The sequence below is a fragment of the Silene latifolia genome, chromosome 1 (genome assembly GCF_048544455.1).
Source record: "Silene latifolia isolate original U9 population chromosome 1, ASM4854445v1, whole genome shotgun sequence".
NCBI lineage: Eukaryota > Viridiplantae > Streptophyta > Magnoliopsida > Caryophyllales > Caryophyllaceae > Silene > Silene latifolia.
In genome coordinates, this window is record NC_133526.1 from 9,753,204 (window position 1) to 9,812,445 (window position 59,242).

At 37.5% G+C, this 59,242-nt stretch overlaps 7 protein-coding genes across 7 annotated transcripts; all 7 read left to right on the plus strand.

Moving 5' to 3' along the window:
* The first annotated feature begins 5,446 nt into the window (after window positions 1-5,446).
* LOC141649443 (pathogenesis-related protein STH-2-like) lies at window positions 5,447-6,190 on the plus strand. The gene has a single exon (XM_074458149.1). The coding sequence runs from the start codon at window positions 5,520-5,522 to the stop codon at window positions 6,003-6,005; it is 486 nt and encodes a 161-aa protein (XP_074314250.1). The 5' UTR covers window positions 5,447-5,519; the 3' UTR covers window positions 6,006-6,190.
* A 6,269-nt stretch (window positions 6,191-12,459) lies between these two features.
* Window positions 12,460-14,295, plus strand: LOC141634757 (uncharacterized). Its single transcript, XM_074446685.1, has 3 exons — window positions 12,460-13,309; window positions 13,384-14,063; window positions 14,287-14,295. The coding sequence occupies exons 1-3, from the start codon at window positions 12,460-12,462 to the stop codon at window positions 14,293-14,295; spliced, it is 1,539 nt and encodes a 512-aa protein (XP_074302786.1).
* Window positions 14,296-24,339: 10,044 nt separating this feature from the next.
* On the plus strand, window positions 24,340-24,756 carry LOC141634916 (putative mitochondrial protein AtMg00310). The gene has a single exon (XM_074446691.1). It carries the CDS (start codon window positions 24,340-24,342, stop codon window positions 24,754-24,756), a length of 417 nt encoding a protein of 138 aa, XP_074302792.1.
* A 5,782-nt stretch (window positions 24,757-30,538) lies between these two features.
* On the plus strand, window positions 30,539-31,287 carry LOC141649499 (pathogenesis-related protein STH-2-like). The gene has a single exon (XM_074458206.1). The coding sequence runs from the start codon at window positions 30,600-30,602 to the stop codon at window positions 31,083-31,085; it is 486 nt and encodes a 161-aa protein (XP_074314307.1). The 5' UTR covers window positions 30,539-30,599; the 3' UTR covers window positions 31,086-31,287.
* Window positions 31,288-33,571: 2,284 nt separating this feature from the next.
* On the plus strand, window positions 33,572-34,102 carry LOC141635226 (putative invertase inhibitor). Its single transcript, XM_074446701.1, has one exon. It carries the CDS (start codon window positions 33,572-33,574, stop codon window positions 34,100-34,102), a length of 531 nt encoding a protein of 176 aa, XP_074302802.1.
* An 8,857-nt stretch (window positions 34,103-42,959) lies between these two features.
* LOC141649555 (pathogenesis-related protein STH-2-like) lies at window positions 42,960-43,827 on the plus strand. Its single transcript, XM_074458259.1, has 2 exons — window positions 42,960-43,216; window positions 43,334-43,827. The coding sequence occupies exons 1-2, from the start codon at window positions 43,027-43,029 to the stop codon at window positions 43,627-43,629; spliced, it is 486 nt and encodes a 161-aa protein (XP_074314360.1). The 5' UTR covers window positions 42,960-43,026; the 3' UTR covers window positions 43,630-43,827.
* A 5,138-nt stretch (window positions 43,828-48,965) lies between these two features.
* LOC141649613 (pathogenesis-related protein STH-2-like) lies at window positions 48,966-49,780 on the plus strand. The gene has a single exon (XM_074458313.1). It carries the CDS (start codon window positions 49,057-49,059, stop codon window positions 49,540-49,542), a length of 486 nt encoding a protein of 161 aa, XP_074314414.1. The 5' UTR covers window positions 48,966-49,056; the 3' UTR covers window positions 49,543-49,780.
* The last annotated feature ends 9,462 nt before the right edge of the window (window positions 49,781-59,242 follow it).

Below are 59,242 nucleotides of genomic sequence, written 5' to 3' on the forward strand. Positions count from 1 at the left end.
CCTGTTGCTTATGTAAAAACTTTCCCAGGCCCGCCTCATGGTATCCAAGTTAAAAGAGATAAATTGAACAAGTATGGCCGTCCCCTATTGGGATGCACTATTAAACCTAAAACTATGGTTGAGCAATTTATGAATGTCTTCGCGGTGGACTTGATTTTACCAAAGATGATGAAAACGTGAACTCCCAACCATTTATGCATTGGAGAGACCGCTTCTTATTTTGTGCCGAAACAATTTATAAAGCACAGGCTGAAACAAGTGAAATCAAAGGTCATTACTTGAATGCCACTGCGGGTACATGTGAAGAAATGATCAAAAGGGATGTAGTTGCCAGAGAATTGGGAGTTCCTATCGTAATGCATGACTACTTAATAGGTGGATTCACTGCAAATACTAGCTTGGCCCATTATCGCCGAGATAATGGTCTACTTCTTCACATCCACCGTGCAATGCACGCCGTTATTGATAGACAGAAAAATCATGGTATGCACTTCCGTGTACTAGCTAAAGCGTTACGTCTGTCTGGTGGAGATCATATTCATGCCGGTACCGTAGTAGATAAGCTTGAAGGGGAAAGAGAAATCACCTTAGGCTTTGTGGATTTACTACGTGATGATTTTACTGAAACAGTCAGAAGTCGCGATATTTATTTCACTCAATCGTGGGTTTCTACACCAGGTGTTAGGCCCGTTGCTTCGGGAGGTATTCACGTTTGGCATATGCCCGCTCTAACCGAAATCTTTGGAGATAATTCCGTGCTACAGTATGGTGGAGGAACCCTAGGACACCCTTGGGGTAATGCGCCAGGTGCTGTAGCGAATTGAGTAGCCCTGGAAGCATGTGTACAAGCTCGTAACGAAGGACGTGATCTTGCTCGCAAGGGTAATACTATTATTCTCGAGGCTTGCAAATGGAGTCCTGAGCTAGCTGCTGCTTGTGAAGTATGGGAGGAAATTAAATTTGAATTCCAAGCAATGGATATAATCTAAACTAAGTAATCATTGTCCGTCTCCTTAATTTGTATTTGTGTTTTCACATCGAGAATTCTTTCACTACTACAGATACAGGCTATAACAACGGTCAAAAACCGTTGTTATATAAAAAAGCGGACGTTGTTAAAGCGTCCGTTGTAGAAGGTTTTAACAACGGTTGGTTTACTTAAGGAAACCGTTGTTAAAACTATTAACCACGGTTTTATGTATAAAAACCCGTTGTGGAAAGTGTGACACAATTTTGGGGGGAAAGTTGTAACAACGGGTTTTAATATACAAAACCGTTGTTATAACTAAAGACAACGGGTTGTTATAAAATAACCGTTGTTGTTTGTTCTTAAAAAATAAAAAAAAAATTAAATTAAATATTACTAGATGCATGCATAATTACGGCCTGATAGAATTCCGATGCATGCATTATTACTGACATCACTGTACATATGAACGGATAATATGGAATGAGAAGGGTTAGTAATAGGATTTGAAGCAGCATTATTGAGAGATATGATGATGATTATGGCACAACTTCCTAACATATATATTAATTAAAAAGCAATTAACTCAACCCACACATTGCTTAGTATAAATACATTGCATATCTCAACTAACATTTCCATTATCTCATATATTCATCTCCAAACTCTATCTGTTAAAACAAACTCTACTTAATCTTTCAAATCAAACTCAAAAAACTCTAACAAAATGAATGATTTCATCCTAAAGACTCTTACCATGATCGAGAACAACAACAACTTCATCCGCCTGGTTCCTCCATATTGAGGAAAGTTTCGGGAGCTACCTTGCGGAAGCTCGATCCGCACCGAAGCACGCCAAAGAAGATGGCTTGACGGAGCGGCGATTGCGGCTATATGACGATATAGCAATCTGGCCGAACTAACCTCCAAATAGCCAAGGAGGAGAGGATGGATACGATAGAGCACAATAAGATCCTCCATGAAAATATAAGAATTGCATTTTTACATATGTAAATTTTTTTTTTAATTTATGTATTTATAAATATATATATTATATTAATTATGTTTATCTTACTTCTTCATCTTGCTTCTTCATTGTTTTAGTAACTAATTATGCGAACAATACTTAAACAAATAACATAATGGTCGATAAAAACACATATATGCAAAAGAAATAAATAGAAAAAGAAAATAATGACGATGAAACTAACAGTGATGGCGAGATTTACCTGATAAATACAGAACGTAATAGACGATGAAATCACAGTGACGGCGAGAAGATAAAGCGACGATGAGAAAGAGAGAAATAGAGAAAGAGAGAAAGAGAGAAAGAGAGTGTGTATGTGTTTTGTGTTTGTTTGTCTGTTTGTGTTTGTGTTTGTGTATTAAGGGTTGTGTTTTGTGGGTCACGAAGAGACTTACCTTTGTGTGGTTTATAGTATGGAAGGTATTGACAACGGTTATTAAACAACAACCGTTGTGAAATATGTTTTAACAACGGTTGTAAAAAACACCCGTTGTCAAATATGTTTTAACAACGGGTTTCAAAAGTAACCGTTGTGATTACTTTTCACTAACTTTGCGCCAATTTTGCGCCAAATTATTAACAACGGTTCCGCATGTGTGACCCGTTGTTAAAAATAATAACAACGGTTTTTATAACCATACCCGTTGTAATTGATTTTAGTAAAATTCGCGCCATACATTCTACAACGTCTATTGTGATTTTCGTGAATAATCGTTGTTAAAGGGGCGTTGTAGTTGCCTAAATTTGTAGTAGTGTTTGCAGACAAAGAGATGCCAAATGGGCTTCTTACTACCCAAAAGTCTACTCCTACATCTATATATAAATGTTGGTTTATCAAGAATACGCAAAAAAAAGCACTTTGAATTGTTGATTAATCGCCAGAGATGGCTTAGAACCAATAGTTCATTATCAAATGGATCTTCCATTCTAATACTCTATCCGAGAGTTATCAGTATTCATCAACTATAAGCAGTAGATTCTACATATCAGGTGCAACCACTCTCTACTAACCAGCTAAGTTTTTTCAAGAGACTGTAATAGAGAAAGATTTTATCAAGATAGAATCTAATGGTAATAGAGTCTCTTGAGCCACACATGATTGGATCTAAACTAAATCTTCCTAAGACTAATCAATGATGACTAGGGATGACAATGGGTCGGGTTGGATCGGGTTTTGCAAGATCCAAACCCGATCCACTTACTTATTGGATCACAGATCCATATCCATACCTGATCCATATCCAAAATTTTAAAATTCATACCCAATCTATTATACTTTTTTCAAACCCATACCCGCTCCAAATCCATACCCGATCCACTACATAATCCAAAACCCAATACGAAACTTGATTTGACTACATAAAAATTTAATCTTATATGAGAAAATTTAAATTTCAAGGTTAATAAAACCTAAATTTTCAATAATATCCACTTGGATCGAGTTCGGGTATGAATGGATCGGGTTTGGATTTGGTTCGGGTTTTCCAATAGTGGATATAGATATGGGTTTTTAAATAGTGGATCGGGAATGAGTTTTTAAAGAGTGGGTTTTGATCGAATTTTTTCCTTCGGTTCGATTCGGGTTCGGTTCGATTTGAATGGACATATTTTTAAAAGAAACCCACGAATTTCCATGAGAATATTTTTATAGAATGGACATATTTTTAAAAGAAGGGGTAACATGAGAAATCTTACAAAATTAAAGGATACCATGAGAATATTTCGTTTTTTTTGGTACAATTATAGAAAAAATTGTGAAAATAAAAATAAAAGTACTGGTAAGACGGCTTTGTTTTGGCCAAGCACGACGGCCTCATTTTGCCGTCTCTATAAAAATGGGTGAATTGGAAAATTCTTGATTTGGAAAAATGAGAGATGTTTGGATAAATCATTCTCTTTTTTCCCATGAATTTCCAACTCCTGCATAATAGAGGAGTTCAATTACCAAGCCCTCTAGTCAATTGGAAACTCATGGATGTCAACCAAATGAATTTTGAGCAATTCACATCAATTCAAGTGTTTTGTAAAATTATGAAAGATTAATTTTTGTATGGCAACCAAACGAGTCCTAAGTAAAATAAAGGCATAATATAGCAATTCTGTTTTAAAATTTTGTATAATATTTCTTCCGGCTTGATGTTTGTACTCCTCACATATATTAGAGAACAAAGCGTCTTGCTTGTGACGGGTTAATCCCGTCACAAGCTGAAGACCTCTCACAAAAAGGGTGAGGGGACAAGGTGAGACACTCCTCATGTGCTTCCTCACTCACCTCTTATGGGTATTTTATGAGAGGAAATGATATCCGTCACAAACTTTTGACGGATATCGCCGTCTTCAATGAGATTTTGTGATTAGAGAAACAGGAAGAAAAATAAAAGTAAGAATCAAATTGTCAGTCCATTCATGTCAACCATATCCTAGGACTATAAACCGTTTAATTTAGCAAAGATATTGAAAATGATATATAGAGACTTTGACCTTCTAGAGATCGATGTCTTCATTAGTTCTTATTCAGCAAGCCAGCAAGGGTTGCTCATGCTGAATAGCTGATGGAAAGAAAAATCTTCAAATTAATAATCTAAAATTTCGAAACCAAAGACCGTTCCTTCATTGTTAGTACACACCGTCATGGACTGATTAATCATCAAATAAAAGCAATTAATTTTTTTGTGGTCATTTTTATTTTAAAAAACTAGTTTTGTATTGAAGTTTCATGTCGACGATCACACATTCCCTACAATTCAATCATTTTAATACAATTTAAACAGTAAGGAGTATGTTATTCCTCTGTAATAATCAATAATTTACATTTATTTTATTTTACTTTAAAAAAATAAAGTAAATGTAAACGATTAACGAAGAGAAGGATGAGGTGAACCACCACCGCATCAAACCCGTTTGGTTAAGATATATTTATAAGTAAGATGATATTTTGTGATATTAAGATCAGTAGGTCTCACGAGTGGCCATTTTCCACGAATTTAGTGAGAGACATAATAGGGAAAAAAGAAATTCAATGGATCTCTCACTCCATCATGTGAGAGGTCTCTCAATAACGTTATTGATAGACCGTTTCTCTAGATTTTTTGTATATTTTATGATAAAATATCTCATATTTAAGAAAGTAATATTCGTCATAAAATTAAAAACGGTCAAACAATAATTTGATGTAAAATATATGAATTCCACCGAGATAAATAGATACGAGCTTTTGTTATTCTCCAGACAATTAACTTTTGTCTCACATAAATTATTTAAACGTTTTAAATTTAAGACAGAAATATTCGTCTTAACTAAAAATTTGTGATTACTTAAGATAGCCCCTCTTCATATGCGTTTTTCAAAGTAATTCAATATTAAGAAGTCCACAATATTTGACGTGATGGTAATTTACTACTTGGAATTGCACTATAAATATGAGACGAAATAGCAAACAATTGTATCAACCTCCTTCATTTCACTACCAATCCTAACTTCAAACATCTTATATTTCTCCATTTAGGCTCTTCACAAAAATCGATAATGGGAGTTTCAACACACACAATGGTCGACTGCACTAGCCCTGTGGCTGCGGCTAGGTTGTTTAATGCTTTCTGCATTGATAACCATAATTTCATGCCAAAAGCGTTACCCAATTTTGTGAAAAGTGTAGACGTTGTTCATGGTGAACCTGGCACGGTTGGGTCTGTCAGACAACTCAACTTCCCTGAAGGGAAGCCCTTCAAATACGCGAAAAATAGAGTGGATGAAATTGATGCAGGCAAGTTCTACTGCAAGTACACCACCATTGAAGGTGATGTCCTTCGTGAAAACATAGAATATGTAGTTCACGAGACAACCTTCGAGCCATCAGGGAACGGAACTCACTACACGATGGTGACAAACTACCACACAAAGGGAGATTTTGTGGTAACTGATGACCACGTCGCAGCTGGAAAACAGAATATCAAGAAGATGTTCGACACTGCTTCCGAATACCTCGCCGCCAATCCTCAGCTATATGCTTGAATTTTGGATTGGTGTGTGATTAATCAAGGAGAATATGGTTTTTATTGAGTTTTATGCGAGTGTTTTGTTGCTTTTGTAACCCAAAATATTGGGCTCTCTTTATATGGTGTTTTGTTACTTATATGTTTGAAATTTGAATTGGTGTGTGATTCATCAAGGATATGATATGGTGGCTTTAGAGAATAAGATTTGCACTGCGTTTTATGCGTGTGTTTTCTTGCTTTTGTAACCAATTTTTTTTTTTTTTTTTTTTTTAACGAAAGAACCCGCAGCCATTACCTTTGTTACGTACTGGTTAAATCCAAAATATTGGGTTTTATGGTGTTTTGTTTCATTTTCAATTTTTGTTCACTTGAGAATAAAATGTTTCATTATAATAAATGACTATTTGTGATCTTTGCTTTACTTTTACCGATTGTGTACGTGAAAATGTAGTACATTACTTTCAGGTGTCACAAATTCTCAATTGTGGCGGACATTTTTTTGTCACAAGCACGTGATCTCTTATAAGCTATAAGTGAGAGAGCAAATGGAAAAGATGTTGTGAGAGGTCACAAGCATTGCAGTAACAATGTAAAAGGAAAAGAGAGAACCGATTCGTAGTGACGTGGTATGAGAGCCACTGCCTTGAAAACTATATTTCCGGTACGACCATGGTGGCGATCATCAATTGACCGGTAGTTCCCCTAGGATTTACACTACTGCACTCAGGCACGCCCACTCGAGACTGAGAGTATTGGAACGACATAATTTTCTTTACCCAGAAATGTTATAGAAGAGAAGAGAGGAAAAGAGAATTGTGTTGTGTGTTTCTGGAGTGAAGACGCAGGTCGTATTTATAGGAGAATTGAGTAGGTGAGGAGCCAAAAAACGATTCCGCATTTACAGCAGTTAAACGCAATTAAGGAGGCATTAACACAAAAGGTTGTCTCGTGAATCCCAAATCCCAAATATGTAGTTCACGAGACATCTTATAACTCCTTATAATTCATTTAGTCTAATTTCAATAACTCTCATTTATCATTAGCACTAGGAGGGTTTATTGAGATCAATTATAACCGAGAACTCAAGAGATATATTAATAAAAGTCATATAATTCAAGATTATAAATAAGACCACAAAAAGGCGGCGCGACTTCCATTCATCTATAATTTTTTATGGGTGGTGCTCATTCATGTACGGGTTTTACTCTTTTATGGACGTAAATGACTATAATACCCCTTTTATTTTTAATGATTTCATTTTTTACCCTTTTTTTAGTCTCTCTCTTCTTCCCTATTCTCACTCTAACTACCACCATCTAACCACCACCCGTCAGCCACCATCCACCACCCTCACCGCCACCTCTCTTGCGCCACCGGTCGGTCTTAACAACCTCCTCAGACCGGCACAGATCCACCTTCTAACAATGATCTTAATGCGGTATATTTCTCGTCAGAAAACATGGTGTGATGGTGTTCAACGATGGCCTTAATCTGACGATGACGACCTCCTCAATCTCCTATGATGTTTCAAGCATAAAACAATTGCACGGTCCTCCATGTTCTGACAATTGAGCAACATATGGTGTAGTGCGTGGTGTCCCCACCAAATTATTAGGCAACAGCAAAACAAACTACATCCGAAGGCCGAAGAATAAAACTGCAGTGCTCGGAGTAAATCTTACAATTACAAACCCTAATTTAATTAGTATAAATCTATTTCATAATTTGATACTCCGTATAACACAATTAATAAAATTAAGAGTTAGAATTATTACTTGATCGATACGAGAATTAGCATTCATAATTGTGAAATTTGACGGATTCGATAATTTTGTAGATTTGATTAACCTTGTGAGTGAGAGAATTAAAGAGACTTGAAGAGAATTAGACTAAGGGCATAATATGGAAAAGTAATGAAAAAAAGTATATGAATAAGTAAAACTCGTACATGAATAAGCAACTACGTTTTTTATTTGCATACTTTTGTTTAGTCTTTTACTCTCTATTAAATTTGATTCTAATTTACTTTTGTTTATTTTTTGAGTGGACTTACCAAGGATCTAAACGTGAAATGTCGAGTATAAACAATTAATATTTCATTCTTTCTACTTTTACTTCACATATACACGCATTATTTTTGTTTCCCTTAAGTAAGTTTGATTTAGTGGTTACAATCCTCGAATATTAAAATGGAATACTCACTTACGGGTTGTCATTAAGACAAATCAAACCATAATATAGATTCAAGGGTTTTGGTGTCATTCCTCATTACATAGTTTTGACTAATATCACAAAATTTCAAAATACCCTAACTATAATATACTCCCTCCGTCCTGGTCAATTGCCGTTCTTTGGTTTTGACACAAAGATCAAGGAAAGAGGAAGTCACCAATTACTAAATGACAAGTGGAACAAATTGAGTGTGAATGATCAAATTACACATCAAGTTCATTCTTAAAATAGAAAGGACAACAATTGACTAAGACACCCCAACATGGAAAAGGACAACAAATGAACGAGACAGATGGAGTATCTCCAAGTCTAAAAAAAAGTACAGAAAAAAGCCTGAAAACATTTTCACGAACAATACAACGAAAACGAAACAACAAAAAAAGTCAAACCCGTGATTTTCACGGGTCATAAAACTAGTTTTATCTTCAAAAGATATTACTCCCTCCCATCCAAACCAAAGGTTACATTTGACTTTATTACGCATGCCGAGGTACGTTTTGCAACGTGAATATCTTTAGTTATACATTATTAAAAATTATAAAAACTTGATATTCTTATAGAATTCATGATGATGAATCAAACAAGATCTCGCATGACTATGTTTTCTCTTATACATTACTAATAATACCAAAGATTATCTACAATCATGAATAGTGCCAAAAAGTCAAATGTAACCTTTGGTTTGGATGGGAGGGAGTATAAATTAATATTGTCAATGACTTTCTTAAAAGAGTCGTCTAAATTATTTAAAAGCATTTGATTTAGCGGAATTAAAATGTTATTATCGTATCACAAATTCTCAATGAAGACGGGTACTATCCGTCACAAGCTAAAGACGGATAGTGCCCCTCTCACAATATCACTGGTTTTAGGTCCATTTGGTTCCAAGACCGGACCAGACCAAATATTTCTGGTTCGGTCTTGTCCAAGACCGAAAGTTTTAGGTCTGGTGTTCGGTCCTAAATTTTCATTTTCACTCTTTGATCCGATCCGGTTTGGTCCGGTCTCAAACCAACAATGCTCAGCTTTAATTGTGAATAGACGGAAAAAGAAATAGGGAGTGTTATTCAGAATAGGAGGGAGTATGAGATAAAATATATTGACGTGGGATCTTGTTTGATTCGTTTTAAGTAGTGCAATTAAAATATGAAATTTGTAGAATTTTTACTAATTTGTAAAAAAAAAAGATATGAACATCCAAAATATGCACTTACAAACGTATAAAAGGCAGATGTGAGTATTGGATTTGAATGGAGGGAGTATTATTTAGTTTGGCTCTGTGTTATTGGGGTAATATTTTGCTAAAAATAGTCTTATAAAACAATTTGTTTTTTCGGAAATTTTTCATGATACCCCTTAATTTTGTCAGATTTTCCATGGTACCCCTGTTTTTAGAAATTTGCCTATTCTACCCTTGAGGTTCCAGTTTTGTGCCCGTGGTACCCCTAATGTAACAGCTGTTAGATGGATGTTAAGTTTTGATGATGTGGTAATAAATTACTAATTAAAAATATGAAATAAAAATGGAAAGCAGGGGTACCATGAAAAATCTGTCAAAATTAAGGGGTACCATGGAAATTTCTGTAATTTTTAATTACTAATTTATTGTCACGTCGTCAAAATTTAACGTCTATTGAACAACTGCTATATTAGGGGCGCCATGGACAAAAAATGGAACCTCAAGGGTTGAATAGGCAGATTCTTAAAAGAAGGAGTACTCTGAGAAATCTGATAAAATTAAAGGGTACCATGGGAAATTTCCGTTGTTTTTTTTGTACGATTATAGAACAATTTGTGAAAATGAAAATAAAAGTCCTTGTACAACGGCTTTGTTTTGGCCAAGCACGGCGGCCTCATTTTGTTGCCCCTATAAAAACGGGTGAATTGGAAATCCCATAATTTGGAAAAATGAGAGATATTTGGTTACCCAATTTTCTTTTTTTTTTCCCCATGAATTTCCAACTCCTCTATAATTGAGGAGTTTAATTACCTAGTATAACCCCTCAAGTTAATTGGAAACTCATGTATCAATCCAACTCACGGATGTCAACCAAACGAGTTTTGGGCAATTCACATAAATTGATCAATTCATGTATTTTGTAAAATCATGAAAAAATAATTTTTGTATGACAACCAAACGAGGCGGCCTAAGTAAAATAGAGGCATAACTTAGCAATTCCATTTTAATATTTTGTATAGTACTAGTATAGCAACCCGTGCTACAACACTCTAATTTTATAAAGGTTAATTTTAGAGATTTAGTGTATTAATATAATTTTAATAAATTGAATATGAATTTAATTTAATGTAAATGTGCTTTTATATATAAAACGTAACCATAAGAAATATTCCATATATGGGGGTATAGTGATTGATAGCAATATTATTATTAATTGTGTAGAATATTGTAGTAGAAATATTCCATATATTGGTCGACTAAAATATTTTAACTACAATTGAAAAACGAGTATCTAAAAAAGAGTTGGTCTTAAGAAATAATGTGCTCCTAGGGTTTCCTGTGGAGAGTTCATCTGAGTTGTGTTTGTTCTTCCTTTTCGATCTAGGTTCCGTCCTGTGTCTCTGACATTGGGCTGTACTTTCCTTTTTGTTTTTTGTTTACTTTTCGCTAGGGTTTCGTTAAAGTTTCTTTGTTTACCTCTGTGCGAGTTATGGACGAACGCTCGTGCCAAAGGGATGACAAGCAGATTATGAGTGGAGGGGTAGATGATGGGGGGAGGAGTTTATATGGGATGTCGGAGATGATGAAGGTGAGAAGCAGAGTTCGGATCTTATGCTCGTTGGGAAATTATGGACTATGAAGGCTATCAATGTGAAGGCCGCGATCTATACGATGGTAAAGTTGTGGAATCCGAAGGGTACAATAATCGGTAATGTTCTAAACCCTAAAGATAAAATTTTTGCGTTCCGTTTTTCCATTGCTAAAGATAAGAGTAGGGTTTTAGAGGGACAACCATGGCATTTTGATAAACATATATGGTGCCTTAATGAACCGTGTGATATGGGGAAGATTTATGAAACGCCTTTGTTTCGCGTTCCGATGTGGGTACGTGTGTATGACTTACCTATTAGGGGCAGGTCGAATGAAGGAAATCTTCGTTTTCTGGGGTCGCAGATTGGGGCTTTCGTAAGCATGGATAAGTTACCAAATCCGGAGGTGGAGAGAGCTGTGAGGATTAGGGTGCTCTTGGATGCTAGAAAACCACTGAAGGAGGATGTTACGGTCAAGTTGCCAAATGGAGAATCAACTAAATTTGCGGTCAAGTATGAAAGGTTACCCAATTTCTGTTATGGATGCGGTTTGTTCGGGCATGGGGAAAAGGAATGCGATGAAGGGCCATACGAAGAGGGGGAATTGAAGTTTGGGGAATGGCTGCGAGCTTCACCATGGAAGGTTACCAAGACTTCCATGGTTGAACCTAAGCCGAAGGTAGCGAGATCACTAGATAGGAGGTTTGAGGACGAAGAGAGGAGGGAGAAGGAGGATATTGAGAAAATGATTGAGAAGCTAACACTAATAGCAGTCTCACATAAGCATAAAATTCAGAAACCTGAAGATGTCGTGGAAAAAGAGACTCGGGTGGTAGGAACTGAGGAGGTAGAGGATAGGAGCAGGGAAACCCGAAGTGTTGCTGAAGTTATTATGACTGATGGGGGCACTTTGGATAGGTATGAGGGGGGCAGAAGATGACTGATACGGGATGGAGGATTGGGGACACGAGTATGGGAGAAAAAGTGGGTCATGGAGTGCAGCAAGGGAGTGTTAGCTCGTGGAGGCGTCTGGCAAGGGCGGCAGCTGCTGCTAGTAATGAGGCAAGGGAAGTGGAGTGTCTTTTGGGAAAGAGAGCTCGAGAGGAGGATATGAAGGAGGACGTGACAGCGAAGAAGAAAAGCTTTATTATCACGGGTGTATGTTCACCTGAGGCGGAGGTTGAGAATGCTCAACCCCGACGGGCCTCATGAATCTCTTGAGTCTTAACTGCAGGGGGCTGGGCAACCCCGATGCAGTAGGCGGACTCAAAAATCTGCTCAGGAGAGAGGACCCGAATATTGTTTTTTTGTGTGAAACTAAACTTAGTAGTAGAGATATGCAAGTTATAATTTGGAAACTGGGAGGTTATGAAGGGGTGGCTGTAGATAGTAGGGGTCGATCAGGAGGGCTTGCTTTCTTCTGGCGGAAAGAGGTAAAGTGTTAGCTTCGTCTAGCTTCAGTTCATGTAATGGATTTTGATGTCGAGTTGGGAGAATCGAAATGTAGGATTACTGGCTTTTATGGGTGGCCGGCGTTACAGGACCGTCATTTATCTTGGCAACAACTTAGGCTGCTTGCTACGCAGTCGAATGACCCATGGCTATGTGTAGGGGATTATAATGAAGTTCTTTACTCTACTGAAATGAAGGGGGGAAGCCGAGCACAGTGGCAAATGAATAATTTTCGGGATGCAGCGGATACTTGTGGGCTCAGAGACATTCCTTTCGAGGGATACATGTTTACGTTTGATAATGGGCAAGCAGGGGTTAATAATCGTCAATGCCGCCTTGATAGAGCTGTGGGTACATCCGAATGGTTCGATTTATTTTCTTATGCTAAACTTTTTCATTTAGACAGAGAGTGGTCAGACCATGCTCCGTTGAAGGTGGTGTTCGACAAGAGGACTAAAGAGGAGGTGAGCCAGCGCAAAAGGTTCCGTTTTGAGCATGTGTGGGTAGAGGAGGAAGGCTGTGAAGAAACGATTAGAAGAGCGTGGGAGCGTGATGCAGGAAATATTATTGAGACGATATCAGAATGTGCCAGTGAGTTGATAAAATGGAAGGGAATTAATATTGGAGGAATTACACGGGATCTGGAGAAGAAAAGGAAGCGACTTAAAATACTTAATGAGGGTCCAAGTTCGAATAGAGTAGTGAAAGAAAGGAGGTTGATTGCGTCAGACATAGCGAAACTCCTGAGACAAGAAGAAAAATTCTGCGACAGCGCTCTAGGGCGATTTGGCTACGCGAAGGGGATCGAAACACAAAATTTTTCCATCGTACGGCCAGCCAGCGGAGGGAGAAGAATCGGATTCAAAGGTTAGTGGAGGAAGATGGGCGAGTGTACGAGAAAACGAGTGATATTGTGAATGCTGCTACTCGATATTTCAAAGGTTTGTTCTCCACGACTTATCCCGAGAATTTTGATGACATTCTACAGGGGGTGGAAGGGCGAGTCTCGGATGCTATGAATAATATATTGAGGGCTGAGTATACCGGGGAGGAAGTCGTAACGGCACTTAGCCAGATGAACCCGCTGAAGGCTCCTAGACCTGACGGTATGAATGGTTTATTTTTCCAAACTTATTGGCATATTGTTGGACCATCTGTTATTCGACAAGTTTTGAATATTCTCAATGGGGCGAGTTTCCCTCCTTCTTTGAATAAAGCTCAAATTGTGTTGATTCCGAAGAAAAAGGCGCCAGATAAAATGATGGATTTTCGGCCTATAAGCTTGTGTAATGTGGTATACAAGATCGTCTCAAAAGTTTTGGCAAATAGGTTGAAGCAGTTATTGGGGGATATAGTGTCGGAAAATCAAAGTGCTTTTACCCCGGGTCGTTTAATCACAAATAATATATTGTTAGCCTTTGAAATGTTCCACTATATGAAGAATTCTCGGGGAGGGGGAGGACATATGGCTCTTAAGCTCGACATGTCAAAGGCTTATGACCGCGTGGAATGGAATATTTTGGAAGCCGTCTTGCTGAAAATGGGTTTCGATGAGGATTGGGTTGGGAGGGTGATGGAGTGTGTCACGACAGTAAGCTATGAAGTGCTTGTGAATGGAACGGTCTCCAGTAACTTTACCCCGGAAAGAGGACTCCGACAAGGGGATCCCATTTCGCCATATCTATTTATCTTATGTGCGGAGGTCCTCTCGAGTATGCTAAGGCGCGCAGTGGAAAACAACTCCATTCATGGCATCCGAATTGCACCAAATGCTCATGTGATCTCTCATCTCCTTTTCGCCGACGATAGCATCTTCTTTGTTAAGGCTAATGAGTCGGAAGCAGGTAGAGTAAAAGAGCTCCTTTATGCGTATGAGAAGGCGTCGGGGCAAATGGTTAATTATGACAAGACCACTGTTTCATTTAGCAAACACTACTACAAATACAGGCAACCACAACGGCCCTTTAACGACGCTTATTCACGAAAATCATCAAAACACGTTGTAGAATTTATTCCGCGAATTTTACCAAACTTAATTACAACGGTTATGTGTTGTTAACCGTTGTTATTGGTTTTAACAATGGGTCATACTTAAACAACCGTTGTTAATGAAAAAACTAATAACAACGGTTAAATTTTAACCGTTGTTAATGGTTTGGCGCCAAATTAGTGAAAAGTAATCACAACGGTTATATTAGAACCCGTTTTCAATACCTTTTAACAACGGTTGTAGACTCAATAACCGTTGTTATTAATATTATGAAAATCTTAAGAACAACATATTGCTTTATTCTCGCTATACGCTACAAACACAAACACAAGCTAATATCGCTACTATATCATCCTCCATTCCTCCCCGATCGTCTCTCCTGTCTTCATCTCCGTCACCTCACATGTTGTCACGTCTTCTCTCCCTCATCGTGTTTATCAATCAGGTATATATATGTTTCTTAGCAACGCTTATAACTAGATATAGGATTTTTTGGGTTATTATCTAATTTGTTTATAATTTAGCTTAATTGCTTTCCTGAATTTCGTTTATTTGTTTGCCTATTATTGTATTTTCTGAATTAGTTGCCTATTATTACGAATGTAGAATAATGACTCGAACTTGGATGATTGATGCAAATATGAGTGACCGCACCTACAAGGATGGTTTAGCTGAATTTTATGAATTCGTTTCGAACAATTTGAAAGGTTCTTCTAGTATTGCATGTCCTTGTGAAAGATGTGGTAATATTAGCTATATGGCTTTTCCGGACGTTAAAATACACCTAGAAAAGTGGAGATTTAGTCGATCCTATACACGTTGGATTTTTCATGGGGAATCATTAGAGAAAGAGAATAACTCTGAAGAAGATGATGTTGAGGTACACGAAAGGCTAACTGATGATCCTGAGTTTGCCGGGTTTTTTGAGTTGGAAGAGTTGGAAGTAGAGAAGTTGAATGTTGTGTCTATAGATAATGAAGAGAATGATGATGAGTCCATTGCTTTTGAAGATGTAGGTGATGACACTAGTAATTGGGATGACCTTAACAACATGTATGAGAAGTTGTGTGAGTCTGAAGCACCTCTGTATCCTGGTTGTAAGTTCACAAAAATGTCGGCTGTGGTGAAGTTGTATAATATCAAGGGGACAAATGGGGTGAGTGACACGTGTTTCACTAGTTTTTTAGCCTTGATAAAGGAGTTGCTTCCTGATGGTAATGTTCTACCTGTTAAGACATATGAGGCGAAAAACTAATAAGAGGAGTGGGTATGAAATATGAGAAAATACATGCATGTCCAAATGATTGCATATTGTATCGGAAATTATATCAAAACTTAACCAATTGCCCTAAATGTTTGGAGTGGCATTATAAGAATAAGGAAGGGATCCCGGCTAAGGTGTTGTGGTATTTTCCATTGATACCAAGAGTCATAAGGATTTATGCGAATCCCGATGATGCAAAAATGTTAACTTGGCATGAAACAGAAGAATAAATGATGGAAAGCTAAGACACCCTAAGCAGATGGTAAGCAATTGGAAATCGTTCGACGATAAGTATCCCGAGTTCGGGAATGAACCTAGAAACTTACGTCTAGCGCTGTCCACTGATGGAATGAACCCACACCGAAACATGAGTAGCCAACATAGTACTTGGCCAGTAGTGTTGGCTATTTATAACTTACCTCCATATGTGTGCATGAAAAGAAAGTATTTGATGTTGTCGTTGTTAATTTCGCCCTAAAAACAACCTGGAAATGATATAGATGTATATTTGGAACCTCTTCTAGATGATTTGCGATTGTTGTGGGATAGTGGGATAGAAGTATTTGATGCATATAAGAACGAAACTTTCAATTTGAGAGCGATGTTATTGTGTACAATATCCGACTATCCGGCTTATGGCGACCTTTCTGGGCACACAGTTCATGGGAAAGAGGCTTGTCCATTGTGTGGGGAGGATATCGAGTCTGAATACTTGAAGTCTTCTCGTAAGTATGTGTATATGGGAAATAGGAGGTTCTTGTATCATGAGCATTGTTATCGCAAGATGCAGAAAGCATTCAATGGAAGACAAGAACTTCGTCAACCTCCTAGAATTTTGAGTGGGCATGAAGTTTATCGTAAAAGTAAAGCATATTGAGATAGATTATGTGAAGAAGAGCGACTCTAAATTTTCTACTCGTGGGTATAAGAAAAGATCCATATTTTTTGATAAACTTCCATATTGGCCGACTGGGAGGTCGCATTGCCTCGATTTCATGCACATTGAGAAAAATGTCCGTGATAATATTATCAATACCCTTCTGAATGTTCCCGGTAAAACAAAGGATAACGCCACAGCTAGGGAAGATATGAAAATGATGGGTATTAGGCTAGAGTTGGCACCACGAAGAGAGGTAATCGTACATTTTTACCGCGCCAAGCTTTTACCCTTTCACGGAATGAGGGAAAAGAGTTCTGTGCATGCTTGAATGGAATTAAAGTGCCACATGGTTATTCGTCGAACATCAAAAGCCTAGTGTCGATGCAAGACCTAAAACTCACCAGGTTAAAGTCACATGATTGTCACACTTTGATGCAACAATTACTACATGTGGCTATTCGTTCCATTTTACCTGAAAAGGTAAGATATGCTATAACTAGATTCTCTCTTCTTCCAGTCCATATGCGAAAGTCATCGATCCCGATGACGCGGATTCATTGCGGACCTCGTTGTAACTGTCTTTGTCGCTTGGAAATATATTTTCCACCCTCTTTCTTCACTATCATGATTCATCCGACCATTCACTTGGTTAGGGAGATTTTGTACCTTGGGCCCGTGTACTTGAGATACCAAAGATCCTTTCGAAAGATTGATGAAAGTCTACAAGGACTATACATCTAATCGGTATCGTCCGGAAGGTTGTATTGCTGAACGCGCTATTTTAGACGAAGCTCTTTCATATTGTTACGCTCTTCTCTCCCCTGAGGAGTTGATTGGCGTTCCTAAGAATCGTCATAGTGACTGGATGACCGGAAAAGGTATAGGGGCCGGGTTGAAAAAATTGTGACACGTGAAATGTTGCATTTAGCACACATGTATGTGCTAAACAACGAAGATGAGGTGAAACCTTATATTCAACAACACAAAGATGAGCTCAAATACGATCACCAAAACAAGACCGAGAAGTGGATTGCGAACGAGCATACGAAGACGTTTCCAGTGGTTTAGGAATATTGTCTTACAAAGATGTAATCGATCAAACTGGTGATGACATCTCTCCTAGGTTACTACGTCTTGGTTTAGGTCCAAATGCCAGGGTCACCTTTTACAACAGTTTTGCCATTAATGGATATACTTTTTACACCCGCGAGCAAGATGAGTTGAGCACAATGCAAAATAGTGGTGTGAGTTCTGAATTTGAGGCAATGCACTTTGCTACTTCAAAAGATAAAAAGCCTATTTGGGGAAAATGCCTTTATTATGGTGTTATTCAAGAAATATTGGTACTAGATTACATTGATTTCACAATGCCTTTGTTTCGATGTAACTGGGTTGATAACAACATCCATTGTGTCCGAAAGGATAAGATGGGATTTACGTTGGTCAATCTGGGTAAGGTTGGCAAAAATAAGGATGATCCTTTCATAATGGCATCCCAAGCTAAACAAGTGTTCTATGTCACCGATCCTATGGATAAGAAGTGGTCTGTTGTACTGTCTATAAGGAGTAGAAGGAGTAGTCCATCCGATAATGGTGATGATGATCAGGATGTCGTTTTTTAGGGAATGGATCACTCTACCACTGTATCTTATTTCGACGATGTTGACACTGATCATGAGGACACTGAAAGCATCTATATGCGTGATGACCATGGTGAAGGTATTTGGGTTAACGAAGAAACTATGACATCCAAGAAACGTCCCCGATCCTGAGATAGTTCATCAGGACACAGTGATATGGACGACCTGTAGCTTAGATATCCAAGAAAATTCCCAAATTTGCATGGCATGGTAAATCCTGTAGCTTAGATATGCAGTGTTACAGGTTTGGACTGTAATGGAATTACAGTAATTTTAAAAAAAAAAAAGGTTCAACAATAACAACGGTTATATTTAAATTACCCGTTGTTAATACTTTCAACAACGGGTGTAGTACCTCTACCCGTTGTCAATGATTTTTTTGACATATTTCATTTTGGCGCAAATTTGGTGAAAATTTATTACAACGGGTATATTTTAACCGTTGTAATAAACTTTTGACAACGGTTGACTTTTATTGACCCGTTGTTATTAACATATAACAACGGTTCTTTTTGAGCACCCGTTGTCAATAGTTTGTCTTAATAAAAACTAATTTAGAAACCCATACAAATGCCATACACAAACACACACAACATTATTAGTTCAACCGTTGGTATCCTGTGTTAATTCTTCTCTCTTCCTCGCTTTTTACATTCTCGCCGCCGGCCGTCGCCCGCTTTCGACGCCTGATTCCGTTGCCTTCCTTATCATCCCGATCGTTCTCTTTATCATCATCATCAACAGGTATGTTCACTTTAATTTTGTGTTTCGTCATTAGGGTTTTAAGACGATCATCTTGTTTCTTTTTCATGCATCTGTTTGTTTTTCGTCTTCTTTGTTATCTTTTTCATGCATCATCTACTTCACTCCTCTTATTAGGGTTTAGGATTTTAGAAGCTCAATCTGTTGTTTTAAATTTTCATTCCTATTAGGGTTTAGGGTTTTAGATAATACTCTGCATGTACGTTGTTAAGTCAAAAGAATAATGAGCCTGGTGATAATAAGCCTGGCGAGAGGAGTGCTACGAAGTGCCAGAAAGTCCTTACAGCTATAGCCGCTAAACAGCCGTTCCAAATAACATGGAGTGAGATGGGTTTCCCTACTGGTCCAAATGCGGGTCTTTTCTCCAGTTGGATTGGTACTTGCACAAGACAGTTTGTGCCTATCCATTTAGATGATTTTAGAAATTTGAATCCAAAATTGGCGGAGTTATACTTGGCTCGTGTAAAGGAAGGCTTTATTATACCCGATAAAAGCCATGATGAGTATTTAGTGCATAAGGCAGCGGATGTCCACAAGCAGTGGAGGTGTGGCGTTGCTAGGGATTAGTTGTATGTGGACAAGGCAACGGGGGAGATGCGTAAGAGCCCACCGGAAAACAAGTGTCCCACCATCAAGCAGGAACAATGAGATCTTTTCAAAAAGATGAGAACTACTGAGAAGTTTCAGGTTAAATATCCTCGCCTTTTAACAATTTATCTATCATTTTTTTAATTAGTGAGTCCTTTATATAATCTTTTTATTATCTCATCTACTTGCGCTTTTATATAATTATTTGAAGGCCGTTAGCAGAAGAAATCGTGCTAACATTTCATGCAAGAAGGGGAAATGGTATGGTTCTCGAGGCGTTACTGAAAAGATAGAAGAGGACCTCGTAAGTAGCATGCATTATTGCCCCGTGAGACTTTATTTTTTTAATCACACTTGGACTTGCATTGATACACATTTACGTGTATAAATGTTACCATGTTAATGTGTAGGTGGCAAAGGGAGTGAAAGAGGTGGATCGGCATGTAACTTATAAAGAAGGGCACACGCCTAAAGGATCCCTATTGTCGCGTGACAAATATGATGAGGAAGTTTTGGCCAACATAGTAAGCATTATTTTATTAAGACGAGTTCATTACTAGCTTTATTATTTTAGTCACAAATATAATTTGAAGTTTATTTAATATATTATAGGACAACGTATTGAAAGAGGTAGAAGAAGGGAAATTCACTCCCAATGGTCGTAATGACGTTCTTGCTAGAGCGATCGGCCGACCCGAACATCCAGTGTCGTTTGAGGGGCGTCCCTACAGGTACAGTTGGAGTAACGAAATATTATGGGAAAACTGCCCAGATAAAGAAGAAAAGGAAGACTAAGTCTGAGAAGGCCGACATGGTAACATTTATTCTATTATTTTCATTTAAGTTCAATTCACATGTTATTGTTGGGATAAAAATTGCCGACACATTACATTCTTGGCAAGCGGCTTGATTAATGGCATCCGTACTACTAAAGCTGAATGTTGGAGGTAAGCTTTCCGAAGAAGAAGTGAAGATGATGGAGGATGTCATTTCTAAAGGGGGTAATAATAAGGTACAACAGATTGGTCAAGAGGCCGCTACTACCTTGGCAATACATGAGAAGGAAGTATCGGTCAATCTAGATTCGAAAGATCGTGTACCTAATAATGCTTTTGAAGTTGTAACAACTAAAGCCGATCGGTACCTAATACTTCCTTATTTTTTTTTTTTTTTTTTTGGGTAAGATCGGGGGTGTGTTCACCGCCACTCTAATGCTATAACTTCCGACATGGTGCCATTGAATTGGTTAATTTTATTAGGTAAATAATGGGTCCGAAAAGGAGATGCAACTGAGAAGACGGCTGATGGAAAACAAAGATACATCCCCTTCAAGTCGGGTTCCCTTTTTTCAGTAAGGTATGCATGAAGTGTTTAATTAGTTAAATTTATATGAATGCTGAAGTTTGTGCAAAAATCGGCCCGAGACAGAAAGCGTTTTTGCAAAATCTTTGAATGCTTTGAAGCGTTTTTGCAAAGATATAATAATGTATGTGTATATTCTTCAAAGCCGTAAACAAGAGGCCGCTTATTCTTGCTGACCCTAATAGAACCGAAAAGCCACATGTGCGTGTTGGCGGGTCTCGTAGAAATGCACACCAAATCTGCAGCGGCGAAAACGTAGTTCATGGCGAAAAACTTTTGCCGAATCATACCAAAGTAGAGATAACTACAAATTACCAGGCCATGAAAACTTGCAACGCTGTCTCTGTCCCGGATTCGTGACGACATTACCATTCTGGGGAGATGCGCTGGAAGTTTCATCCAATGGCCTCGAAACTCACATCTACTTGGCGAAGATATCTCCGCCGCCTCAAAGAAATGAAAGCAATTGGGGTTAGAAGAAATACCTTTATATATATGTTACATTTTTAATTGTTGAATCTTTTTATATGTTAAATTTATATGTTATTTTTTTTTTTGTAGGGAACAAAAAAGACGGCTTTGGCGGATAAGCCTAAGTCCACAGACATGCCAACGACCTCGTCGAGACAACAACTTGATGAGGTATTTAATTAACTTCTCCATTTTTTTAAAAATTAAGCTCGCTCCCTTTATTTATATTTTGTCCGTATTTATAAAAAGCATGGTAATTTTGTGTAGGGGACAAAAAGACCGATAAGCCTAAGTCCTCGCCTTACTGCTACTACTACCTCATCATTGAAAGAGCAGGTTGACGAGGTATTTAATTAAGTACGCTTTTATTTTTATTACTCCAACTAGGATATGTTACCTTTGGATTTTTTATTATTTTAATTATCTACTACATGTGTAGGTTGGTGGTAGTAGCACAAAATCAAAGACTCATTCTTTCCTGGACCTGAAAGTTAGGAGTTTAAACTCCACACAATATAAAGGGAAGGATTACATGCAAAAAGTAAGAACGGTGACGATGATGAGATCGCATGAGGAGGTGGCCATCGCAGCCACCGAGCAAGTGATAGTTATTCCGCTCGAGGAGGATATTCTAGGGCTGAGCGCCAAGCGCTTATATCATGGGATCTGCTAGCCGTATGGGCTGGCCTAGACCAGATTGATATAGCACACATATTTGTTTGGATGAAGTAAGTTTCTTAATAAATAATTTCATAGTCTAATTTTCTGACTACTAGATAGTGTTTTAAATACCGGAATTAATACCATAATAATGTAGGATATTGAAATTGAGAGTGATCCCCGAGAAGAATATTCCATCTGATCAATACGGATTCCTGTGCCCCTATGTTTTATCTTTATTTATTCCGGATTTCTCGTTCGAACAACGGGTAGATTATATTGCTCAGCAATTGGCGACAACCAAGAAGCTGATTTTTTGCGCTTATAATGAAAAAGGGTAATAAACAAATTAATATTACGTTTCCCTCTACAATTGCATTTTCATAACTAATATATGTACTTGTTAATAATGATGATGTCTCTTGATGTAGGACTCATTGGGTGCTAGCAGCCATCATGCCGACAAGGAATAAAGTTTTCTGGTTGGACTCTTTACATCATCAACCAAGCGAGACTTTTAAGCACTTGATTAATATGTAAGTTTATAATACTGATTTATTTATAATAACATTTTCAATTTTTATTTATAGAAAAAAGCTCTTTCATATTTTTGCCCCTAAAAATTAGTTTCGCCTCCTTTTTTATTTTTTAAAAAAGGGCCTTTGAGAAGAAAAGAGCAAACGAGCAAGATCAACCCACGAAAGATTCTGATGTTGGCCCTGATTTTATTACGATAACAGGGGTACGTGCTCAAATACAATAACATTAAGTGCAAAATCTGTGTTTAATACTAATACAATACCTAAAGTTCAAGATTCTCGATGTGAGCCTTCTCTCGTCCTGCTTTTTTTTATGTAATAATAGGCCCCTCGCCACCGATAGCATACAATGTGGATACTACGCTTGTCGGTTCATGTTGGAGATTATTAGGCGAAGATATCTCGTTATTCCAGAAAAGGTTAGTAATAATTTAAACATGTGTTTATTACTTTTTTTTAAATTAGAGTTAATGTTGTCTTGCTTGCTTTGCTATATATACCATAATGTCTTCTCTTTGTTTTTTCCGCAAAGATGCAATCAACCCGTCACAACAGATTGAGCAATACTCAAGTATAGATATAGACGAGGTAAGAGACATGTGGGGCAACTACGTCTTAGAATATAGAAATGCATGATACTCCGAGTTTAGATCAACTTATTAGTAAATTTTTTGTTGAAGTTAGGGAATGATTAGTTCATGTAAATTCAACTCCTTGTAAGTATATATATATATATATATGATGCAAATTTCTTTTTGTGGTTGAATTGAATCTATTGAGTTCGATGAACCCAAATGTGATTTATCTTTGTCTTTGGTATATGGTGTCACGACATATGCGGGTTTTTGAATGACATGAAACAAATTTAATTTTTCAAAACATTAGGAGTTCGTAATAAAAACGGTTACTAAAAAAAACCGTTGTGAATACCTTTCACAACGGTTAATAAAAAAAACACCGTTGTGAATGACATTCACAAATACCCGCGCATAATATTCAACAACAGGTTTTAATCGAAGAACCGTTGTTAAAAGTCTTCACAATTTTGGAGGTAAAGTTACAACAACGGGTTTTAAACTAAGAACCGTTGTTACTAACAAGTTCAACAACGGATATGTAGCATAAACCCGTTGTTAAAAGACTTCACAATTTTGGAGGGAAAGTTACAACAACGATTATACATATGACAACCGTTGTTATATTATTCCCTCCAAAATTTTGAAACACTTTCCACAACGGAGAACACCCAACAACAACGGCTTTTAACCGTGGTGAATACTTTAGACAACGGTTTCATTAAATAACCAAACCGTTGTAAATACCTTCTACAACGGCCGCTTTAACAACGTCCGCTTTTTGTTTTTACAACGGTTTTTACCCGTTGTTATAGGCTGTATCTGTAGTAGTGAAGGGGACGCGAGAGGTGAGGCGAAATCGTGTGGCAGAGGGGATTGAAGTAAGGGTGGTGGATGTACAAGAGAAGTATTTGGGGCTCCCGACTGTGGTAGGGCATTCGAGACAGGTAATCTCTAAGGTTATACGAGACAAGCTTAGTAAGAAATTACAAGGATGGCGGGGAATGTTACTCAGTAAGGCGGGTCGGGAAATATTGATAAAGGCAGTTGCCCAATCAATTTCGACATATGCAATGAGTGTCTTTAAACTACCGGCTAATTTTTGTGATGAACTTCGATCGCTGGTCTCAAACTTTTGGTGGGGATCCGAGGGTGGAAAGCGTAAAATGCCTTGGATTGCGTGGCACAAATTATGTTTTCCGAAGTCTAGAGGAGGACTTGGGTTTCGAGATTTTAATAAGTTTATATTGGCCTTATTGGGAAATCAAGCTTGGAGACTTATGACGGAAGGGAGATCGTTGATGGCACGGGTTCTAAAGGCGAAATACTTCCCAAATACATCCTATACGGAGGCTGACATTGGTGCCAATCCAAGCTATACATGGCGAAGCATTTGGGAAGCACGGGATGTGGTGAAGCTGGGGGCTCGGAAGCGAGTTGGCAATGGGAAAGATACGCGTGTATGGAGTGATCCGTGGATACCGAATACGAAAGCAAAAAGAGCCATGTCACCGAGAGGAAATAGCAATGAACAAATGCGTGTTGAGGAATTGATGGTGCCGGGGGAGAGGCCGTTGGAATAAGGCTGTGGTTGAGGAGCTGTTTCTTTCATTTGAAGCGGCCCGGGTTTTGAATATCCGCTTAAGCAGCTCGGAAGGGCAAGATGAATGGTGCTGGGACCTGACGAAGGATGGGGAGTATACGGTTCGAACGGCTTATTGGGCACTAGTTGATGATAGTAGTGAAATGGTGGAGCAGTCAGACTATACCCGAGAAAAGTGGTTATGGGGGCAGATATGGAAAGCCCCGGTTCTACCTCGTATAAAGGTATTTGTTTGGCAACTTTGCAATGACGCTATCACTACGAAACGAAACATAGCTAAAAGGCTACGTGGAGTAGATGATGAGTGTCCGATCTGCCAGTGCAATATGGAGACTAGTCTTCATGTTGTATGGGGATGTAACTGGGTTAAGGGGATTTGGGAAGGGTTGGGGGTGGAAGTTTTGAAGGGAGAGGGGTTTGAGGGGGTGAGGGAGTGGGTGGAGGCCGTGATGAGGGAGTTGGGGAGCAGCGAGAGGGTGAAGTTTATGACGGGTCTATGGGCTATATGGGAGGCAAGAAATAAGGTGGTATTCGACGGGTCGAGGTGGAGTATGGATGGTGTGCTAAGACGGGTGGGTGAGTTGGTGGATGAAATGAGGGGGGAGGGTTATGACCGCGGGGAGGACGAAGGGGGGAACGGAAATGGAGGCGTGTGGAGTAAGCCTAAAGTAGGATGGTGTAAGGTGAATGTTGATGCGGGATGTATGGAAGGAAGGGGGATGGGGTTAGGCGTGGTGAGCAGGGATGATGGTGGGAGAGTGATGTGGGCAGCCACGAAGCAAGAGCAGGTTGTTCGAGAACCGCAACTCTTGGAAGCGGAAGCTGTTTTGTTGGGTCTAAGCGTGGCAAGACGGAAGGGATTGATGAAGGTGGAAGTGGAAAGCGATTGTTTAAGCGTAGTTCACGATTTGAAGAAGCGTGTCCGAGGTCGAAGTGATTTGTTTCTTATTTATGACGATATTCTTTCCTTATGTTCTTCTTTTGAGTCAGTCGAGTTCACTTTTGTTAAGCGGAGTTGTAATCGAGTCGCTCATGCTTTAGCTCACGTCATACCATGGTACGTTGGTACGCGTGAATGGGTCGAGGACTTACCTCAAAACATTGTTACTTTGGCCGAGTTTGATCGTGATAATATGATTTGAACCCTTCTGGGTTTCTTCAAAAAAAAAAAAAAAATTTAACTACAATATATTAGAAGGGAAATATATTAGACGAGAATATTATAGAAGCCAATATTCCGTATAGGGGGAAAGATGAGCGGGAAACTTGAGCGGGAATATCTGTGTTATTCTTTTAGTCTATAGGGGATGTGTTTGACTAATCCTACATCAAATTGTCAGTCCATTTATGACATCCATAGACCCAACAAAAGCAATCCGACCTAATTGACCCGACCAAAAAAGGCTGGCCCGAGACCTGAAATTAACCTGAACTACATCACCCGAATGTGACCTGAAAACCCGAATTGACCCAACCCGACCTGAAATGAACCGAGCTTTCTTGACCCGTAACTGACCCGACCCGAAAGTGACCCAATCCAAAACCATCCAACTCGAAAATGACCCCGACAAAACATAACTTTAATTGAGCTCAAAAGATTTGAAATGATTTTTCCTCTCTTTTCCATTGACTCTGCTTGACCCAATCCGAAATAACTCGATCTGCTTGACCCGGAACAGACCTGACCAACAAATCCGAAACAGACCTGAAACCCAAAATGATCCGACTCGGCCCGAATTAACCCAAAATCACTAAAAAACCCGAACTAACCCGACCTAATTGACCCGTTTACCAGGTCTAGTCATCCATACTCTATGACTATAAACCGTTTAATTTAGCAACAATATTGAAAATGATATATATAGAGCTTGACCTTCTAGAGATCGATGCCTTCTTAGTTCTTATTCAACAAGGGTTGCTCATGCTTATGGCAAGAAAAGTCTTCAAATTAATAATCTAATAGTATTTCGAAACCAAAGACCATTCCTTATGCTTAGTAGTCAGTACACACCATCATGGACTGATTAATCATCAAAAAAGAGCAATTTTTTTTTTTTTTTTTTGTCATTTCTATTTTAAAAAACTAATTATGTATTGAGTTTAATCTCGGCATTATCACCCATTCCCCCTCCAGTTCAATCATTTTAGTACAGAGTACAATTTAAACAATTCGGAGTATGTTTATTCCTCCCAATTAATATTTAATATTTATTTTATTTTTTCTTCATAAAAGAGAGTAAATGTAAACTATTAACAAAAACAGGGAGTAGAAAAATTTTAAAATTGTAGATTCTCTTCCTTCCAAATTTATCTTCTTATTGACTTTGCAAAATGCAACTTTAACTCTATTCACCAATTATATAAGGGTGGTGCTCATTCATCTATGAGTTTTACTCTTTTAAGTACAAAAATAACCATTTTACCCCTTTTATTTCAACTCCCCAATTTTCAATTTTCCCCCTCTACACCCTCATTTTCTTTTTTGTTTCATAATCAATAAATCTCATTTCGTCTGACCACCACCACCACACTGTCGCACCACCCAGACCACCCCGTGAACCACCTAAAAACGTAGTATTATACGAGAAAAAAATCACTATTCGGATAAAAAAAAACACCCATAGCAGTCGTTTGTTCACCACTGAACATGTTGAAATCCAACAAACCGACTTCGCATGGCCAACAACATTCAAAGCACATGCATACAATAATCCGCAAATTGATGATAAACACATACAAGGGGATCAAATTAATGATATACACGTACCATCCCTAAGCAGAAACCATATAAAAGTACTCGAAAGTAGAAGGCAGCGACCAAGCGTATTACATAGTTTGATAATTTTATAATTTTTTCAAACCCTAATTTAATTTATTCAACTTAATTTGATACAAAACAATTAGCAAAACTAATGATGTTAGAATTCTTGTTAATATGATAAATAAAATCATTGATTAAGCAATTCGAGAGATTTAATTAATTTTGAGAGGAAAAGTAAAAGAGAGAATTTGTTTCTTTGTTTTTAGAGGAAGGGCAATGTGTGGAAAAATTATGGCAAAAAGTACATGATCGAGTAAAACTGGTCCATGAATGAACAATGACGTTATATAATTGGGATAAATTCCATGGTATCCCTGAAATTTGCATTTTTCCCCCAAATGTCCCTACTTTTCCGGAAAAATACTTTAAATGCACATATTTCCTAGTCACAATTTCGTAAAGCCGAGATTATTTTTCTAAAATTGTAGATCTCGAATAGACGAGATTCTTTTGAAACATTAACTGTTAAAACGTTTTAAGTTTAAGACGGAAATAAAATTTGTATTAATCAGATAAGCTCTTTCCATACATTTTTCAAAGTAATTCAATATTAAGAGGCCGGTCCACAATATTTGACGTGATGATAATGATGCATGGCAATTTACTACTTGGAATTGCACTATAAATATGAGACGAAATAGCAAACATTTGTATCAACCAACCTCCTTCATTTCACTAGCAATCCTCAATTCTTTTTTAGACAAACGTGTACTATTTTATAAAACTATAAAGACGAGATTACAACGTATATGATTACAACTAGGAAAAACAAACTTACAATACAAACATAGGGGAATTAGATACCCGAAACTACTAGAAATAGAATTAACAGAGCGAAAATTACAAGCCAAACTAACAGAAATTGAAATACGAAATTTCTTAAAAGGTGGATGATAGTAGTCCTCGAACTGTAGTAAGTCAGCCTCCTTCCTTTTAGACCTTTTAACTGCAACTTCATTAGAAGTAGCATTTCCTATGTACCTGCAAAAAAAAGGTAAACTATCAACAGAAACCCGCGATCTCTTCCTTGAATTAGCACCCGACCTAACCATTCGATCCCTGCGAATAGAAAGCTGCACCTTGCGACAACACTTCATGCTCGATTTTTCTTTGACTGCAACAAATTGAAACTGAACCAAGGATACTTTGCTAACCACAGACGTATCAGACGAAAGCCGTTTCTTCTTGGCAATATGCGAGTCAGCCTCCTCTAGACCCAACTCATCACTCTCAGACCCCAAATGCGAATGAGATAGTTGACGGTGATCTTCATGTAAAGGATAAGGAATGGGAACTGCTGCTTCCCTTGAAATTTCTTCATGGGGAGTTCCCGTCGGAATAAAATTTGTGGAGATAAGGGGACGAACCTTCAAGGATGACAAAGATCGTTGATGGAAAAAAACGAGATTCCTCCCAAGTAACAAATTCTCATAATCTTGGGACGACAAAATCAAACTATTATTAGGATGCTTTTTGTTGGAGAATAAGTATTTTCCATGTCTTGAGATAAAAGTATTGGAGGGATTAGTGTCATCCTTAGCTGGCAAAGCAGGATAAGCCTCATTAAGGCTTTCCGAGCTGAAAATAAAGCTAGAACCAGAACCAGTGCGTGAAAGAACAGATTTTCGAGTCCATATTAATTTCGAATCACTCACAAAAGGGATTTGGAATCAAGAGCGTGTTGTAATTTCAGCCAGAGAAGAAGAAACATCATCTGCAACCAAAGGAACGCTACTACAAGACGCTTCATCCAAAACAGAAGGGATTACAAACTTATTAACCACATCATTGGCTAGCAAAGATTTCTTACCTTTCTTGACTGAGCCCAAAGGGTTGAAAGGATAAGAGACTCGTTTCCCATTAACATTTAAAACTAAAAGGTCAGCCAAACAAAGGAGTTCCCGATTAACATCTTTGTTATGCGGATCAAATTTAACAGCAAGTTCAAAGTCATCAAGAGCCTCGTTGAGAAGATTCAAATGCTTAAAAGACAAGCCTCTACGAAATAAGGCTTTAACGTTACTCGGATCAAAGGATAAGACGAAAGTGCTGTAACAAACAGCCCGATTATACTGAGACAACTTTAACTCACAACCTGCTAAATTAAGGACAAGGGAGAGGCGGAGGGAAGTGGCTACAGTCAGTCATGCGCGGGTGGAAGGCCTAGGAAACATAAGAGCTTAAGCGCTTGAGTGTAGTGACGAGCAGCCAAGACGAAATTCCCTTCCCTAAAAAGAGAGTTACCCCTATCTTTGACAAGATGAACATTGGAGATAGAAGGAAACCCCAATTCCATAACCAACTTAGCAAGGTCATCAGTACCGTCGACACCATCATCCACCACAACCACCAAATCACATAAATTAAGAAGAAGGAATTGATAGTCCATCTTAGAAAGCAGAAATTAAAGGCAGGATTATACAAACAACAAAACAAAGCAGGAAGATCCTAAATCCCAGGAGAAGCCAAACTTTACGCACAACCACAGAGGAGAAACGCAAGACGGAATTCAGATCAAACACAAAACGAACTTAAGACCAAAGAGCAAATACCAAATAGGATGGAAAAACTATACTGAAAGAAACAAGAAGGAAACCTGCTGATCACAAAAGCAGCTTCACAGTTGATGCCGTTCTTGTTTAGTTCAATCAAAGGCTATGCTCTTGTCATTGTCATTCCCCCCTTTACTGACGATTTGAGCGATAAGATTGTAAGGATATGACAAAAGTCGCAAAAACGATAGACTGAGGAGGGAGAAGGGCTCTCGCCGGCAACCTAAAGAGATCGATGAGATCACCGGCGAGAGAGGCGAAGCGGTGTTAGAGGCGGTGGTAAGGCGGCTTTGAGATTTTTTGGGGATTTTATTGGGATTTTTGGGGATTTTTTAGGCGGTGGTCTTATCTCTCACCTGCATCATGTTGCCGTTCTACAATCTTAGCAATCCTCAATTCAAACATCTTCTTATATTATTTCTTCATTTAGCCTCTTAACAAAAATCGATAATGGGAGTTTCAACACACACAATGGTCGACTGCACTAGCCCTGTGGCCGCGGCTAGGCTGTTTAATGCTTTCTGCATTGATAACCATAATTTCATGCCAAAAGCGTTGCCCCATTTTGTGAAAAGTGTAGACGTTGTTCAAGGTGAACCTGGCACGGTTGGGTCTGTCAGACAACTCAACTTCCCTGAAGGGAAGCCCTTCAAATACGCGAAAAATAGAGTGGATGAAATTGATGCAGGCAAGTTCTACTGCAAGTACACCACCATTGAAGGTGATGTCCTTCGCGAAAACATAGAATATGTAGTTCACGAGACAACCTTCGAGCCATCAGGGAACGGGACTCACTACACGATGGTGACAAACTACCACACAAAGGGAGATTTTGTGGTAACTGATGACCACGTCGCAGCTGGAAAACAGAATATCAAGAACATGTTCGACACTGCTTCCGAATACCTCGCTGCCAATCCTCACCTATATGCTTGATTCTTGAATTGTCGGTCTGATTAATCAAGGATATGATATGGCTATAGAGAATAAGATTTGAAATGATTTTTATGCGTGTGTTTTGTTGCTTTTGTAACCCAAAATATTGGGTTCTCTTTATCTGGTGTTTTGTTTCATTTTCATGTGAGAATAAAATGTTTCATTATAATAAATGACACTATATGTGAAAATATTGTGATTTGTTTCATTTTCAGTTTTTGTTCACTTGAGAATAAAATGTTTCATTATAATAAATGACTATTTGTGAGTTTGCTTTACTTTTACTGATTGTGTATGTGAAAATGTAGTACTACATTGTGGTATCACAAATTCTCATATGTAACGGACATTTTCCGTCAGAAGCACGTGACCTCTCATAAGTTGTAGGTGAGAGAGCAAATGGAAGAGACGTTGTGAGATGTCACAAGCGAGACCTTCTCATCTGGTACTCCGGTATATATGTATATTTTCCTGTTTTAAAGTTTAGGCTTTACACCGTTTAGGAACAAATAATACCATCTTGATCAGCCTATCTATGGACTTAGGTTTTTCGAGTGTACTTGTTTCGTTTCTTGTTCCGCCCGGAATACCTATATTTTTCGAGTTAAGATCACCTGTCCCATTTTTATGTCCCATCTTGTGTCCCATTACCTTAAGATCTTGACACATCACACTTCAAATGATAAAAATGGCAATAATAAATAACAAAGTGTTTATGTATCATCATTAGAAGTGATGGGACACGAAATGGGACAGAGGATCTCTATTGATATTTTTCTCAATGGTTTTTCTTTCTCTCACTCTTACTCTCCTTTTTTCAAAAAAAAAAATTCTTTAACTAGCCATAACATTTGGCTAATATAAGTTTAGAAAACTGTAATTTTTTTTCAACTCAAATTTCTTATAGAGACAATTAGACCTGTCAAACAGGTCGGGCGGGCCGGGTCCCGGGTCGGGTCAAAATACGGGTCGGGTCATACGGGTCACGGGTCGGGTTAGAGTCAGAATACGGGTCAAGAAATAATTTTTAACCCCTTTTTTAAACGATTTTTTTAATTTAAAAAATAAATTTTTAAAAAGTAAAATATACTTAAAATTATTATTTAAATCATATTCATCATATAAAATAATTATATTGATATAATTATTAAAATAAAGTTTTTTTAATAATTATTTTATTATTAAGTATTATAAAAGTTATATAAAATTGATTTTTTGGTTGAATTTTTAATTTTAATTAGTAAATAAATAATTTTTTAATTATATTTTCAAATATAATATATAAATATTAATATTTTTAATAAAATTCATGATTTTCCCTTGACCCAACGGGTCGGGTCTCGACCCTAAAATAACGGGTCATTTCGGGTTCGGGTCAAACGGGTCGTGGTCGAAAAAATCGGGTTTGTAACCCTAAAAACGGGTCGGGCGGGTCGGGTTTTGAGTCGGGTCGAATTTTGACAGTCTAGAGACAATGTATTAGGAAAAATATCATTGCTTTAACTTGTAGACGAGAGTTATGGTCAGGCCAAATTTATTTCGTCCAAAATCTTTGACTGACTATAACTCTCAACTGTGAGTTAAAAAATCAATGATTTTTGCGAAAAACTACGGTTTTCTGAATTCATAGCCATGTGACATGGCTTGTTAAAAAAATTTCCGAAAAAGAAGGGTACTTTTAGAAAATGAAAAGGTTGAGGGATACCATGGAGAAAATCCTCTATCTTTAAAATTTTATTTTTTAATAAATCGAAATTTTGTTACTTGGCTAAAGGAAGATTTACAAGATTATAGAAAATTTCGTAAATCTTTCTTTAATTAGCTTCTTGCAGTGTGCCCTCAGTCTCGAGGCACGCATTAAAAAGACCGATCGAGTAATCCTCGGTATAATTGTACATATAGACTACAACCATGAATACATGATTGTAAATAGTACGATTTTGTACGTAAAAATAAAAAAGGAGAAAGTAAGAAACGTATATGAAAATAGGAGAATTGTAGCACCATAAATATTAAACTCGAATTTGGTCCGTCTTCTACACACGACTTATAGAGAATCGATCCATGATAGTATGTCACCGGTTCAATCCCTTCCCCGAGCTTCCCCATATATATTTTGGGCCACTGGGCCTTAATAAAAACCGTCTTGTTCGTCTAACTTCTTTATAATACAAATTGTGTTTAACACGGTAATCTTTTTTTTTTTAAATCATAATTCGGATCAATTTCCAATCTTGTTCTCCTCCTCCAAATCCTTCAAATATAGTATAGTAGAAAATATGTTTCGAACCATTATTATTGTTATATGATTCCCCAAATAAAAAGATCCATCATAATTTTCTATATAATATTGAATTTTCGAGTATCTTTTTCATAAATTTTGTATAGTCTTTTGTGAAAAAAAATTAATATTTCCGAAGATTTATGCCAATTTCCTTCATTATAAAAGGCACGTAAAGTAAATAACAATGTAACACTTCTACAAAATGATGCGTTACATTGTATCCCTTATACTTTTATTTTTATTCTTGTCTACCGTAGCAAATGCGGTCAACCTAGTCCCACAAACATGTTCAAAAATAGCCCAATCCGAACCAAATGTCAAGTACGACTTTTGTGTCAAGGCACTTGGTTCGGATCCTCGAAGCTCCACCGCTAGTCTCGAAGAATTGGCAGAGATATCCTTCAAATTGACTATATCCAAAGCGAAGTCCATTTCAAAATTAATTGGCAATCTTTTGAAAAATCCGAAATTTGACCCGTTTCAAAAGAATGCTTTGGAGGCGTGTCAAGAACTTTATGCGGATGTTCCGGAAGATATGGATTCGGGTCTTAAGGCTTTAAAAGAAAGAGATTTTAATACGGCAAATGTTGAAGTAAGTGGAGTAATAACTTCAGCAGATACATGTGAAGATGGATTTAGGGAAAGAAAGGAATTTTCTCCTTGGACTAAACAAAATAGTGATTTTATGGAGTTGACTGATATTTCTCTTGTTTTTACTAACTTGTTGAAATAATTGTCCAAATAATACTTGTGTAAGTCGGTTTAATAGGGTTATTGTCGCTTTTGTTAATGATTTAATGATGATTTGGAGTAAAATTTTGTTTTATGGAGTATGAGGTTTCTCCCTCCATTGTTTTACAATCGGATTAGTTGTGTTGACATAGAAAATACATTTAGATTAAGTTATAATCTTTGTAAATTCCATTGATGTAAAAATAAAATAAAAAATAACAGCATATCGCGTGAAATATATTCGTATATTATGGCTAGAGTACTTGAAAATAATATATGTGTATTTATTTAGAATCCCCTATATACTAAAAAAATGACACTTCTCCAAATAATCCCGCTCATTTTTCCCGCCTAAGTATTTCACATATCGTATTAGTTGTTGCCTTGTTGGCGCTGCTTGTTAACCTGACGACGAACTCATCCTACGCGCATACTTGTTTCCATTACTTCAATGTATATAGATGACTCTATCACTTGATTTTTCAGCAAACTACTCAAAAATGATACTACCTCAAAAAAACCAACAAAATTACAATACTTTCCTCACCCAAATCCCATCCTAACAATCACATTTGTGTTTTTTTTTTTGCACTGTTCAATATACCAAAGCGTCTTGCTTGTGACAGGCTAATTCCATCACAAATTGAAGACCTCTTACAAAAAGGGAGAGGGGACAAAGTGGGACACCTCCCATGTGCTTTCTCACTCACCTCTCATGGGTATTTTTTTAAGAGGAAATGGTATCCGTCACAAGCTTGTAACGGATATCGCCGTCTTCAATGAGATTTTGTGTCAATATACTGCCTCATATCTTACATAACTTTCCACTTTCTATCTTAACAAAGATTATTGGAAACACACTAACTCAATCTATAATTAAATTTGGACCAGACAAACATAATATATGTAAAAAAAAGACAATGACTTAGTTCCAAACAACTTAACGTGCATGACGTCCCATTTTTTTTTGAGTATGGATCCTCTCCATTTCCTTTTCTCTCCATTTCCTTCCATCTTATCTTTATAAAACCAAAAACATTTCAAGCATCCTCCTTAAGCCACATCATCCATACATGTTTTTATTTTATTTTTTAAGTAAAGGTGGGATCCATAGAAAAAAAACTGGAATTAATTGCTGAAAAACCACTATTTAAGTTGTAGACGTAAATGTTTACATTTATATTTTTTACACGTAAATATTAGTGAATAATAATGAAAAATAAATAATTTAAAACATAAATAATTCAGCCCAAAATTTTACTAATAAATTACACCAACTGTTAAAAATTCAATCCAAATTTTTATAAAATAATAAATTACAATAACAATTAAAATAAAGTACGAAAAAAATACATCAACTGATAACAATCAATATTGTTATAAAAATACTAAATTTAAGTTTAAATTAACCGTAAATGAAGTAAGAAATTAAAGAACAACATACTAGAATTTCCTTTTTAAAAAATAAAAAAATAAACTATTATCTCATAAATATATTCAGTCAGATATTATTTTTCTATATGACATGCATATTGTTTTATATACGGAGTACATTGCATTTAACATACTTTATACAATGTTTTAATATTGCATTTTTGCAGTGTTTTAACTATTATCATTATAAGAGAAATAGAGTATAAAATATTCATGTATTTTGGTTAATATTTTTTAAATGTTATGTAAATATTTACGACAAAGTTCTTAAAAATATGCCCGTGCAATTTTGCACGGGTTGAAAACTAGTTTTCTCTAATATAACAATATTAAATCATTATTCATCCTCCAACTCATCAAACAATTAACCGTTGGATCGTTTCAAAACGAAATCTTGAACGTTAATAAGAAATGGAAGGAAATGGAGAGAATCTCAATTGCATTTTTTTATGCTAGTAAAGTTGTGTACTTTGTAATTAGATTATGCAGAAATTGGTGATATTCAAAGCGTCTTGCTTGTGACGGGTACATTTCGTCACAGGCTGCAGACGGGGTAAAATCTGACCCATTTAAGACGAAAAATGTAACCATTTTACCTAAAAAGTTAACAGAACAATTTCCTAAGCTATAATAATTTGTCATTAAAATGGTCATATTTTGTCGTTAAAATGGCGACATTTAGCCGTCTCCAACTTGTGACTAAAAGTGTCCGTCTTCAATGAGAATTGGTGATATTTAAATAGTTTGAACTAATATTGAGTTAATTAAATAAATACTCAAAATAATAGCCCACCATACAATTAAATTTGTTCCACACAAACACTTTCCAAAAATAGAAATAAGGAAGGTATTGTGAATAAACGGAAAAAAAAAAAATAGAAAAAGTTATTCAGAATAGGAGGGACTCGAGGGTGTATGAGAGAAAATGTATTGACGTGGGATCTTGCTTGAGTCGGCTTAACTCTTAAGTAGCGCAATATATGAAGCTTTTAAAATTGTTACTAATATATGTAAAAAAAAGATATTAACGATCTAAAATGTGCATTGACAAAGTGTGAAAGGTAAATGTGAGTGTTGGATTTAAATAAGAGAGTATTATTTTACAAGCTTATTAAATTATTTAGTTGGGCTCCGTGTTATTGGGATAATCTTTCGCTCAAAATGGTCTTATATAAAACGGCTCTGTTTTGGCCAAGCACGACAGCCTCGTTTTGATACACCCATAAAAATAGGTGAATTGGAAAATCACATGATTTGGAAAAATGGGAGATGTTTGAAAAAAAGGAACATACATCGGATGTATTTCTTCACATTTTATTTGTTTTTGAGCATATCTTTATTTTTATTGTAAATTTTTTGAGCTTAATGTTTTACTAAATGAACTCATAAACTTTATAGTAAAACGCATAATTTGTAAAACAAAACTCAAAAACTTTATTATAATGCTCAGAAACTAAAAACTGGTGATAATACATCGGATGTATGATCCATTTACTGGAGATGTTTGGTTAGCCGATTTTCTTTTTTCCCATGAATAGAGACACAATTTAGCAATTTCGTTTTAATATTTTGTATAGTATGTGTTTGACTAATCCTGTGCTACATCAAATTGTCAGTCCATTCATGTCATCCATATCCCATGGCTATAGTCAATAAACCGTTTAATTTAGCAACAATATTGAAAATGATATATATAGACCTTGACCTTCTAGAGATCGATGCTTTCTTAGTTCTTACTTCTTACTTCTTAGTTTCTTATTCAGCAAGGGTTGCTCATGCTGAATTTATGATGGCCAGAAAAATCTTCTAATTAATAATCTAAAATTTCGAAACCAAAGACCAGTCCTTTATTCTTAGTATATACACACCGTCATGGACTGAGTAATCGTCAAATATGAGCAATTAATTTTTTTTTTTTATCATTTTTATTTTAAAAAACTATTTTTTTATTAAGTTTCATGTCGGCGTTATCACACATTCCCTCCACTTCAATCATTTTAATACAATTTAAAAAATAAGGAGTATGTTACTCCTCCGTCCTAGTCAACATTTTACATTTGCTTTATTTTTTCTTCATAAAATAAAGTAAATGTAAATTATTAACGGAGACAGGGAGTAGAAAATTTTGAAAAATGTATGTTCTCTTCATTTCAAATTAATTTTCTTAATTGACTTTGTTGGAATTTAAAAATGCAACTTTAACTCTATTCACCAATTAAATAATTGGGATAAATTCCATGTTACCGCTCGAATTTCCATTTTTTCATCAAATATCTCTACTTTTCTGAAAAATTACTTTAAATGCTCATATCTCTCTTAGTCACGATTTCGTAAGGCCGTGATTCTTTTTCTAAAATTGTAGATCTCGGAAAGACGACCATTTTGAAAAAAAAATTCATTTCTTGGATCGGTGATGCTCATTCATGGACGAATTTTACTCTTTTATGAACGTGAATTACCATTATACCCTTGCCATTTAACAAAAATTACAAAACATTTTAAAAAAAAAAAGAAAAAGAAAAAAGAAACAAAAAACACATCACACAACGTAACTCCGTGCCACCACCACCATGCTACCACCACCAACACCACCGGCCGACACCATCCAATGGACCGGTGAGTTGTCCCCACCGGCCACCACAGAGTGAACTGACAATCGCCGCCAAAAGACAATAATTTCAATAGCCCTAGTTAATTTATGTCATTCAATTGGTATATTTACAAAGTTTAAAATGGAATTATTATTTGATTAATATGAGATCTAAGATGTATAACTGATGAATTTTACTAAGAATTTGATTAATATGAGATCTAAGATGTATAATTGATTAATTTTACTACGAATTTGATTAATTTTGGGGAGGAAGAAGGAAAGGGGAAAAAAAAAGAGAATTTTCTTTAAAAAGAGGATGGAAAACTTATGAAAAAAAAGTCCATGAATAATTAAATCACGTACATGAAAGAGCTACTACGTTCCTGGATATGTGATCGAAAATAAAACCCGGTAAAAGTTTCTTGAAACGAATAAAATTTGACAAGTCGTAAATCCGTTCTAAGATGCTAGAAAACACACGATTTTTTTTCAAACTAAAGATCTCATAAACACGTTCCACTTAGGGGAAAAATCGCGGCTTTTTGATCTCGTATCTAAGAGATAAGACCAGTCAAACGTTTTTTTTGACAAAAGTAAGGGTATTCGGGAAAAAAGTGCAAACCTCCTGGATACAATGAAATTATACCTAAATAATTTCTTTTTCATTTAAAAATTATTTTTATGATGAAACTAAATATTTTTACTATGCTACCACGTTCTGTATTTTAAGTATAGTATTTAAATTTTGATATTGAAAGATCAAATTGGAAAACGTATTTATAAGTAAGATGACATTTTCTAATATTAAGATTAAGTGTCTCTCTTAAGAAAGCAATATCCGTCTTAAAATTAAAACCGATTAAACAACATCATCTGATGTATAATATATGAACTAAAATTAAATAAATAGAGAGGAGCTTTTGTTATTCCTCAGACAATTAACTTTTGTCTCACTAACTATTAAAACGCTTTAAATTTAAGACGGATGTACCCATATGGATGAACAATAGAGAAAGACCTAGCTAGTTGGGCCGATACAAGCCATCGGTAAGGGACAGCACAAGCCTTAGCCCTTAGCCAGGTGAAAAGCCAAGAGCACGTTCAAGACTTGGTCGTCGGCCGATGGATGCGTATATATGACAACTTTGTATTAAGATAAGCTCTTTGTTAAGGAAACTATTCACGCTACTTCTTCTCCAAGCAATCTATAAATCTTGTTATACGGTTTTGATATGTATCTCTTAGTTTTAGCTATAAGATCTTTTGTATATCTTTCTTTAGTTTAGTCTTTCCTATTTTATGTATAGTTCTAGCTCTAGGTTTAGGATATACATCTAGTATATAAACTCATGTAAATTGCTCTTTGTGAATATCAATACATACAATATATTTTCTCATCTTATATGGTATCAATCGCCTCGATCCTACACAATTCTCGTTCATGGCATCCAACGCTCTAATCGTCCCTACCAACGCCGACTCCACCATCATCTTCGTCAACCTTAACCAATGCAAAACCCTAACCACCACAAACTACACCCAATGGTCCTTTCAAATACGGTCCTTCCTCGAAGGCCTTGACCTCTTCTCCTATCTCGATGGTTCAAACCCATGCCCTCCCAAAACCACCGTCGTTGACAACAAACCCACCGCCAATCCAGCCTATTCCACATGGGCAAGGCAAGACCGTCTTCTTCTTGCCTCGCTTGTTGGAACCCTTGACAGTAACATCGCACCTCTTGTCACTGAATCCAAGTCTTCTCGTGAGGCTTGGATGACCCTTGCCTCGACCTTTGCCAACCCTTCTCGAGGTCACATCCTTCAAATTAAAAATCGCCTCGAAAACATTACCAAGAAACCCGATCAAACAGTCACTGAATATATGCACCAAATCAAAACTTGCACCATAGAACTTGCCCAATTAGGTAAACCCATGGACCCGGAGGACATCATCGCCAAAGTCCTTCGCGGCCTTGACTCAACTCATTATCGAGCCATCAAAGAAACCGTAGAAGCCCGTGATACACCTATCACCTTCGACGCTCTTCACGAAAAACTTATCCACCATGATCTCAAAAACCCTCAGACCACCTCCACCTCTCCTCTTCCTGTCACTGCCTTTTCAGCCACGGCATTTGCTGCCACCCCTCGCCCACCCTATCACAATCGTTATCAGCTTCGCCCACCACAACAACAACAGCCCCAACAACAACCCTCCCTGCTTCCCACTCCCAACTCTGATATCACCACCACTATTTGCCAATATTGTGGTTACAAGGGTCAAGTCTTCTTTAATTGTCGTAACTTCAAGAAAACACACCCTACTGTCACCATTACCCCATATGTTCGCCCCAATCGCTCTAATGGTCCGCGTCCTCAAGCTCACACAGCCACGGCTACCCCCTCCCTCCCTGACTCTTGGCTCGTCGATAGTGGCGCCACTCACCACATCACCAATGACCTGTCTAGCCTTGCTCTCCATACCCCGTACACCGGTCCGGACGATGTCATCATTGGCGATGGCAGCTCTCTTCCCATTGCCAACATCCTTTTTCTCCCGTCATCGTTGTCCTTTTTCTCCCGTCATCCTCCTCACCTCCCATCTCCTCCCCTCCTACTGACCAGCCTTCCTCCACTGACCCACCATCGTCCTCTGTTTCTGCTGCCACAAACCTGGTCTCTGCCACAAACCCGGTCTCCAACCACGAACCCCAACCAGAACCCCAACCATCGCCCTCCACTCCCGCTGCCTCTGAAATTGTCCCATCCCTACCAATACAACCCCCCATCCCTCGTGCTGTCACTCGTCTTAGCAACAACATCAGGAAACCCAACCCCAAGTATGCTAAACTAGCTATCTCCACCGACACCCACTCCCTTCCCACCACGACAAAACAGGCTCTATCAACCCCACGATGGCGTGATGCTATGCTCGAGGAATACAATGCTCTTTTACGTAACAATACTTGGTCTCTTGTTCCGTCTACTGATGCCTCTAATGTTGTTGGTTGCAAGTGGGTTTTTCGGGTTAAATATAATTCGGATAACTCAGTCCAAAAATACAAAGCTCGTCTTGTGGCAAAAGGCTTCCATCAGCGACATGGAATTGATTTTTCAGACACATTCAGTCCGGTAGTTAAACCCGTCACCATTCGGTTAGTACTCTCCATTGCTCTCACTCACAACTGGCCTATTCGGCAATTAGATATAAATAACGCCTTCCTTCAAGGCACACTTCACGAAACAGTTTTTATGTCCCAACCACCGGGGTTTGTCAATGACAAATACCCGTCCCATGTTTGTCGTTTACACAAGGCCATCTACGGCCTCAAACAAGCTCCTCGAGCTTGGTACACGGAGCTCAAGTCCGCTCTGATTGGCTACGGTTTTCGTGCCTCTATCGCTGACCCTTCCCTCTTTATTCTTAAACACAAATCTACAATCACGTATGTACTTGTCTATGTCGATGACATCCTCGTCACAGGGTCATCTTCATCCACGCTTGATGCTTTTATCACTAAATTTGCTGCCCGGTTCTCACTTAAAGACTTAGGATCCCTCTCCTATTTCCTTGGAATAGAGGTTACCCCTAATTCAGCAGGTCTTCTCCTCTCACAACACAAATACATTTATGATCTTCTTCACAAACATGACATGCTTGAGTCCAAACCCTCCACTACCCCCATGATTTCGCACCCTCCACTCGTGTCTAACACCAATACACCTCCCTGCGATGTCTCGGCCTATCGGTCAATCGTGGGCAGCTTACAATACCTTTCGCTCACGCGTCCTGATGTCTCTTTCTCGGTCAATAGGCTCGCCCAGTTTATGCAACAACCACAACTCACTCACCGTCTCCGCACTTAAACGGCCGCCGTTATCTTCATGGGACGATGCACCTTGGTTTACAGCTACACCGTCACACTCCCTTACAGCTTCACGCCTTCAGTGACGCTGATTGGGCTGGTGATAAGGATCAATTCGTTTCCACTTCTGGTTATCTTGTCTACTTGGGTCGAAACCCCATAGCATGGGCATCTAAGAAACAAAAAAACATTGGCTCTGTCCTCTACTGAGGCTGAATTTCGGGCCGTTGCTGCCACTACTTCGGAAATTTTATGGATTAAATCCTTATTAAGCGAACTCGAGTTCCAGTTTACGGCTCCGCCAGCAATATATTGTGATAATCTCAGTGCCACGCATTATGCCGCTAATCCCGTCTTTCATTCTCGCATGAAACATGTCGCATTGGATTTTCATTTTGTTCGACAACATGTTCAGGCGGGTTCTCTTCGTCTGTCTCATATCAGTGGCGATGATCAACTCGCGGATGCTCTGACTAAGCCATTGCCTCGTCCTCGTTTTGAAATGCTTATCTCCAAGATTGGACTTTTCTCTGGACAATCCATCTTGCGGGGGAATGTTAAGGAAACTATTCACGCTACTTCTCCTCCAAGCAATCTATAAATCTTGTTATACGGTTTTGATATGTATCTCTTAGTTTTAGCTATAAGATCTTTTGTATATCTTTCTTTAGTTTAGTCTTTCCTATTTTATGTATAGTTCTAGCTCTAGGTTTAGGATATACATCTAGTATATAAACTCATGTAAATTGCTCTTTGTGAATATCAATACATACAATATATTTTCTCATCTTATACTCTTCACATACATTTTTCAAAGTAATTCAATGTTAAGAGGTCCACAATATTTGACCTGATGATAATGATAATGATGCATGGTAATTTACGTACTACTTGTGGAATTTCGAATTAATACACTATAAATATGAGACGAAATAGCAAACATTTGTATCCAACCTCCTCCATTTCACTAGCAATCCTCACTTCAAACATCTTATATTATTTCTTCATTTAGCCTCTTAACAAAAATCGATCATGGGAGTTTCAACACACACAATGGTCGACTGCACTAGCCCTGTGGCCGCGGCTAGGTTGTTTAATGCTTTCTGCATTGATAACCATAATTTCATGCCAAAAGCGTTACCCAATTTTGTGAAAAGTGTAGACGTTGTTCAAGGTGAACCTGGCACGGTTGGGTCTGTCAGACAACTCAACTTTCCTGAAGGCCAGTTTAATAATTTTCTCTCTTTTAACTTAATAATAATAGCATATACATGTGCTACTTAGATAACGTGTTAAAATAGTTAAAAATATTTCTAACGAATAATGGGATATTATGCAGGGAAACCCTTCAAGTACGCGAAAAACAGAGTAGATGAAATTGATGCAGGTAAGTTCTACTGCAAGTACACGACCATTGAAGGTGATGTCCTTCGTGAAAACATAGAATATGTAGTTCACGAGACGACATTCGAGCCATCAGGGAACGGGACTCACTACACGATGGTGACAAACTACCACACAAAGGGAGATTTTGTGGTTACTGATGACCACGTCGCAGCTGGAAAACAGAATATCAAGAAGATGTTCGACACTGCTTCCGAATACCTCGCTGCCAATCCTCATCTATATGCTTGAATATTTGAATTGGTGTGTGATTAATCAAGGATATATGTTATGGCTATAGAGATCGAATAAAATTTGCATTGAGTTTTATGCGTGTGTTTTGTTGCTTTTGTAACCAAAATATTGTTTTTTTTTTTTTTGTAACGAGAGAACCCGCACCCGTTACCTTTGGTGTGTACTGGGTAAATCAAAATATTGGGTTCTCTTTATATGGTGTTTTGTTTCATTTTCAATTTTTATTCAGTTGAGAATAAAATGTTTCGTTATAATAAATGACTATTTGTGATCTTTGCTTTACTTTTACCGATTGTGTACGTGAAAATGTAGTACATTACTTCCGGTGTCACAAATTCTCAATTGTGGCGGACATTTTTTGTCACAAGGACGTGACCTCTCATAAGCTGCGAGTTAGAGAGCAAATGGGAGAGATGTTATGAGAGGTCACAAGTGAGACCTTCTCGTCTGGTATATATGTTGGGAAATGTGTCCTCAACAATAGTGCGATCACATGATTTAAATATCATTATTAAAACTCATATAAAGAATACGTAAGGGATGATTCAATTATATAGTCAACTGATCAACATTAATCGGTAACGATTGGCTTGCTAGAGTTTGACGTTACTGTCGTGGGACGGTGGTGGTCAGTTGATCCCTTAAGGTCACATCTAAAGGATGATGCCCTTATCTATAAAATTGATTAATTGTATGACGATACAAGTTGATCAATTCCTTAAAATTGAACAATTCAATTGTGAGAGAGAATATTTATATCTTATTAAAATGGGATTAAATAAGATTCGTTTTTAGTAATAAAAAGGCTTTATTACTAAATTTGATTATTGTTTGAGAAACAATAGAGACAAGAATGAATGGTTAATTATAATTACAAGATGTTGTGAATTATAATTAAATGACCCATTTTATTTATGTGATCAAGAATTACTAGTCAATTTATTGGATGTAATTTAATTAATTCATAAAATGATATTTATGTGATAAATATGTATTAAATTAATTAATAACATGTTATATTCTACATGTGACATGTTGTGTGACAAATGACAAATTGACAAAATAAAATGGTAGTCCTTTTTAAGAGGAGGACCGAAATGGTGGGTGTAGTAGTGGGTTGTGGTTATATTATTTTATGTGATAAGAATATTTTAATAAAAACCTACACTACCTAGGCCTTACACACCTATTTCTTGTGTAGACCAAAAGCAAAAATAAAAAGATGTCATGCCTTGGTACATGGACACCCCACCGGTTTTCCATATCAAAAAGAGAAGGATTTTGTTCTCTCTTGAGTGTATCATTCATTCTACACATGCAAATTAATTCATTCTTGCATACCTCTCTCTTCTATTCTCTCATCTTTCTCATAAACTTGAGAAATCTTGATTCAAATTGTTCAATGAGATTACTAATATTATTAGTGTAATATATGAGTATTAGTAATCAATTTTAAGGTAAACTACTAAACAAATATCTAGCACATATTATTTAGTAGAGATAAGGGATAATCTTGGGTGCAATCGAGAGGAGTGGCTTCTATACTTGAGGTCTTTGGAGGATCGTCCTAATACTCATCATAGCTCAAGAACAAGTGAAGGTAGGAGACCTTACTTGTGCCCATAAACCGAAATTAGTAATGTAAGGGACATTGTTTTCTTATAAATCTTTCCTTTTGTTATGCATGCACTAGATCTAAAGAACAAATAATTAACAAGTTAATTAGTTCACTATTAGAGGAGTCTAATAATAGGTATATGAACCTAACAAGTGGTATCAGAGCATAAGGATGTTGCATGCATAATCGGTTATTGTTTTTCCGAGTTAAAAGGTTAACATATAAAACTAAAAATTTGTGATTTATAAGTATAAGCCACGAAATCACCATGCATGTTATATATTCTGGTCCTAAAATATTTTTAGGTCATTTTTATGATTTATGGAAATTTATTGCTCATTTTAAGGATTTTTGGTCATTTTATTACATTTTTATGACTAAAATGGGAATTAAAATGCTAAAAATAGTTAAATTTCGTTTCTGACCTTGGAAATTTTATATGACCTCACATGCATATTTTACATGTTGTGTGTAAAAGGACGAGTTAATTTGATTAATATTTCATGATTTATGATTTTTATGAGATAAAAATGGAGTAAAAGAGGTAAAATGGTTAAAATTAGTTAAATTTCGAATTAAGCCATGATCTTTTAATATGATGTCACATTCATAATTTACAGAGAGTATGTAAATTTGTAGATTTAATGATCTTACTTAGCAGGATTTATGGATTTTTGAGTAAAAATGGCATAAATAGTGACTATTTTAGCAAAAAATTAGCTAAAACATATTGCATGGCTTGAGAAAATTATTTTAAGTTGCATTAATATCCCACTAATCAAATCTAAAGTTGTAAAAATTATTGGAGTAATTTTCGGATACTTTATGTATTTTATGAGATAAAACCGATAAAATGCAACTATATTTTCTCAAAATTAATTCGAAAATTTTAACCATGATTTTTGACATTATGAGTGTCATGGATTTATTCCAGAATGTTCAAAAATTTAAAATTCAAATTTTGAAACTTTTATGAATTAATTTGGATTTATTTCATAAATATTGTGTTTTTAAGTTCAAAAATGAGCATAAAATTAAATCAAGTTGAATTATTGTCAAAAATTTAGTGATGACTGATTTTTGAGTCCTAAAATGTGTTAGGATAATTAACTTGAGCTTAGATGTGATTTAAGTGTTAATTAGTGATTTTAAAAGGTTATTATCACGCATTTCCATGAAACCGGGTTATATGTACGACATAAGTTAAATAGGGCGATTTGGCACATGATTTTGCATGATAGATACATATTATAATGCTGCATATTTCAATTGTTGAATGTCTTTTATTTATATAATTTTGAATTATGTAATTTTATCTTAGTATGGCCTTAGTTTAATCAATATTACCCGCAATGAAAGGGAATATTGATTCGGTTGTAATTTAATGTGATCTCGTATCACTTTTATTTTTATTTTATTTTATTAGTTTTTCCATTTTACAAATGTATAATAGGAATAGCTTTGTATTTTTATTATTATTTGTAATTATGGAGCATCTTCAAAGACGGTGCCATTCGGAAAGGTACATATTATAATGCTGCATATTTCAAGCCTTTTAGCATGTTTAACTTGCCAATCTACTAATTTACGTGTTTGGTAAATGACATATTGAAACAGTAGATTGAGCTTCAATCTACTATTTTCCAATATGCTACTCCACCCAGCATAGTCACATTAGTAGATTGAGAAAATTGAATCTGTCAACCATTTATATATAGTTACAACAATCTATTAACCTAAATCCGCTAATTACCAAACACTATTATTAAATCTGCTAATTGAAACATACTAGTCAAACATGTCAATCCAATCTGTCATTTATAATCTGCTTGACCAATCTGCTTCTGCTATTATTAATCTGCTGAGTACCAAACAGAGCCTACCTAAAAAAAACCAACAAAATTGCAAAACTCTCCGCACTCAATCCCATCCTAACAATCACATTTGCTTTTTTGACACTATTCAATATACTCCTTATATTCTACATAAGTACATAACCTTCCACTTTTCATCTTAACAAAGATTAAGAAAATATACTAACCCACCATATAATTAAATTTGGAATACACAAATATACTACATCACCATACAATTAAATTTGTACCACACAAACATTTCCCAAAAATAGAAATAAGGAAAGTATTGTGAATAAACAAAAAAGAAATAAAAAGGGTTATTCAGAATAGGAGGGACTTGAGGGTGTATGAGAGAAAATGTATTGACGTGGGATCTTGCTTGAGTTGTCCTAACTCTTAAGTAGTGCAATAAAAATATGAAGCTTTAGAATTTTTACTAATATGTAAAAAAAAGTATTACTTTACAAGCTTATTACTTTACAAGCTTATTAAATTATTTAGCTGGGTTCCGTGTTATTGGAGTAACACAAATTCTCATTATAGACGGACACTATCCGTCTATACGTATAGACGGATACCATTTTCCCTCACAAAATACCCATTTGCCATAAAGTGGGAAGCACATGGGGGGTGCCCCATCTTGTCCCCTCTACCCATTTTATTAGAGGTCTTTACCCGTCTGTTCGTCCCACCCGTCTATACCAAGACCTGTTGTTGCAGTAATCTTTCGCTAAAAATGGTCTTATATAAAATGGCTATGTTTTGGCCAAGCACGACAGCCTCGTTTTGATACCCTATAAAAATGGGTAAATTGGAAAATCCCATAATTTAGAAAAATGGGAGATGTATGGTTATCCCAAATTATGGGATTTCATTTTTTTCTATGAATTTTCAACTCCTCCATAATGGAGGAGTTTAATTACCGGTTAATTAGAAATTCCTTTATCAATCTAACTCACGAATGTCAACCGAACGTGTTTTGAGCAATTCACATGAATTTCTCAATTCATGTAATTTCAATTCATGTAAATTGTAAGATTATGGAAAATTAATTCCCATATAACAAACGAATAAGGCCTAAGTAAAATAGAGATATAATTTATCAATTCCGTTTTAATATTTTGTATAGTATGTGTTTGACTAATCCTGTGCTACATCAAATTGTCAGTCCATTCATATCATCCATATCCTATGACTATAAACCGTTATAATTTAGCAACAATATTGAAAATGATATTATATAGACCTTGACCTTCTAGAGATCAATGCCCTTGTTAGTTCTTATTCAGCAAGGGTTGCTCATGCTGAATTGCTGATGGCAAGAAAAGTCTTGAAATTAATAATCTAAAATTTCGAAACCAAAGGCCATTCCTTCATTCTTAGTACACACCGTTATGGACTGATTAATAATCAAATAAGAGCAATTAATTAATTTTGTCATTACTATTTTAAAAAACTAATTTTGTATTGACTTTCATTTTGGCGTTATCATACATCCCCTCCAATTCGATCTCGTATGTAAGAGATATGATCAGTCAAACGTTTTTTTGACAAAAATAGGGTATTCGGGGAAAAACTGTAAAGCTCAACGAGACCATGTGAATTATACCTAAAGAATTTTTTTTCTGTTTTGAAAATTATTTTCAAGATGAAACTAAATATTTTTATTATGCCACCACGTTTTAAGTTTAAGACGGAAATAAAATTAGTATTAATCAGATAAGCTCTTTCTATACATTTTTCAAAGTAATTCAATATTAAGAGGCCGGTCCACAATATTTGACGTGATGATAATGATGCATGGCAATTTACTACTTGGAATTGCACTATAAATATGAGACGAAATAGCAAACATTTGTATCAACCAACCTCCTTCATTTCACTAGCAATCCTCAATTCAAACATCTTCTTATATTATTTCTTCATTTAGCCTCTTAACAAAAATCGATAATGGGAGTTTCAACACACACAATGGTCGACTGCACTAGCCCTGTGGCCGCGGCTAGGTTGTTTAATGCTTTCTGCATTGATAACCATAATTTCATGCCAAAAGCGTTGCCCCATTTTGTGAAAAGTGTAGACGTTGTTCAAGGTGAACCTGGCACGGTTGGGTCTGTCAGACAACTCAACTTCCCTGAAGGGAAGCCCTTCAAATACGCGAAAAATAGAGTGGATGAAATTGATGCAGGCAAGTTCTACTGCAAGTACACGACCATTGAAGGTGATGTCCTTCGTGAAAACATAGAATATGTAGTTCACGAGACAACCTTCGAGCCATCAGGGAACGGGACTCACTACACGATGGTGACAAACTACCACACAAAGGGAGATTTTGTGGTTACTGATGACCACGTCGCGGCTGGAAAAGAGAATATCAAGAAGATGTTCGACACTGCTTCCGAATATCTTGCTGCCAATCCTCACCTATATGCTTGAAATTTGAATTGGTGTGTGATTAATCAAGGATATGATATGGTGGCTTTAGAGAATAAGATTTGCATTGAGTTTTATGCGTGTGTTTTCTTGCTTTTGTAACCAAAATATTGTTTTTTTTTTTTTTTTTTTAACGAGAGAACCCGCAGCCGCTACCTTTGTTACCTACGGGTTAAATCCAAAATATTGGGTTTTATGGTGTTTTGTTTCATTTTCAATTTTTGTTCACTTGAGAATAAAATGTAACATTATAATAAAGGATTTTTTTTTTGTGAGCTTCGCTTTTTGTACTTGTCTTGTTGAATGGGTTTTTTGAGTGTACTTGTTTTGGTGTCCTGTTCCGTTTGGAATACCTATACTTTTGTCTACATTTTCATTTCCTCACTGTCACCTTTTTTTAAAAAATAAATCTTGAAGTAGCCATAACACTTGGATAATAAGAATTCAGAAAACTATATTTTTTTCAACTCAAAGTTCTCATAGAGACAATGTGTTTGGAAAAAAAAAATCGCTTTTAGAACTCGTAGATGAGAGTTATGGCCAAAACCGTTGACTGACTATAACTCTCAACTGCGAGTTCAAAAATCAATGATTTTTCGGTTAATTTGAAAATCACGTAAAGACGATTAACTTGAAAAATATTACGGTTTTTTGAATCATAGCCATGATACATGGCTTGTTAAAAAAAATCCCGAAAAAGAAGGGTACTATTAGAAAATGGAAATTTCACAGGGTACCTTCGAACTTTGGCAGATTAAACATGGTATCCCTCATTTTAAGTTTCTATATATAGTACACTTGTATTTACCTTTTCTTTTCCCAGAATGCCCATTTGGCAAATTTATGTCACAACGCAGTTACTCATATGAGTAATTAAACGAGTAATTGAGTATGTTTTGTTATCTGTTTTTTGTTATTTGGATATTAAATGTTAGTTTATTAGATTATGAAGTTTTAGTGTATTAGATAATAAAAAAAGGTATCACAAATCATAGGAGTAACGACGTTATGATGGAAATTTGTCAAAGGGCATTCTGGGAATGGAAAAGGTAAATACAGGGGTGTCATATATAAGAACTTAAAATGCGGGAAACCATGTGTAATCTGCTAAAATTCGAGAGTACCATAGAAAATTTCCGTTTAGAAAATGAAAAGGTTCAGAGTAACGTTGAGAAAATGAAAAGGTTTAGAGTAACGTTGTATTACTTGCCTAATTCATACATTTATCATTTATGAGTCATTTTTGTAGGAACTTCTTTAAATTGTGATAACATAAAATTCATCAACTAAGTTTTGCGAGTCATTAAATGGTTCGGGTCGCATTTTTACAATATCTAACAGTTCTAAATTTATGCGTAAAAATAAAGGGAAATGAGAGTGAAAGAAGAATTTATTATTTAAGTTTTGCGAGTCATTAAATGGTTCGGTTCGGTTTGGTCTTGGACCAATGTTGAGCCTTAAGGTCTTGGACCAATGTTGAGCCTTAATTGTGAATAGACGGAAAAAGAAATATGGAGGGTTATTCAGAATAAGAGGGAATAAGAGAAAAAAATATATTGACATGGGATCTTATTTAATTCGTATTAAGTAGTGCAATAAAAATACGAAGCTTTTAGAATTTTTTACTAATATATGAAAAAAGATATTAATGATCTAAAATGTGCATTGTCAAACATGTAAAAGGCATATGTGTATTGGATTTGAATGAATAAGTATTATTTTACAAGCTTATTAAATTATTTAGTTGAGCTCTGTGTTATTGGGGTAATCTTTTGCTAAAAATAGTTTTATTGAACAATTTGTTTTTCGGAAATCTTTCATGGTACCCTTTAATTTGTCAGATTTCCCATGGTACCCATGCTTTTAAGAATCTGTCTATTCTACCCTTGAGGTTGCATTTTTGTACCTATGGTACCCTTAATGTAACGACCGTTAGATGGACGTTAAGTTTTGATGATTTGGTAATAAATTAGTAATTAAAAATTATTAATAAATATGAAATAATGGAAAGGAGGGGTAACATGAAAAATCTGATAAAATTAAGGGGTACCATGGGAAATTTCTATAATTTTTAATTATTAATTCGGAAAATTCACGTAATACCCCTGAACTATGTCAGTTTTCACCTGTTACCCAACCTTTTAAGTTAGTACACAAAGTACTCTTGACGCTTTTTCTTTTCAAGCATGGCGTGCCCTTTTTATCGTTCTTAAAGCTTTCAATTGAGCATAAATCATAAACCAGAAATCGGATTTTGACAATTCTTTTTTTTCAAATTGATTAACTTTTCGAGATCTATAATTTGACAAAAAGAAAATGGTTATTCGAAAATTTAAGATCGAAATTATAGTTGATTTGAGATTTTCGTACAAAAAAACCCGACAAAACGCCCCAATCACAGAGTATGACGAGATAATCATTTTAGAACAAAAATTGGCCGATTTTGAATTCCGGTCTAGAAGTTATGCTCAATGGAATTTTTTTATACCGACAAAAAAGGTATGTTATGCATGAAAACCAAACATAAAGGGTATTATGTACAAAAACTTAAAAAATTAGGTATCATGTACAAAGTGGCAAAGTTCAGTGATATCACGTGAATTATCCGTTGCTAATTTCTTGTCACATCGTCAAAACTTTACCACGTAAACAACTGTTACATTAGGGGTACCATGGGCACAAAAATGGAACCACAAGGATAGAATAGGCAGATTCCTAAAAGCAGGGTAACATGAAATATCTGACAAAATTAAAGGATATCATGAGAATATTCCTTTTTTTTTTTGGGTACCATTATAGAAAAATTTGTGAAAATAAAAATAAAAGTGCTGGTAAAACGGCTTTGTTTTGGCCAAGCACGACGGCCTCATTTTGCTGTCCATATAAAAATGGCTAAATTGGAAAATTCTTGATTTGGAAAAATGGGAGATGTTCGGTTACATCATTTTCTTTCTTTTTTCGCATGAATTTCCAACTCCTCCATAATAGAGGAGTTCAATTTCCAAGCCCTCTAGTTAATTGAAAACTCATGTATCAATCCAACTCATGGATGTCAACTAAACGAATTTTGAGCAATTCACAACAATTCATGTGTTTTGTAAAATTATGAAAGGTTAATTCTCGTATGGCAACTAAACGAGGCCTAAGGCTCCAAGAGAGATGTAGAGATAGAGAGAGAAAAAAATAAAAATAAAAATAAATAGAAAAGCTAAACCCTAATCAATCAAAAATCGATAAACCCTAATTAAAAAACCCAAAAAAATGTCGATCAATTGTAATGATCAAACCCAGTTTCCCCCTCTAGTCTCTAATTCAAATAATAATCTTGTTCAGAACGTTCTCGTTCCGTCTGCGGTGGTTGTTTTTGGCGGTCCTAAGGCCGATCAGGTGCAGAAAACAACGAATGTTAATCAGATTGTTGGGATTGCTCCATATGATTTGGATTCACTTGAACCTGAAAATTCTTCTGAATGGATGGTGCAAGGCCGCAGAAGGAAAGGAAAGAGTCCCTTGGTTAGCATTCCTGAAGAGCCTGAAGATTTGATGCAGATTGAGAAGGAGGATGTGAAGGAGGAGTTGGAATATTGGAAGAACGCTGTATATGGTTTCGTGTTGGATGCTAATACACCAGTGGATGTCTTGGAAGGGTTTATTAAACGTCTCTGGTCGAATAATTTACCAATGGATAAAATCTCATTCTGTCCTAATGGTGTGTTTATGGTTCGATTCCGGACAGCGACAGCTAAGGCGCAGATTTTTCAACAAGGACACTTCCTCTTCGACAACAAGCCTCTTATTGTGAGGCCATGGAGTGAGGAGGTTGAATTGGTGAAGGATGACGTTAAGAATGTCCCCGTGTGGGTAAGAATACATAAGTTGCATCTCAAGTTTTGGGGTATATCTCTCCCCAAAATTGCAGGCTTAATGGGTAAGTTTGTGCGTTGTGATGAAGCTACTAAGGAGAAAACCCGGTTGGGATTTGCTAGGGTTATGATTGATGTACCATTTGGCAAACCAATCCCGGAGTCTGTTAAGTTTCTGGATGAAGAAGGACAAATTGTTCAATTGAAGGTTAAATTTGAGTGGAAACCCGTTGCCTGTACTAATTGTAAGGGTATAGGTCATGATGGTTCCAATTGTCGGAAAGGAAAGCCTGGAGTGAAGCCTGTGGCAACGAAGCAGGTGGTGAAGCGGCAATGGAGACCAAAGCAAGCTGGTAAATCTACTCACTACAAGGATAACACGGAAAAGTGACGGACGAATCCGTCACTATATAGCATTTCCCGTCACAAAAAGCGGGTTTGTGACGGATTACCCGTCACAAACCGTCGTCACTATATATGGTCACAAAAAGCGGGTTTGTGACGGATAATCCGTCACAAATCCATCTGTGACGGATTTGTGACGGATAATCCGTCACATAGTTTACCAACAGTGACACGTGTACTCCGTCACAAAATATTAGTATGTGACGGCTAATCCGTCACAAAAAAGAATTTTTGTGACGGACTTTCCGTCGCAAATTGGACTTTTGTGACGGACTTTCCGTTGCAAAAAAGAATTTTTGTGACGGACTTTCCGTCGCAAATTGGACTTTTGCGACGGACTTTCCGTTGCAAAAAATAATTTTTGTGACGGACTTTCCGTCGCAAAAAAGAATTTTTGTGACGGATTTGCCGTTGCAAATCAGAATTTTTATGACGGATTTGTGACGGCTAATCCGTCACAAACTGAAACAGCATTTTTAAAAAAACCAGCAGGTTTGCTGCTGGCCACTATGCACGTAGCATTGTTTCAGTAGAACCTGCAATATACCACACAATCCCGTCGACCGCAAAGCGGGAATCTATGTCAAGTCGACCGCAAAGCGGGAACCAATCAACAATACGTTTTAACTAACACCAACACCGAATCATAAAGTTAAAGGTTGTCTTTTATAAATAAAATCTAACATAATTAAGTTAGTGGTTTACATAAACTTCATCAAATCTACCAAGGTTCAAGATTTGATTTTTAGTTAAAAAACTAAGAGTTTACCTAATCGGAGTAACGTGCTGACTACCAAATGGATGACCGTCATCCGTGAAATCGTCTCTATGAAATGGAGGCGGACCACCTGAGCACGTATGGGGGGAGGGGGAGTCCACATATGTATTTAGAGAACATTAAAGGAATCGTTACCAAACTCTTTCGTCATTAATAAATCACAAGTACGTGTTTACTACCTAAGTGACTTGAAACGTACAAAGACAGTCCCAAAACGGGGACTATTCAAGAATTGCTCCTAATGAGAAATTCTTGAACGGGTTACTAGGTCGATCAACATCAAAACAAACAATAATTTGAACATCAACAATAAAAACAATGGCTACTAATTTTTAAACCAATTTCTAACTTACAATTTATATTCTTCTAATTTCTAACTAGCATAACAATTTGTAAATGACATTTTAAACCAATTTCCATCATTTGACATTAGTTTATAATCATATCTAACTTACATTTAAAACAAATTTCTAACTTACAATTTATATTCTACTACTATACTACTAATTTCTAACTTATATTTTTAACCAATTTACAACATTTTTGACCAATTTACAACATTTTACTAATATATTAACTTGGAATAATTGATAAGAATAATCCCACCTTTGTCTACTCTTCCCAAAATAGTCCCAGCTTTAACTAATCCAAGAATGATCTCACCTTTGTAACAACTCTTCTTAAAATGAGCCTTTACTTGTTTGTAACCTATAATAGAAGGTAATTTTCTTTTTATTTGTTAATTGTATCAATCAATCATTCATTCATCAACACCCCCTTCCCCTACCTCCTCTCTTCTAGTTTGTGTCACTGTGTTTTGTACTGCCAAATTCCAGATTCTTTTTCCTCTTCTGCCTTTATTCTTCCACTTTTTGTAATTCCTTCTGTTCCGGGTTTAATTCCAGAGCAGGTGTTTGTTACCACTCGTAGCTAGTAGAATGATGTCCTTGCTTGAATCCTCCTTGCGGTCTCCCGAAACGATGAACAAGCGAGGGCTCGGCTTTGGCCGAGCGTACTCACTCCGACGCTCAAGTCAGTAAACTTAGAGAGAAGTTGTTGTAACCTGGCTAAGAGTGTATTGTAGAGAGATAAGGAAGATATTACCAGATGAATAGTGGTTATTAGGTCAATTTGTGGATCTCCTCCTCAATGAAGATTGAGGAGTATTTATAGGCTTTCACCCTTTGTCACGTAGTGGCCAAGTGGCTATCAGTGAAAAGATCGTTATACCCTCGGCCGATGGACCCGTGGCGGGCTCGCCGAGGGTCTTGGATATGAGTACGCAGATATGTGTCCCGGGCTGGCTAGTTGTCCTGCCGAGACCCAGTGTGACAGCCGATGGGCTTCACCGGCTAGACTGTCTAAGTCGTTGACTTTCTTTGTGAATACCCTTGACCTTGCTCAATGTGTTGACTTGTCGGCGGTGCGAATATGCCCCATCACTTTGCCCCCAGCGTAGTCTATGCCGTGGTATGGGCTTCGATGTATGTGAACGTATATTCTGCGTAAGTATTTTTGCAAAATTTTTGGTATCGGCTTCTTCTGAAGCATCGGCGTGGTTCTTGTTAGGCCGTACCATATATCCCCCCTCCACATGGATGCGTAAAGGGTATCCGATGTGGGAAATAATATGACGCTGGCCGAGACCAGGGCTGAGAGTGCCGGTCATTTTTGATTGCCCCGGCCGTGCTTCATGGCTTGGTCGATCATGTAGCCGGCGGAGAGCGAGGCGCCTAGGATTTTGTTGAGGGAGATGAACAGGCGAAGATATGTGAATGGGCGTGTTGAATACGCTTGGTAACTGTAGCATTGATTGACATTCAACTGTTGCAACGATTGACATTCCGTGGTTGCATGTCTGACACGTGTCCGCTTGCTGATTGGTTGACGCTTCATGGGCTGTGCCCTGATTGGTCCTTCTTCATGGGCTTTTCCCTATAAATAGGGTAGTTACTCCGTGATTTTGGCCATTTACTTTCATTTCCTCAAATTTTCAAAAATTCTCCCAAAATCTTTCTCTCTTTAAACTTTCAAGGGCTTTCTATTCTTCCAATCTTCGGTCTTCGATCCGGCGTGTGTATTTCTTCAAGGTAATCAAACAAATTTTCTTTTATGTAACTCTTGTTTGATTTCTTGCAGATCGGTTTGGGCGGGATCTGTCTGAGAAGGACTTGAAGAGGCTAGGGCTTGACAAGGACGGGAAGGTTGTCGATCTGCGTCCTACGGCTGATTCGAAAGATCGAAGGCTATCCCCCAACGAAATCATGGAAAAGCAGACTAGGGGGTTGGATCAGGAGACGGCCCATGCACGGGTTCTTGTAGGCGTGCCGAAAAGGTCGAAGAAGGCGGCGTCCAAGTCGGCGGCGGTTTCAACGCCAACTCCCTCTTCGCCCCCGGTGGTCCAAAAGGATCATGTGGAGGTGATCAACATTACTGAGGAGGAGGTGACCGCTGCTAAGGTCCCTTCTCCGAAGAAGAGGAAAGACCCACCGTCTGCTTCCACCGATGCCGGGGAGAAGCCTGCCTCTACCAGCCCTCCAAAAAAGAGGGTCCAAACTGGTACGGATCTAACTTGTGGTTCGGATTTAGCCGGTTCGTTGGGCGTTCCTGATGACAGACTTTCTGATGTGCCAATGCACGGTGACATGGATGCCCTGTGTAAATTTTTTGTAGATACATCATCGGCAGCCGGCGTTCTCACTGAACGGCAAGCAGGGAAGCAGCCTGAAAAGACGATTGAGAAGGCGGGTGACAAGAATGTCACCGTTGACTCCTCACCCCAGAAGGCTACTCCTACCGAGCTCGTGGCGGAGGGTGAGAGAATATATAAGAGGTTGGGGAAATGGAGCCGTCTAGCCGCCTCCCTCATCATGGAGCAGGAAAAGGCCGCGTCCCAATCTGGGCCATTGATTGCAAAGCTCAAGCTTGATCTCTCTGCCGCGAGAGGGGAAGCCGGTAAGGCTAAGCTGGATCTTCGTGTCGCCGAGAAGCGTGCGGAGGAGGCTGAGAAGCTGCTGAAGGCCGAGAGGGCCAAGGTTGAGGAGGCTGATGGCGCCACGGCCAAGATGATGGAGGAACTGGAGAGGTATAAGGGTGCCTACGACGCCGTGGTTGCCAAGAGGGGCGAGTGGGAGGATCGGTTCCAGAAGCAGGCGGAGGTGCTCAGGGACACACAGGCTATCCTTGCTCAAAAAGAGAAGGATATTGACATGCTTCAAGATGATCTCCTCCCAAAAATGTGCGTTCAATTCCGGGACCAGGCCGAGGAGTTTGCCAAGGCGGCAATCAGAAAGCTCGATCCCGACGGCGTTTTCCCGTGGGATAAATATGACCAGCTCCTGGATGAGATGGCTGAAGCTGCGGAAGCAGCGGCCGCTGAGAAGGCGGAGGCGGCGAAGGCAGCTCAGATAGCGTTGGCCAAGACGGCCTATGATGCAAAGGAGGCCGAAAAGGAGGCCGAGAGGCTAAAGGTGCCTGAAAATGTCGAGCCTTCTCTTGAGCCGGGCACCGTGGATGCTGCTTCCGATGGAGGGGAGCAACAGGCATAGGGAGACGGGCGGTCGTCACCAGACTCACCCGGCATCTCGGATAGCCTTAGCTGTTCGGGGGCCAACTATTGAGCCTTTCCTCCCTGCCATCTTTTGGCGCTTCAATTGACATGCTTGTAATCTTTTGCTTTTCTTTTCCCTTGTTTGTAAAAACTTTCTTGGTAGGTTGCGTTTAGGCTTACCCCTATGGGGACGGCCGTCGTCTGTATTCTTCTTACAACTCTTTTAACAAAGTTTATCCTTTTGGCCTTTGGCTTGGCCGAGGCATTGATCAAACATCTTTGTTTGTCCTTTTTGCGTTATTAATTGAGTGCCTTCGTTTTTACCTTTGGTATGGCCGAGGCAGTTCGAATGTATATCTCAACTGCGTAACGTCTTTGGTGTACTGACCGGTGCGTCCCCGTCGCTCTCGGCAAGTTGCGGAGGTAACGGGGGTTACGGCTCGATAGCAATTCTTCTAGCGTACCGGTCATTGTGTCCCCGTCGCTCTCGGCCAATTGCCAAGGTAACGGGGTTATGGCTCGGTAGCAATTCTTCTAGCGTACCGGTCATTGTGTCCCCGTCGCTCTCGGCCAATTGCCAAGGTAACGGGGTTATGGCTCGATAGCAATTCTTCTAGCGTACCGGTCATTGTGTCCCCGTCGCTCTCGGCCAATTGCCAAGGTAACGGGGTTATGGCTCGGTAGCAATTCTTCTAGCGTGCACGGTCATTGTGTCCCCGTCGCTCTCGGCCAATTGCCAAGGTAACGGGGTTATGGCTCGGTAGCAATTCTTCTAGCGTACCGGTCATTGTGTCCCCGTCGCTCTCGGCCAATTGCCAAGGTAACGGGGTTATGGCTCGGTAGCAATTCTTCTAGCGTACCGGTCATTGTGTCCCCGTCGCCCTCCAATTGCCAAGGTAACGGGGTTATGGCTCGGTAGCAATTCTTCTAGCGTACCGGTCATTGTGTCCCCGTCGCTCTCGGCCAATTGCCAAGGTAACGGGGTTATGGCTAGGTAGCAATTCTTCTAGCGTACATCGGTCATTGTGTCCCCGTCGCTCTCGGCCAATGCCAAGGTAACGGGGTTATGGCTCGGTAGCAATTCTTCTAGCGTCTTATCATTGTGTC

What these genes read in the sequence shown, in the direction of transcription:
- LOC141649443 (XM_074458149.1), top strand. Translation starts at nt 5,520, where the DNA reads ATGGGAGTTTCAACACACACAATGGTCGACTGCACTAGCCCTGTGGCT.
- LOC141634757 (XM_074446685.1), top strand. Translation starts at nt 12,460, where the DNA reads ATGGATTTTGATGTCGAGTTGGGAGAATCGAAATGTAGGATTACTGGC. An exon ending in GAGAAGAATCGGATTCAAAG is followed by an intron (nt 13,310 to 13,383) that starts GTTAGTGGAGGA and finishes GATATTTCAAAG; the next exon opens with GTTTGTTCTCCACGACTTAT.
- LOC141634916 (XM_074446691.1), top strand. Translation starts at nt 24,340, where the DNA reads ATGCCTTGGATTGCGTGGCACAAATTATGTTTTCCGAAGTCTAGAGGA.
- LOC141649499 (XM_074458206.1), top strand. Translation starts at nt 30,600, where the DNA reads ATGGGAGTTTCAACACACACAATGGTCGACTGCACTAGCCCTGTGGCC.
- LOC141635226 (XM_074446701.1), top strand. Translation starts at nt 33,572, where the DNA reads ATGATGCGTTACATTGTATCCCTTATACTTTTATTTTTATTCTTGTCT.
- LOC141649555 (XM_074458259.1), top strand. Translation starts at nt 43,027, where the DNA reads ATGGGAGTTTCAACACACACAATGGTCGACTGCACTAGCCCTGTGGCC. An exon ending in ACAACTCAACTTTCCTGAAG is followed by an intron (nt 43,217 to 43,333) that starts GCCAGTTTAATA and finishes GATATTATGCAG; the next exon opens with GGAAACCCTTCAAGTACGCG.
- LOC141649613 (XM_074458313.1), top strand. Translation starts at nt 49,057, where the DNA reads ATGGGAGTTTCAACACACACAATGGTCGACTGCACTAGCCCTGTGGCC.